We start from the raw sequence: 72,089 nt of genomic DNA on the forward strand, positions 1-72,089 counted from the left end.
ATGGAGGGAAGGAGGGAGGAAAAGGGAGAGAGGGAGAGAGAGGGAGAGACAGAAACAGAGAAACAGAGAGAGATACAGAGAAAGACAGGAAGAGACAAAGGGAGAGAGCCACAGAAGAGCAATAATTAGGAATTACCTCCCAAATATGGGCAAGTAAAGCAATAGAAACCAAGGTCTGTGTTTTATTCATACGTTTTTGTTCATTTTGAGTCAAGCAAAAACCTGAAGCACCACAGTGGAGCTTTTTTTAATTGCAAAGTGCTTGTTTGGAACTTTTGAACTTTTGAGGTGAATATTCTTGAGAATCTTGATGGCAAATAATCACCTTGTGCTTCTACCTCTATTCACCACAGTGCAAATGCTAAAAGAACATGAGAAAAGTCTACCAAATATTTCATCTATGCACTTTTTCAAAATTAAAGAAAGAAGAAGCTTAAAAAAAAAAAAAGGTTCTGTTAGTCATAGTCCCGTCCTGTAAAAGATTTTAATTTTGGTGAAAATAGACCGATTATTATATTGGGAGTCTCCACGCCACATTATAAATTTATAATCTATATCCGCTAGGTGCTGCAACTAAAATCAGCAGGTATTTTCAACTCAGGACAACACAAGCACAGACACTGGGGAGGTAGCAGTAGAGACCTCATGGCTGCTGGTTGATTAGAATACGATATTTATCGCGACCTGGTGACTATTGTCTACCGTGAAGGTTGGCCTTGGTTGCACTGACGGGCTGGCTCGCCCTTTCGTGGATGCCTACCATTAATATATGGGCTAGGATCTCTCATCCGTCAGCTGATCAGGGAGCAAAGAACACTGCTTAAGACAGGAGGGACCCGACGTCCTCAGCGGGGCATATTTCTGCAAGTCTCCCCCTGTTGGGGGTCGCACTTGCCGCCTGTCAAATGATGGGCAAAACACGCTAGAAGAGCCGGAAGAAGAAGGCTTTTCCAGATTCATTCATTCACTCAGTTGTATCTGTTGAGGGCTTACTGTTCTAATAATAATAATATTGGTATTTGTTGAGTGCTATGTGCAGAGCACTGTTCTAAGTGCTGGGGTAGATACAGGGTAATCAGGTTGTTCATTCATTCATTCAATAGTATTTATTGAGCACTTACTATGTGCAGAGCACTGTACTAAGCGCTTGGGATGAACAAGTCGGCAACAGATAGAGATAGTCCCTGCCGTTTGACGGGCTTACGGTCTAATCGGGGGAGACGGACAGACGAGAACAATGGCAATAAACAGAGTTAAGGGGAAGAACATCTCGTAAAAACAATGGCAACTAAATAGAATCGAGGCGATGTACAATTCATTAACAAAATAAATAGGGTAACGAAAATATATACAGTTGAGCGGACGAGTACAGTGCTGTGGGGATGGGAAGGGAGAGATGGAGGAGCAGAGGGAAAAGGGGAAAATGAGGCTTTAGCTGCGGAGAGGTAAAGGGGGGATGGCAGAGGGAGTAGAGGGAGAAGAGGAGCTCAGTCTGGGAAGGCCTCTTGGAGGAGGTGAGTTTTAAGTAGGGTTTTGAAGAGGGAAAGAGAATCAGTTTGGCGGAGGTGAGGAGGGAGGGCGTTCCGGGACCGCGGGAGGACGTGACCCAGGGGTCGACGGCGGGATGGGCGAGACCGAGGGACGGTGAGGAGCTGGGCGGCAGAGGAGCAGAGGGTGCGGGGTGGGCGGTAGAAAGAGATAAGGGAGGAGAGGTAGGAAGGGGCAAGGTGATGGAGAGCCTCGAAGCCTAGAGTGAGGAGTTTTTGTTTGGAGCGGAGGTCGATAGGCAACCACTGGAGTTGTTTAAGAAGGGGAGTGACATGCCCAGATCGTTTCTGCGGGAAGATGAGCCGGGCAGCGGAGTGAAGAATAGACCGGAGCGGGGCGAGAGAGGAGGAAGGGAGGTCAGAGAGAAGGCTGACACAGTAGTCTAGCCGGGATATAACGAGAGCCCGTAACGGTAAGGTAGCCGTTTGGGTGGAGAGGAAAGGGCGGATCTTGGCGATATTGTAGAGGTGAAACCGGCAGGTCTCGGTAACGGATAGGATGTGTGGGGTGAACGAGAGGGACGAGTCAAGGATGACACCGAGATTGCGGGCCTGCGGGACGGGAAGGATGGTCGTGCCATCCACGGTGATGGAGAAGTCTGGGAGCGGACCAGGCTTGGGAGGGAAGATGAGGAGCTCAGTCTTGCTCATGTTGAGTTTTAGGTGGCGGGCCGACATCCAGGTGGAGACGTCCCGGAGGCGGGAGGAGATGCGAGCCTGAAGGGAGGGGGAGAGGACAGGGGCGGAGATGTAGATCTGCGTGTCATCTGCGTAGAGATGGTAGTCGAAGCCGTGAGAGCGAATGAGTTCACCGAGGGAGTGAGTGTAAATGGAGAACAGAAGAGGGCCGAGAACTGACCCTTGAGGAAATCCAACAGTTAAAGGATGGGAGGGGGAGGAGGCTCCAGCGAAGGAGACCGAGAATTCATTCATTCATTCAATAGTATTTATTGAGCGCTTACTATGTGCAGAGCACTGTACTAAGCGCTTGGGATGAACAAGTTGGCAACAGATAGAGACGGTCCCTGCCGTTTGACGGGCTTACAGTCTAATCGGGGGAGACGGACAGACAAGAACAATGGCACTAAACAGCGTCAAGGGGAAGAACATCTCGTAAAAACAATGGCAACTAAATAGAATCAAGGCGATGTACAATTCATTAACAAAATAAATAGGGTAACGAAAATATATACAGTTGAGCGGACGGGTACAGTGCTGTGGGGATGGGAAGGGAGAGGTGGAGGAGCAGAGGGAAAAGGGGAAAATGAGGCTTTAGCTGCGGAGAGGTAAAGGGGGGATGGCAGAGGGAGTAGAGGGGGAAGAGGAGCTCAGTCTGGGAACGCCTCTAGGAGGAGGTGATTTTTAAGTAAGGTTTTGAAGAGGGAAAGAGAATCAGTTTGGCGGAGGTGAGGAGGGAGGGCGTTCCGGGACCGCGGGAGGACGTGACCCGGGGGTCGACGGCGGGATAGGCGAGACCGAGGGACGGCGAGGAGGTGGGCGGCAGAGGAGCGGAGCGTGCGGGGTGGGCGGTAGAAAGAGAGAAGGGAGGAGAGGTAGGAAGGGGCAAGGTGATGGAGAGCCTCGAAGCCTAGAGTGAGGAGTTTTTGTTTGGAGCGGAGGTCGATAGGCAACCACTGGAGTTGTTTAAGAAGGGGAGTGACATGCCCAGATCGTTTCTGCAGGAAGATGAGCCGGGCAGCGGAGTGAAGAATAGACCGGAGCGGGGCAAGAGAGGAGGAAGGGAGGTCAGAGAGAAGGCTGACACAGTAGTCTAGCCGGGATATAACGAGAGCCCATAATAGTAAGGTAGACGTTTGGGTGGAGAGGAAAGGGCGGATCTTGGCGATATTGTAGAGGTGAAACCGGCAGGTCTCGGTAACGGATAGGATGTGTGGGGTGAACGAGAGGGACGAGTCAAGGATGACACCGAGATTGCGGGCCTGCGGGACGGGAAGGATGGTCGTGCCATCCACGGTGATGGAGAAGTCTGGGAGCGGACCGGGCTTGGGAGGGAAGATGAGGAGCTCAGTCTTGCTCATGTTGAGTTTTAGGTGGCGGGCCGACATCCAGGTGGAGACGTCCCGGAGGCGGGAGGAGATGCGAGCCTGAAGGGAGGGGGAGAGGACAGGGGCGGAGATGTAGATCTGCGTGTCATCTGCGTAGAGATGGTAGTCAAGGCCGTGAGAGCGGATGAGTTTACCGAGGGAGTGAGTGTAAATGGAGAACAGAAGAGGGCCAAGAACTGACCCTTGAGGAACTCCAACAGTTAAAGGATGGGAGGGGGAGGAGGCTCCAGCGTAGGAGACCGAGAATGATCGGCCAGAGAGGTAAGAGGAGAACCGGGAGAGGACAGAGTCCGTGAAGCCAAGGTGAGATAAGGTATGGAGGAGGAGGGGATGGTCGACAGTGTCAAAGGCAGCAGAGAGGTCAAGGAGGATCAGAATGGAGTAGGAGCCATTGGATTTGGCAAGAAGGAGGTCACGGGTGACCTTAGAGAGAGCAGTCTCGGTAGAGTGGAGGGGACGGAAGCCAGATCGGAGGGGGTCTAGGAGAGAATGGGAGTTAAGGAATTCTAAGCATCGATTGTAGACAACTCGTTCTAGGATTTTGGAAAGGAAGGGTAGTAGGGAGATAGGACGATAACTGGAGGGGGAAGTGGGGTCAAGAGCAGGTTTTTTTAGGATGGGGGAGACGTGGGCATGTTTGAAGGCAGAGGGGACCAAATAACCCTGTGGCGGCGGGGGGGCCCTGAGGTTGTCCCACGTGAGGCTCTCAGTCTTAATCCCCTTTTTACAGATGAGGTAACTGAAGCAACAGAGAAGTGACTTGCCCACAGTCACACAGCTGACAAGTGGCAGAGCCGGGATTCGAAACCATGACCTCTGACTCCCAAGCCCGGGCTCTTTCCACTGAGCCACGCTGCTTCTCTAAATGCTTCTACTGTACTCACTGCTCGGGAGAGTGCACTATAACAATAAACAGACACACTCCCTGCCCACAACGAGCTTAGAGTCTAGAGAGGTAGAGAGACGTTAATATAAATAAATCAATTACACATATGTATTTGTGAAGCCAGCTGTGATCTTTACTCTGCCTGCCAGGAGAAGGAGGTCGGAAGGTGCAGCTGGGACTGGGGCTGGCTAGAGGAACGTGAAATGAGAGGCCGCTGGCATCCAAAGCCAAGATGGCAAGTGGAAGCCTGACCGGGTGAGGGCTGGAGTCCCTTTTCTCCAGCAGCCTCTGCTCCAAGCAACGCGAAAGATAGGGTCTTGAGCAGCTGACATCTAACATTTCCGTGCGTTAATCGTTACTGTTTAACTTCGTTTAAGTAATAAATACGTAAATAATGATGGTATTTAATGTTGGTATTTGTTAAGCGCTGACTATGTGCCGAGCACTGTTCTAAGCGCTGGGGTAGACACAGGGGAATCAGGTTGTCCCACGTGAGGCTCACAGTCTTAATCCCCATTTTACAGATGAGGGAACTGAGGCCCAGAGAAGTTAAGTGACTTGCCCACAGTCACACAGCTGACAAGTGGCCGAGCCGGGAGTCAAACCCATGACCTCTGACACCCAAACCCGGGCTCTTGCCACTGAGCCACACTGCTCTGCACAAAGGAAGTGCTCTGTAAATACCTGATTAAAGCGCTTGCTATGTGTCACTGTTCTAAACACTGTGTTTAGAATCCGCTAATCAAGTTGGACACAGTTCCTGTCCCACATGGGGCTCACGGTCTTAATCCCCATTATACAGATGTGGTAAATGAAGTGCAGAGACGTTAAGTGACTTGTCCAAGGTCAAACAGCAGACAAGCATCGGAGCTGGAATTAGAACCCGGGTCCTTCCGAACTCCCAGGCCTGTGTTCTATCCATTAAGCTGTGCTGCTTCCATATAGCACAAGCAGTGAAGAGAGGCTGGTATTGAACGCTTAGTATAGTGTTCTGCACAGAGTAAGCGCTTAACAAATATAGTTCAATGAATGAATGAACAATTAGAAGACAATAATAATAATGTTGATATTTGTTAAGCGCTTACTATGTGCAGAGCACTGTTCCAAGCGCTGGGGTAGATACAGGGTGATCAGGTTGTCCCACATGAGGCTCACAGTCTTAATCCCCATTTTACAGATGAGGTAACTGAGGCACAGAGAAGTGAAGTGACTTCCCCAAAGTCACACAGCTGATAAGCGGCAGAGCCGGGATTCAAACCCATGACCTCTGACTCCCAAGCCTGGGCTCTTTCCACTGAGCCACGCTGCTCAGGGTCTCTATGTACAGTAATCAGTCAATCAATTAATAGTATTTATCGAGCCCCTACTGTGTGGAAAGTACCTAATCAAGCACTTGGGAGATTACAATAGAATTCAGAGAGTAGGGGAGACAGCTGCTAAAATAAATTATAGATAGAGGGAAGTAGTAGAGTATATAAGATATGCACATAAGTGTTTGCTTAGGTAACATGCCGAAGGACTGATGTGAGTGTTGTGGGGGGGAGGAATATAAAGTGGAGAGAATTGAAAGTAATCAAAACTGAGAAGCAGGGCCTATTGGATAGAGCACAGACCTGGGAGTCAAAAGGACCTGGTTCTAATCATCTCCCCCACTTCAGTCAATCAGTGGTATTTACTGAGCACTTACTATGTGTAGAGCACTGTTCTAAGAGCTTGGGAGAGTACAATATGACAGAATTAACAGGCATGTTCCCTCCCACATGTCTGCTTTGCGACCTTGGGCAAGCGACTTCACTTGAATGTGCCTTAGTTCCCTCATCTGTAAAACTGAGATTAAGACCGTGAGCCCCATGTAGGACAGGGACTATGTACAAACCCACTTACTTGTATCTAGAGCTTAATACGGTGCCTGGCACTGTAACAAATAACATTTAAAAAACACACAACAACAACAGGGAGGCTTCCTGGAGAAGATGAGATTTCAGAAGGGCTCCGAAGATGCCTAGTGCTGTGATCTTTCAGATACGCAGGTAGAAGGAGTCCCAGGCAGGGGAGAGGGTGTAAACAGGAGGACAGAAGAAGAGGGAAAAGTAAGACCAAGGCACATCAATTAGGTTACCTTGAGAGGAATAAAGAGTGTAATCTGGGGTGAAATGGAAAAGGAAAATGGATCAGCAGGAAGGAGGGAACTGATTGAGTGCCTTAAAACCAACTGTCAAGAGTTTTTGCTTGACATGTGAAGATAAATGGCTAACCACTGCAGGTTTTTAAGAGTGGGACTCATATATCATCATGTTTCCCAACTTTAATGTCCTCTCTCAACTGCTTAGTACAGTGCTCTGCATATAGTAAGCACTTAAAAAATACTATCGATTGAATGATGTGCAGAAGGTTATTTTAGAAAAATGACACAGCCAGCAGTACGGACTGGAAAAAGCAGATGCAAGAGATCAGCTTGGGGACAGATTCTTTATTTATTGATTGATTGATTTATTGATTTACTGATTTATTGCTATTGTTCTTGTCTGTCTGTCTCTCCCCATTAGACTGTAAGCCTGTCAAAGGGCAGGAACTGTCTCTGTTACCAATTTGTACATTCCAAGCGCTTAGTACAGTCTCTGCACATAGTAAGTGCTCAATAAATACTATTGAATGAATGAATGAATTCATTCATTCCAGTGCATTCATTGAGCGCTTCTTGTGTGCAAAGCACTGTACTAAGCACTTGGGGGAGTACAATATAACAACAAACAGACATATTCCTGCCCACAATGAGCTCACGGTCTTGGGGGCTTGTGGGGGGGATGCAGCAGTGAACGAAGCCAGGGATGGTAGTGAAGGAAGGAAGGGGTCAATCCTGGGAAATTTTGAAGAGGAACAACCAACTGGATTTGGTGACAAACTGAACATACGGACTGAAAGAGATTTTGAAGTCAAGGATAATCCCAAGGTTATGACCTTAAGAGATGGGGAGGATGGTGGCATTTCAATTTTGATGGGAAAGTTTGGTGGATGAGGATAAGATCTGATAGGAAAGATGAAGAACTCAATTATGGATAATGAGCTCGAGATGTCAGAGGGATATTCATGTACAGCTTCCTGGAAGCGGAAGGGAAAAAAAAACCAGCAAGATTGCTGAGGAGAAAGGTCATGGCTTACAAAGTATATCTGGGTGTCATTCGTATAACGATGAGAGTTGAAGCTTTGGGAGAAGATGATCTCCCCAAGGGAATGAGTGTAAATTAAGAAGAGAAGGGGACTCTAAACTCTATGTTGAGGACCACCCACAGCTATGAGGTTGGAAGCAGAAGAGTCAGAAAAGGAGACGGAAATGGATCAACGAAATGGGTGAGGGGAGAATAAAGAGAGAACTGTATCAGAAAAAACAAGATTAGATTGTTTCCAGGGCAAAGTGAGTCGAGGAAGATTAGAGGACTGTACAGTCCATTCGAAGTAACAAGAAGGAGGTCATCGGCTTTGGAGGAAGACTTTGTCACAGATGCCACATTATTACACCTGGGTCTTAGTCTCATTTCTATTTTCCACTCCATTTTCTCCTCTCCTCTTCTCCTTCCCTGCCAACCTTGTTTTTAACCCCTTCCTTTTCCTCTTCTCATCCTCTCAGTTCTTTACATCAATCACTAGCACCCAGAACCATCAAGAAACCGGGTTTCCAGCTCACTGCTGAACAAAATTGGATAGACCACAGGCCTGGGAGTCGGAAAGACCTGGGTTCTAATCCCAGCTCTGCCTCTTGTCTTCTGTGTTACCTTGGGCAAGTGACTTCACTTCCCGTGCCTAAATTTCCTCATCTGTAATAATAATGTCGGTATTTGTTAAGCGCTTACTATGTGCAGAGCACTGTTCTAAGCGCTGGGGTAGACACAGGGGAATCAGGTTGTCCCACGTGGGGCTCACAGTCTTCATCCCCATTTTACAGATGAGGTAACTGAGGCACAGAGAAGTTAAGTGACTTGCCCACAGTCACACAGCTGACAAGTGGCAGAGCTGGGATTCGAACTCATGACCTCTGACTCCATAGCCCATGCTCTTTCCACTGAGCCACGATAGGGATTAAGACTGTGGCCCCCAAGTGGGGCATGGACTGTGTCCAACCTGATTAGCTTGTATCTACACCAGCGCTTAGTACAGTATCTGGCACATAGTAAGGATTTACCAAATACCATAAAAGAATTGGAGTTGGGATGCATATCTTGAGTGGATCAAGTTAGAAGAGATTTATCAGTCTCTGCTTCCTTTGTTTTAGACTCACCCCATCAAGATGAAAAGTATTCAAACAATAATAGGAGAAAGGTGTAAAAGTCTTCCTAGAAGACTTCTCTCCTTAAAGTGAGATTGAACAAGAGCAAGCTGAAAACTGGAGGTAATCAAAACTGGGATGCACGTTCTGCACAATTGGTTTATCTATCTAATGTGTAACTAGCAACAGCTTTACTATCACTCAATCAGTGCTATTTACTAAGTGCTTACTGTGTGCAGAACATTGTATTAAGTGCTTGGGAGAATACAAGACAATATAGTTCTTTTGTTCTGCTTTGCTTTTTGTTTTCTTTTCATGGTATTTAAGCACTGACTATGTGCCAGACACCATAGTAAGCACTGGGGTAGATACAAGCTAATCAGGATGGACAAAGTCCATTTCCCACATGGGGCTCACATTTAACAGATGAGGTAACAAACCCAGAAAAGTTAAGCGACTTACCAAAGGTCTCACAGCATATAAGTGGCGGTGGCAGGATTAGAACCCAGATCCTTCTTTCTTCCAGGTCTGTGTTCTACTAGACCACACCACTTCTCAGATTTGGTAGGCACATTCCCTCCTCACATTGATCTTACAGTCTGTACATGGATTTATTCCTGTAAAATAGCAGTGGGAAGATATTTTAAAATACAAATATACCATAATGAAAACTCCTCTTTATTTCTTGCTTTGGATAAATAACAAAAATACAGTTGATTAATTTGGAGTTCCCTGGAAATATTTTAGAGTACAGGATGATTGACCTTGAACATTCTGTTAGACAGTTGCAGTTGTGGAAGGGACATTCTTTAAGAGCCCAGAAAACTTTCCTTCTTCCATATACCCTAGTTAAGATCTTATTAATCATGTTGCTCATAGGTTATATTCATTATTATATTTCCACCAATGCCAACTCAAAATAAGAAGAAAGTTAACATCAATGAATATCTGAAATTGATTTAGGATTACATCTTCTTTGAACTCTCTGGCCCTTAAATACAAATTTTAATTTTTTTTCTTTCTCAAAACATAATTCAATGTTAATTAAAAATGTGATATTCCTCATTAGTCTAAATTATTATGAATTCACTTTCAAAGCTATAAACAAAGGACAATCACATATACTTGGTAGCATATTTCAAAAGCACTGAGTTCAATCCTGTTAAGGTATAATTTTATTAGTGTGTTAATTTTTTTCTATCAATGCAACTAGAAATTAATTCTTTGTCAGTCTTAACAATTAGTGATCTTTCCATTTTCCTGTAAGAAATAAAGATGACATTGGATCAAAATCATTTTATGTGACTTTTTTTAAAGAATCACAGTAATTGGATAGTGGTGACAGGCTCTTGCATTAAGCCTATCTGGGTTGAAAGCTAAAATTAAATGATTCCCAAACTGTTTCCATCAAGGGCCATTTTGGCAACTGATTAAATTTCAAAGAGTCTTTTCTACTTTTATACTGGCTTCCTCTCACAGTTAATCCACAGTTAGTCCCACCTTTTTTACGGCATCTGTTAAGCTCTTACTCTGTGCCAGTCCCGTGGGAGATACGAGCTAATCAGATTGGACACGGTGAGCCCTCGCATGGGGCTCACAGCCTCAATACCCATTTTACAGATGAGGTAACTGAGGCCCAGAGAAGTGAAGTGACTTGTCCATGGTCACACAGCAGATAAGCGGCGGGGCTGGGATTAGACGCAGGTCCTCTGTCTCCAAGGCCTGCGATTTTTCCAGTAGGCCACGTTAAACTCCTGGATTATTTCCTCTATCTCCTGTCCTTTCCCTCCAGCCAGATGCTGTTTCCTTTTCCTGGGATATCTTCTCCATCCCTGTGGTCTCAATCCCTAATCCCATGTCCCCTCCAAAGAGGCCCCTGTGTTTCAAGATTTCCATATGAAGTGGACTTTTCATCTCTGTTCCATGAGGGAATTGTGGACCTCCGGAGTAACATTCACTATCCCATTCACTTTCCCTTCGGTGTTGCCCATCTCCTGGTTTTGTACCCCTTAACCACTTGATGTTTGCCCCCATCCCAAAAGAACTAACACTCTGCCCCTTCCTCAATCTGTAATTCATTTTAATGAATGTGTCTCTCACTAGATTGTAAACTCTTTGTAGGCAGAGATGATGTCTACCAACTCCACTGCACTGTACTCTCCCATTTGCTTAATACAGGACTCTGCACATAATAATCATACTAATTGTGGTATTTAAGTTCATTCATTCTTTCATTCAATCGTATTTTTTGAGTGCTTACTGTGTGCAGAGCACTGTACTGACCGCTTGGAAAATACAATTCGGCAACATATAGAGATGATCCCTACCCAACAACGGGCTCACAGTCGAGTTAAGTTCTTACTATATGCCAAGCACTGTTCTAAGTGCTGGGATAGATAAAAGGTAATCAGGTCGGACACAGTCCCTGTCCCACATGGGGCTCACAGTTTTAATCCCCATTTTCCAGATGAGGTAACTGAGGCATAGAGAAGCCAAGTGACTTGACCGAGGTCACACAGCAGAAATGTGGTGAAGCCGGGATTAGAATACACATCCCCTGACTTCCAGGCCCATGATCTTTCAGCGAGGCAACACTGATTCTAATAATGACAATGTCTGTATTTGTTAAGCGCTTCCTATGTGCAGAGCACTGTTCTAAGCGCTGGGGTAGATACAGGGCTATCAGATTGTCCCACGTGAGGCTCACAGTCTTAATCCCCTTTTTACAGATGAGGTAACTGAGGCACAGAGAAGTGAAGTGACTTGCCCACAGTCACACAGCTAACAAGTGGCAGAGCCGGGATTCGAACTCATGACCTCTGACTCCCAAGCCCGGGCTCTTTCCACTGAGCCACGCTGCTTCTCATTGTAAGACTGCAATCAGTACAATGGATTGATTGCTTAACACGATAGGATATTCCAAATTTAGATGGGATGGTCACGGAATTCTGATTCCCCCACCAGCTCCCCAAGATAAAACCACAAGGCTCCTAAAATCACACTCGGAACTGAAATAAAAGTGGCAGGGGAAGTACAGTTAGGCCATTAGAAGATCAACAAGAGATGCAGTAGCTTCTAGCGGCAGCAGAGAAGGGGATGCTACGGCTTCTCATTCATTCATTCATTCATTCATATTTATAATAATAATGTTGGTATTTGTTAAGCGCTTACTACGTGCAGAGCACTGTTCTAAGCGCTGGGGTAGATACAGGGGAATGCGGTTGTCCCACATGAGCCTCACAGTCTTCAGCCCCATTTTACAGATGAGGGAACTGAGGCACAGAGAAGTGAAGTGACGCCCACAGTCACACAGCTGACAAGGGGCAGAGCCGGGATATGAACCCATGACCTCTGACTCCCAAGCCCGGGCCCTTTCCACTGAGCCACGCTGCACTTACTACGCGCAGACCACTGTACTAACCGCTTGGAATGTACAATTCGGCAACAGATAGAGACAAAGTCCCACTGTCCCCTGCTACTGCTACCAGTAGTAGCATGGCCTAGTAGATAGATCCCGGGCCTGGGAGACAGAAGGGCATGAGTTCTAATCCCACCTCTGCCACCTGTCTGCTTTGTGATCTTGGGCAAGTCACTTCACTTCTCTGTGCCTCAGTTACATCATCTGTAGAATGGGGATTGAGACAGTGAGCCCCATGTGGGACGGGGACTATGTCCAACCCAGACTACTTGTTCTGTTTTGTTCGGTTTTGGTTTGCCGTCTGCCTCCCCCTTTTAGGCTGTGAGCCCGTTAGTGGGCAGGGATTGTCTCTATCTGTTGCCGAACTGTACACTCCAAGCCCTTAGTACAGTGCTCTGCACATAGTAAGCGCTCAATAAATACGATTGAACGAGTGAACCCGATTAACTTGTATCCACCCCTGTGTTTACCACAATGCCTGGCATATGGCAAGCACTTAATGAATACAATTCTAAAAAATTTACTAAAACAATCTACCATTTTCTCTGCCGCTGTCAATAGAGCGTAAAGTCCTTAGAAGCAGAAAACTCAATCAATCAATGGTACTTACTGAGCGCTTATGATGTGGAGAGCATTGTATTAAGTGCTTGGGCGAGCACAATGCTATAGAGTTGGTGGACACATTCCCTGACCACAACAAGCTTACAGTCTAGAGGGTGAGACAGACATTAAGATAAATGAATAATTGATAGATAATAATGTTGGTATTAGTTATGTACTTACTATGTGCCAAGCGCTGTTCTAATAATAATAATAATGTTGGTATTGGTTAAGCGCTCACTATGTGCCGAGCACTGTTCTAAGCCCTGGGGTAGACACAGGGGAATCGGATTGTCCCACGTGGGGCTCACAGTGTTAATCCCCATTTTACAGATGAAGTAACTGAGGCACCGAGAAGTTGTGACTTGCCCAAAGTCACACGGCCCACAAGTGGCAGAGCCAGGATTCGAACCCATGACCTCTGACTCCAAAGCCTAAGCACCGGGGTAGATACAAGGTCATCAGGTGGTCCCACGAGATATCCATATGAGTGTGGTGGGGCTGAGGGTGGGGTGAATACCAAGTTTCCAGAGGGTCCAGGTCCAAATGCAAAGATAACGCAGAAGGGAGAGGGAGCTGGGGAAAAGAAGGCTTAATCAGGGAAGGCCTCTGGGAGGTGATGAGGTGATCTTAATAAGACTCTAAAGGTGAGGAGAGCGGTGGTCTGGAATATATATGGAGCAGGAGGGAGTTCCAGACCAGAGGGAGGATGTTGGAAAGGGGTCGGTGATGTGATAGACGAGATCAAGCTCAATGAGCAAGTAGCAGTAGATGAGCAAACGGCGCAGGCTGGGCTGTAGTAGATCAGTGAGGTGAGATAGAAGCGGGCAAGCTTTAAAGAAAATACGTTTGTCTATGCGCCTTTGTCATTAGATTGTCAACTCCGGAAGAGTAGAAAACGTGTGAATTGCTTTCGTTCTCGCAGCGCTAGTAGTGGTAATCGGTCAGTCGATCATATTTATCGAGCCCTTACCGTGTGCAGAGCACTGTACTACGCTCTTCATTCATTCATTCATTCAGTCGTATTTATTGAGCGCTTACTGTGTGCAGAGGACTGTACTACGTGACCGGAAAGTACAATCCGGCAACGAATAGAGACAGTCCATACCCAACAACGGGCTTGAGAGAGTACAAGAGTTGCTAGACATGTTCCCTGCTCACAACACGTATACGGTCTAGGGGGGAGACAGACATCAGTGTAAATAAACAAATTATTGGCTATATTCTTAAGTGCTGTGGGGCTGAGGGAAGGGTGAATAAAAAGTGCAAATCTAAGTGCAAGGGAGACACAGAAGGGAGTGGGAGTGGACAGAAGAAGCAGTAGCAGTTGTAATAATAATAATAATAATGGCATTTGTTAAGCACTTACTCTTTGCAAAGTGCTATTCTAAGCGTGGGGACAAAGGGGTTCTAAGCATAGTAGCCGTATTAATGGCACTGATTAAGCCCTCACTAGGTGCACGGCACTAATGGTTTGGGAAAGTACCACCAAGAATAACTGTGGTATTGCTAAGCACCTACTATGTACCAGGCACTGTACTAGGCTCCGGGGTGGATACGAGCAAATCGGGGTGGACACAGTCTCTGACTCACATGGGGTTCAAAGTCTCAATCCTCATTTTACAGATGAGGTGACTGAGGCATGGAGAAGTAAAGTGACTGGCCCAAGGTCACGCAGCAGGCAAGCGGCCGAGGCAGGATTAGAACCCGTGACCTTCTGCCTCCCAGACCCTTGTTCCGTCCACTATGCCACGCTGCTTCCCCACCAGTGAAAGCAGTGACATCTTCTCTGTCCACAAGGAGCTTTTGTTCTAGTGCTGGGATAAATCCAGGATTATCAGGTTGTCCCACGTGGGGTTCACAGTCTTAATCCCCAGTTTATAAATGAGGTAACAGAAGCACAGAGAAGTGAAGTGACATGCCCAAGGTCACACAACAGACATGTCAGGGAGCCGGTATTTAGAACCCAGGTCCTTTGACTCCCACAGCCGTGCTCTATCCATTAGGCACACTGCTTTGCTACCTAGCATCTTCAATACTAATCATAATAATAATTATGGCATTTGTTAAGCACTTACTATGTGCCAGACACTGTACTAACCGCTGGGGTGGGTATAAGCAAATCGAGTTGGACACAGTCCCTGTCCCACGTGGGGCTCACAGTCTCAATTCCCATTTTACAGATGAGGTAACTGAGACACGAGAAGTGAAGTGACTTGCTCACAGTCACACGGCAGACAGGTGGCAGAGCCGGGATTAGAACCCATGATCTTCTGACTCCCAGGCCCGGGCTCTATCCACTACACCATGTGCATCTCTTAGACTGTAAGAGATTTAGACTTAGACTGTAAGATCGTTATGGGCAGGGAATGTGTCTGCTAATTCTGCTGTATTGTACTCTCCCAAGAGTTTAGCACAGTGCTGTGCACGTAGTAAGTGCTCATTAAATACCACTGAGCTATTGGTTGATTGACATGACCAAAAAGAATCAATTTTTATAAACTTTAGACTCCGTCGGATTGTTGGGTGGTAACCCAACTTCAATATTTTCTTGTTTTACTTGATTATTTAATCGGCTAGATCTTTTTTAATTTGATTGAGATTGGTTTGTTTTGTCTTTCTATCCCTCACAACTGTCTACAGATGAGCTGGACTCTTTGTTTTCTTTACTCGACTTGCATGTGACACATTGCTGATTTGATTTTCTTTATACGGCAGTCTAAAATCGCTCAGAAAGATCTCATTCTGGCCTGTTTGGTACAATAATAATACATCTTTCAAAAGAAAAATTATTGAATACATATTTGTCTGACAGACTGGAATACTAAGCATAGTTTGTTTTGTTTACCAGGGGATATAATGCCTATTTTTCTACAGATTTTCCGAATGCACATTTACCCCAGACACTTCAATAGATCCAAAGTAGTGATTCCAGTATCTTGAATAACTATTACCTATTTTATAACTTTTCATTAAAACGAAATACAAACAAAATGTGGTCTGCATTATGCGTACATTAACCCCATCTGCAGCAGACATATAGATAGGTATAAATTATCCATGCAATCCTACTTCGAAAATGCATAAGCACGGACCCGCAAATCAGCGTTACTTGCTGCTTTTTCATTCTCAAGCTCCTCCAGCGTGGCTTAGTGGAGAGAGCCCGGGCTTTGGAGTCAGAGGTCATGGGTTCGAATCCCGGCTCTGCCACTTGGCAGCTGTGTGACTGTGGGCAAGTCACTTAACTTCTCGGTGCCTGAGTTACCTCATCTGTAAAATGGGGATTAACTGTGAGCCTCATGTGGGACAACCTGATGATCCTGTATCTACCCCAGCGCTTAGAACAGTGCTCTGCACATAGTAAGCGCTTAACAAATACCAACGTTATTATTACTCCCTCCATTTCCCTCCTTAATTCTGTCTCTCGTGGTCTTTGGATTTTAGCTGGGAGCCACACAGTGTCAGTTTCTACTGGAAATTCTTGGTGTGCATCACAATTAGTCACTTAAACTTGGCTTAAGAAATTCTGCCCCTTGACAGAAATTAAATCTTCCGGTTCCTTCCAGGTAGAATTCCCCTGCAGGTATGCTGAAGGCACTCCGAACAACACATTGAACAAGGAATGTGGTAAATAAGTACAAGAATTAGCATGATTTAAATGTAGGATTCAGTACTTAATTAAATTAACAGACTTGCCCAATCTATTTGGTTAGGAAAACAGCCCGATTTCATGGTGAAAGTTAACTCTTCCCTTCCTGCTCCCTGACATCTGAGTCCAGAGTAAAGAAAGAGGCAAGTGATAGTTTGTGTGTGGGTGTGTGTGTGTGTGTTGTTGTTCTCCAAATGCCATAAGGAGCTATCTTTTTTTTGCGTGTGTATTGTAATTAAATTTCACAGGAGTGCAATCGATGTATGCTATCGAGTCATATCGGACACATAGCAACTCCGTGGACACACCTCTCCTAGAATGCCCCACCTCCTCCATCTATAATCGACCCGGTAGTGGATCCATAGAGATTTCTTGGTAAAAATACGGCAGTGGTTTATTAATAATAATAACTGTGGTTTTTGTTAAGCCCTTGCTATGTGCCAGACACTGGTTATGATGATGATGATATTTGTTAAGCGCTTACTATGTGCCAAGCACTGTTCTAAGAGCGCGACAGCATAAAACAACAACATGTTCCAGACACTGTACTAAGCGCTGGAATGGATACAAGCAAGTCGGGTTGGATACAGTCCCTTGCCCCAGAGTCACAGTCTCAATCCCCCTTTTACAGAGGATGGAACTGAGGCCCAGAGAATTGAAGTGACTTGCCCAAGGTCACACAGCAGACAAGTGGCGGTTTACCCTTGTCTCCTTCCAAGAGGTAAACTTGAGTCTCTGCCCTCGACTCTCTCCCATGCCACTGCTGCCCAGCGCGGGTGAGTTTTGACTTGTAGCAGACCGGCTTCCACTGGCTAGCCACGGCCCAAGCTAGGAATGGAATGGGTAAGCCTCTGCTTGACTCTCCTTCCGGCAGCAGAGACTGGCAGAGTACTGGAAAATCTCCAGGTGCCATCCTGAGAGGGGTGATGCACATTAATTCATACTTACTCATATTTTTCATGTCTTTTAGTCATATTAGTGATTTTATTCATATTAATGACTTTCATTCATAGTCATATCTTTTATTCATTCTTTCATTCATTCCATAGTACTTATTGAGCGCTTCCTGTGTGCAGAACACCATACTAAGCGTCTGGGAGAGTACAGTATAACAATAAACAGACACCATTCCCTACCCACAGTGAGTTTGCAGTCTAGAGAGGGGGAGACAGACATGAATACAAAAAAATAAATGACAGATATGTACATAAGTGCTGTGGGGCTGGGACAGGGGAAGAACAAAGGGAGCAAGTCAGGGTGACACAGAAGGGAGTGGGAGAAGAGGAAAGGGGGGCACTTAGTCTGGGAAGGCCTCTTGGAGGAGATGTGTCTTCAATAACATTCATATCAATGTCTATATCCCCCTCTAGACTGTAAGCTCATTGTGGGCAGGGAACACGTCTCCTAGTTCTCCTGCATTGTATTCTCCCAAGTGCTTAGAACAGTGCTCTGCACATAGAAAACGCTCAACAAATACCATTGATTGATTGACGTACAAACAGTACCTTGCCCCACAGGATCTGATTTTCTTTAATTAAGCCTTTGCTCCAACGATTCCAAGTACTGAACAACTTTTCTTCTCCCACTAACTCTGTCACAGCACAATAATAATTACTGTGATATCTGTCAAGTATTTAGTATGTGCCAAGCACTAGGAGCAGTAGTAAAAGTATTTATTAAGCCTTAACCACATGTACAGCAATGTACTAAGCTCTGGGAAAGACACAGGTTGGACGCACTCCCTCTCTCTCGTGGGACTCAGTTCAAGTACTTAATCCCCATTTTATAGATAAGGAAACAGAGGCAAAGAGAAATCAGTAGACTTTTCCAAGGCAACAAAGCAGACAAATGGCGAGGCAGGATTAGGACCCAGGCCTTCTGACTCCCAGGACTGTGTTCTTTCCACTAGGCCACACTGCTTCTCCAGTTACCACCTCAAAATCCATCTTCTCCCAAAATCTTTTCCTGCTCAATACCACCAATTCCACCACTCTATTTCATGCTGCAGCAACAATGTTCAGTGCAAGTGCCTCTACCTTCTGCCCTTTATGAGACTGTCAACTCTTGGAAGGCCAGACCATGTCCATATCTCAAAATATGCACATCCCCAGTGTCTTATACAGGGTCTAAAATACTCTGCAGGCACTCAGGGAAAAAATAGATGATGAAGATGATGACTTCTTAGCTGCCAAATTGAGAAGACCCTCTCAGGATTACACCTGGAAAGTTTCCAGCCTCAGGAGGAGGATGCCTGAGTTCTATTTATTTGTAGGTTTTAGCCATTTGCAAGTAAAGGTTTCACATCCTCAGATCTGTAGCTTGTTGATCAATCAATAGTATTTATTGAGCACTTACTCTGCTCAGACCACTGTACTGAGCATTTAGAGAAGTAAAAAGACATGATAATCACTGCACTCTTAGTCCTTCCAGATTTTCTGTCTCCCTCTGGAACTTTCCCCACTACTTAAAGTTATGCTCTCCCAACCAATACCAATATACTTTTGAGGGAAAAAAAATGTGTGTGACCAACATTCAAGGGTGCATTCAAGTAGGCAGAGGTTATGAAATGCAACCCAGTCCATTTACTGCTCACGGAAAAAGACTCGGTGAGGACCAAGAGGAAATCTAATGATTTAAATGAGTTTCGGAGGTTATCTCTGGACTGCACTAATTCATGCTATCCATTCCCTTCCTTTAGCATAGGTAGTGAGGAATAAACTGTTCCTATATTATAGATATGGGGGCCTCTTTCAAAGGAAGCTGGATTCCCTAAACTGATACAGTGGAATTCCCTCTAATCGTCACCTTTCCTAGGCCAGGTGAGCTACTGAGTTGATGGGCTATTTCTTCAACCCAGCAACCTCGTCCTCTATACTTCTCAAACCACCTCCCTCCACCCTCTTTGATTTAATCCCTTTCCCTATTCGCAGAGGATGAAAAATTTTTTAATTTAAAACTGCGGATTTCAATGTCCCTCCAAGGAATAGAGAAACCTAATTAACGTAGCGAATCTTCTGGGAAAACAAATCTCTTTTTGGAGGAGCTCTCCGCCTGATGTGCTGCCTGGATTTACATTTCATCCTTTGCCCAGCACATGAACTTGCATCAGAATGGCTTCCCCCACTCTAGCTTTGAAATATTTTCAATGCTCAGGTGTCTTTTTACAGAGGACAATCTCAGAGGGGCAACATTAGCATCGGCCAGACCTGAGGATGGTGTTGACAGATTCATAAACTATGATAAACTGTACACTTAACATGGATGTTTATTTTCTTTTTCTCCTGAAATCAATAGCCCCGCTACACTGCTCAGAGGAAAAAGGCTTTGAGAGTACAGAAGCACCAAGATCTAGTGAGCGCTGTATTGTGGCTATCTGTACTTAACCAACACAGAGACTTTGAAAGTGAAGGAAATCAATATCTTTTCAAGGTACCAAGTTCGGAAAGCTTTGAAGTCGGGCATTTATCCTTTTTCTAAATCCTGCTGGGGCGGGGGGAGCGCCGGGGGAGGGGGGGAAACAACCTTAAAACAACAACCGTTTTCTTTCTGCTGGTATTAATGTGCAAAATGCAGGTTTTAAAGAAGACTTTGTTGCAGAATTTCCGCTCTGAATGCTGAGGGATTATTCCCTCTCTCTCCCCCTTGCCCAATTTTTCCCTTTTCTCCCCCCCACCTTTGGAAGGGAAGTTCACTGTAAGTTGAAAAGCAAACAAACAACAAAAGAATTTTCACGTACAAAGCCGATGGGTACGCTTCAGTCCCCTCGGTGGAGTCACGCAGGTTCCGACCACAGTCTGTTTTGTACCGTACATCAATCCGCACTCGTGATTGTTACCGTACACCTGTATGTAATTTCTGAAGTTCACCGGGCCCAGGCAAACTATATCTAGAAACTGCGCTGATTAAAAAAAAAAAAAGTTCAGGGGAAGGGATTTCCTCGCTTTCAAATAAAAATGTGCAGTGGAGCGCTTACTAAGTAAACAGAAAACATGGGCAGCTGAGAAATCAATTTAGCTGAACAAACAATGTTCCATGTAATGAACTACTAATTATCCTTTTATGCCATGTCAGTCTGAGTGATTACAGAGCTGTGCAGTTTAATTTGACGTCTGAGCATTGCCTTGCTCCATTAGCCTCATATAAAGCTGCAACATGTTCAAAAAAAAAGGGAGGAGGGGGCCTGTATTTATCTAGAACTAAGTTAGCACCTGTAGCAACAACAAGAAGAGAATCTTCTAGTCTTTTAAAATGTCATAATAATGATGAAGACAGGATATGGTGACCTAAGGAAGTGCAGTCAATCAATCAGTGGTATTTATTGAGCACTTACCGTGTGCAGAGCACTGTACTAAGCACTCAGGACAGTGCCTGGCAGATAGTAAGCACTTAACAAATACGATGATGATGATTATTATTACACTATAACTATATAACAGACACATTACCTGTCCGTAACGAGCTTACAGCCTAGAGGAAGTACAAGCTAATACAAGCTGGGTTGGTTGGATGAAAAGACCTCTCATAACTGATGATGTCACGTGCTTGTGGGACCCCCTAAAATCAATCAGTGGTATTTACTGAGCACTTACTATGTGCAGAGTACTCTACTAAGCACTTGGAAGAGTACAGTACAACAGAATAAACAGACATGTTCCCCGCCCATAACGAGTTTCCAGTCTAGAAGGCTTTCACGTACCAAAATCTTCTCAGCTCAGATACCGAAAGACTGCACAAATCCTACCCAGCTCCTGTAGGGCAGCAGCGAGTCCACAAGCCAGTCTTTTAAAAAGTTGCAAATTACTTATAAATCATTGCAATCCAATATACTATTATAACATGAACAAAAACAGATGAAATTGGTGAAGAGTACACTTTTCCTTCCCCTCTCAGGGTCGCACCTGGAGAGTTTCCTGGAATCTACCAGTCTCAACTACGGGAGGGAGAGTCAAGCAGAGGCCTACCCATTCCATTCTTTGCTTGGCCAGTGGCTAGCGAGTGGAAGGCCATCTGCTACAAATCAAAACTCATCTGTGCTGGGCAGCAGCAGCATGGGAGAGAGTTGAGGGCAGAGACTCCCCAGACTGAGCCCCCCTTTTCCCAGACTGAGCCCCCCCTTTTCTTCTGCTCCTCCTCCCCTCCCCATTGCCCCTACTCGCTCCCTCTGCTCTGCCACCTCCCTGCCCCACAGCACGTGTGTATATATGTACATATTCATTATTCTATTTATTTTATTAATGATGCATATACTTCTATAATTCTAAGTATTTATATGGATGCTATTGATTCCTGGCTATTTGTTTGGTTTTGTTGTCTGTCTCTCCCATTCTAGATTGTGAGCCCATTGTTGGGTAGGGATTGTCTCTATTTGTTGCCGAACTGTACTTTCCAAATGCTTAGTACAGTGCTCTGCACACAGTAAGCGCTCAATAAATATAATTGAATGAATTGAATGAACGAATGAATGAGACTCAAGTTTACTGCGCGGAAGAAGTAAATCACTTCCCATATTTTTTATCAGGAAAACACTATGGATACACTACCAGAACCATTGCAGATGGATGTGGGACGTTCTTGGGAAAGATGTCCATGGAGTCGCTATGGGCTGGAGACCACTTGAAAACGTATTAAAAGACAAGATGCTTTTCATTAATGTCCTGCCAAAGCAATGTTACTGGCCTTTGCTTTTGGTGGGATGGGGGCAGTGGTCAAGAGTATATGGGAGAAAAATCATTCAATCAATCATAACATTCAATGAGCACAGAAAGCATGGTCCCAAATTCTGAGGGGGGGAAAAAATGGACTTAAAAAAATGGCATTTGTTAAGTGCTTACTATGTGCCAGGCACTGTACTAAGCGCTGGATTAGATACATGTGAATCACATCCCACATGGCCCTCACAGTCTTCATTGCCATTTTACAGATGAGGTAACTGAGGTCATACAATTACTCTCCCCATTTCAAAGCTTTACTGAAGGCACAACTCCTCCAAGAGGCCTTCCCCATGTCCACTTTTATAATGATGTTGGTATTTGTTAAGTGCTTACTATGTGCTGAGCACTGTTCCAAGTGCTGAGGTAGATACAGGATAGTCACGTTGTCCCACGTGAGGCTCACAGTCTTAATCCCCATTTTACAGATGAGGTAACTGAGGCACCGAGAAGTTAAGTGACTTGCCCAAAGTCACACAGCTGACAGTTGGCAGAGCCAGGATTAGAACCCATGACCTCTTACTCCTAAACCCGTGCTCTTTCCACTGAGCCACTCTGCTTCCTTTTCTTTAACTCCCTTCTGCATCACCCTGACTTGCTCCCTTTATTCGTCTCTTCGCCCAGCCCCATGCCACATATCTGTACATATCTGTAATGTATTTATATTCATGTCTGTCTCCCCCTCTAGACTGTAAGCTCGTTGTGGGCAGGGAATGTGTCTGTTTATTGTTGTATTGTACTCTCCCCAGCGCTGAGTACAATAAGCGTTCGATAAATATACTGCCTGACTGACTGACCCAACCCCTTGCCCCTGGCCTCAAAGTAGAAAGGAGGGGAGGACACACCTAGATTAAGAGAAAAGAAAGAAAACAGACTAAAAAGGAAAATGATTAATGTTAATTTTAAAGAAAGCAACTGTTAGCTAGTGGTCCATGGGATTGTAAACTCCTCAAGCTTAGGGATATGGGTTGTTACTTTTGTTGTCCCTTCAGTTAGTTCTCCGACTGTGTGAGAGCTGCATTTTTGCAGCTTAAGGGAAACACATATGGTCAACTCGATCACTTGTCTGATGACAATTATACACACAAAAGCCAACCCACAGACTTCACTCCTCTAATTCTTACCTTCTCTCTGTACCCCAGTCTCGTCTATTCCACCACTGGCCCCGTGCCCTCATCCTCTTTCGGGCCTGGAACTCCTTCCCCCTCCATAGACAGTCCACTGCTCTCTCCACCTTCAAAACCCTCTTAAAATTACATCTCCTCCAAGAGGCCTTCCCTAACTATGCCCTTTATTTCCCCTCTCTGCCCTCCCCTCTGCATCGACTATGCACTTGGCTGTATACTCCTTAAGCACTTTGATACTCACCCCAACCCCACAGCACTTCTCCTTACGCGCTATTATTTCTCCTATCTGCAATTCACTTTAATATCTGTCTCCCTCTGTCGACTGTTAGCTCCTTTTGGGCGGGGATTGCACCTACCAACTCTGTTGTATTGTTCTTTCCGAAGTGCTTAGTACAGTGCTTTGCACACAGTAAGTACTCAATAGATACAACTGATCGATGAATTGATTGAAAACCATTTCTTCCAAGACCACATCACACTGGGTCCAGTCCGACGTGTGGTCAGAATAATGCTCTTCAATTCTGTGATCCCGTTCTACCCAGAACATGAAGGAAAAACATAGATGCCAGCAAAACTGAAGGGGCTCTTCCCAAGCCCCTAGATCATTGTTTTCCACTCAGTAGGTGCTCAATTCATACTTCTGCATGAATAAATAAGTAGGGCTTGTAGTAATCCTCTGTTTATTCAGACCCCCCTCGCTCCAGGCCCAGATACTCTGATCTCACTGGCCACAACCTTCCCAAAATTCCAAATGTTGGGCAGAAACGGAATGTATCCTCATTCCTCTTCTACTACAACCCAGACTGCAGACTTTGCTCAACCTACTCACTGGACCTTGCTCTCATCTCTCTCTCACTTTGACTTTTTGTTAACACCTATCTGGAATTCTTTCTCCTTCCTAGCCAGCAGACCACTACTCTCCACCTCTTTAAAACCCTATTAATAATTTCAGTGCCTTCCTTGAGAAGCAACGTGGCTCAGTGGAAAGTGAGATCATGGGTTTAAATCCCAGCACTGCCACTTGTCAACTGTGTGACTGTGGGCAAGTCACTTAACTTCTCTGTGCCTCAGTTACCTCATCTGTAAAATGAGGATTAAGACTGTGAGCCCCACGTGGGACAACCTGATTCCCCTGCGCTTAGAACAGTGCTCTGCACATAACATTATTATTGACTGATTTCTCAACTACTACTCTATCTCCCTCCCAACTGCATCACCAATCCACTTGTCTCCTTACCCTGCAAGCACTTACTCCCCCAACCCCAAATTAACATATACAGCAGATCACAATCTCCCCATCTTCAAGGACGCTCTAAAATCACACCTCTTCCAAGAGGTCTTTCCTGACTAAATCATCATTATCTGTAACTATTCACCCTCCCTTCTGCCTTCTATGCATTTGGGTCTTTACCTCTTATTCTCTTTGATTATCTCCCTCACCCCTACCCCAACTTTTCAGCACTTATGTATATATCATTAATAATAATTGTGGTATTTGTTGAGCGCTAAATATATGCTCCGCACTGTACTAACCGCTGGGATGGATACAGGCAAATTGAGTTGGACAGACCCTGTCCCAAATGGGGCTCAGTCTCAATCCCCATTTTCCAGATAACTGAGGTAACTGAGGCATAGAGAAATGAAGTGACTTGCCCAAGGTCATGCAGCAGACGAGTGGCAGAGCTGGGATTAGAACCCATTACCTTCTGACTACCAAGCCCATGCTCTATCCATTATACCATTCTGCTTATACTCTCCCACTTCCCTATCTGTAATTGATTTTAATGTCAGTCTCCCCAGCTTAATTGCTTGCTCTTTAGGGGCAGGTAGTGAGTCTACTAACAATATTGTATTGTGCTCTGCTCAGAGTAAGTGTTCAAAAAATATCACTCATTGATTGACAGGGTATGTACACATAACACATATTTAGTTGCCATTGTTTTTACGAGATGTTCTTCCCCTCCACTCTATTTATTGCCATTGTTCCTGTCTGTCCGTCTCCCCCGATTAGACTGTAAGCCCGTCAAACGGCAGGGACTGTCTCCAGGTGTTGCCGACTTGTTCATTCCAAGCGCTCAGTACAGTGCTCTGCACATAGTAAGCGCTCAATAAATACTATTGAATGAATGAATGAATAACCGTTTTTTAGAAAAATGTTATGGACAGGAGTGGGAAAAGGCTGGAGGCAGCTGATGCAGTAGTAAAAATGGGATCATTATTATTTTTTATTATTATTATTATGACATTTGCTAAATGCATACTCTGTGTAAAGCATTGCTGCAAGTGTTGGTGCAGGTACAAGTTAATCATGCCAAACATAGTCCCTACCCCACATGGGGCTAATAATCTAAGTAGGAGACAAGACAGACATTGAATTCCCAATTTTAAAGAAGAGGAAACTGAGTCACAGGGAAGTTAATGACTTTCCCAAGCTAATATAGCAGACAAATGGCAGAGCCAGGACTAAAACCCAAGTCCTCTTATTCCCAGGCCTGTGTTCTGCTACCTGTCTGCTGTGTGACCCTGGGCAAGTCACTTCACTTCTCTGTGCCTCAGTTCCCTCATCTGTAAAATGGGGTTGAGACTGTGAGCCCTACATAGGACAGGGACTGTGTCCAATCTGATTAACTTGTATCTATTCCAGCGCTTAGAAGAGTGCCTGGCACATAGCAAGCGCTTAACAAATACCACAATTATTATTATTATTTCCAGTAGGCCCCAATACTCCTCAGTGTCAAGTACTTGGACCAATGTGGTTGCATTTAGAATGGGTAGATTCCAGAGATATTGTGGTGATAGAAACACCAGGATTTGGTGACTTTCTGAATATGCGTGTGAAAGGAGAGAGATGAGTTGAAGATAATGCCAAAGTTGCAGAGGGAATGGTATTATTGTCTACAGTAATGAAAAGATCTAGACTCCATTTATTGCCACTGTTCTTGTCTGCCCGTCTCCCCCGATTAGACCGTAAGCCCGTCAAAGGGCAGGGACTGTCTCTATCTGTTGCCGACTTGTTCATTCCAAGCGCTTAGTACAGTGCTCTGCACATAGTAAGCGTTCAATAAATACTATTGAATGAATGAAATGAATGAATGAAAAGATCAGGGGAAGGAGAGGGTTTGGGTAAGAAGCTAAGGGAGTTTAAAATTGAATGTTAAATCTGAAGCGTTGGAGGGAGAATCCAATTAGAGATTCATTCATTCAGTAGTATTTATTGAGCGCTTACTATGTGCAGAGCACTGTACTAAGCACTTGGAATGTACAACTCAGCAACAGACAGAGACAATCCCTGCCCACTGACGGGCTTACAGTCTATGTCCTGAAGGCAGGAGAAAATATGATACTGCAGGCAAGGAGGGCAGGATGGGAGAGAAAGATTTGGGAGTCATCCACATAGAGGTGGAAGTTGAAGCTGTGAGACCAAATGAGTTCTCCAAGAGAGTGGGTGTAAATAAAATGGGACCCAGCACTGAGCCTAGAGGGATGTCACAGTTAAGAGGTGAAAGGTCTCCTTTCAGATGTTGGTATTTGGGTCTGTACACCTTGATCGTTACCCCACCCCCAACTCCACAGCACTTGTGTACACATCCTTATACTCTGCCACATCCCCCATCTGTAATTTTTGTTTTCTTTATACACCCTAGATTAGACTAAGCTCCTTGTGAGAAGGTATTTCGTCTACCAACTCTATTGTTTTGTACTCTCCCGAAGCACTCGATACCGTGCACTACACAAAACAAGTGCTCAGTAAATACCACAGACTGATTGAGATGGCAAACGAGATCAAGGAGCAGGCAGAGAGGTAGGAAACGAGGAGAAAACGGTGCCATTGAACCCAAGGTTACGTAGTGTTTACAGAAGAAGGATGTGGTCCACAGGGTCAAAGGCCGTTGAGAAGTTGTGATGGCAGTCCAATAGCCTCCACATTCAGGAGGGGGAAGAGAATGACAAGAGAGTCACTTTGAGGTGGTCCTCCCTGAGGAAAGTGCAGTTAGTGCTATGGATGGCAGGTTTCGGAGCTCAATCAGCAGGAACGATTACAAATCTACCATTTATTTATTTATATTAACGTCTATCCTCTCCCCACTGACTTTAAGTTCCTTGTGGGCTGGGAATGGGTCAGTTTATTGCTGTATTGTACTCTCCCAAGGGCTTGGCATGGTGCTCTGCCCACAGAAAGCGCTCAATAAATATGATTGAATGAATGAATGAATGTGATGTAGGAGGACCGTGTAATTAATGCTGTAGATGGCGGATTTTGGAGCTCAGGCAATCAGGAGGAAGGATTAGGGAGGACACTACCAGCACGATTGCAGTTGGAGAGTGGGGCGCTCTGGGAGAGATGTGTCCATGGGTCAGAAACGACTCGACAGGTTAAGACAAGACAAGAGAAGACCCACATAGTTGAAGGGGGAAACCCTCTTCCACCTTGTATGCAAGAGAAGGTAAGGCATGTGCCTGGGAAAACTGGACACAGGGGAGGTCTGTGCTGAGACCGTGGACAGACACTGGGAGTCAGAAGGTCACGGTTCTGATCTTGGCTCCCCCATATGTCTGCTGTGTGACATTGAGCAAGTCACTTCACTTCCTTGGGCCTCACTTACCTCATCTGTAAAATGAAGATTAAGACTGTGAGTCTTATGTGGGACAGGGACTGTGTCCAACCTGACTAGATCGTATCTACTCCAACACTCAGGAAAGTGCTCAGCACATAGTATGCACTTAACAAGTACCAAATTATTATTATTAAGGAGCAGTCAGAGATGATCCTGAGTGAGATTGAAGATACCCTCAAGGTTCAGCAGCCTGGATTCCAGAAAAGAGAGGCTTCTGCCCCTGAGGGAGAGAAAGGACACTGAGAGCTCCTGCTTCCAAATGAGTCAGAGAGAGTGATCCTGGAACCTCGGAGGTGTGTTCAAAAAAGGGAAAAGGACTAGAGGAATTTGAGCCCTGAAACACCTGAAGGGAAGTAGGAGAGTCCTGGGGGTGGGGGAAAGAGGAGGGAATATTGGAGCTAGGGAAAGACCATTTCAACTCAAATTAATTTCACTTTACCAAAATGAGAATCCATTAAACAACGATAATAATAGTATTTTTTAAGAGCTTACTATATGCCAGGCACTGTACTAAGCGCGGGGGTGGATACAAGCAAATTGGGTTGGACCCAGTCCCTGTCCTACCTGGAGCTCACAGTCTTCATCCCCATTTTACAGATGAGGTAGCTGAGGCACAGAGAAGTTAAGAGGCTTGCCAAAGGTCACCCAGCAGCCGAGTGGCAGAACGGGGATTAGAACCCATGACCTTCCGACTCCCAGGCCCGTGCTCTATCCACTGTGCCATGCTGCTTCTCTATTATTATCGAGATTGCAGAGCTCCTGCGGTAGGGGCTGGAGGAGGAGCTCCACGTATTTGGGAGACATATGGACCTATGGGCCGTGGGAGGGGGAAGGAGTCCTTTTTTCCAAAAGCTTCCTGCAGCCAGCCCTGTAGGAGTGGTAGGCAAGTCTCCAGTGATCCCCACAACTTGGAGGAGAATCCTGGGCTTCACACGAAGGGGGTTATAGCTATAGGGTGCCTGGTTTGGGGGTACACTAAGCAGAAGGTCCCCAAATGTTTGTTTCAAGATGAAATAACTGCAGGGTTTTAGAATCAGGATTTGGGCACTCCAAAAGTGACTCCGGAGGCTATTTGGCTGGATTTCAGGGCGGAGGACCCCCAAATAACACCACGGAAGTCTAGGTGAATTAGGATGGGCTTGGCTAGAAGGAGTTTACTGGTGACCTTGGAGAGAGACGTTTTTGTGGAGTAGAGGGGGTGGAAGCCATATGGCGGGGGACTGAGGAGAGAAATGGCGGAGAGGAAGTGGAGACAGTGGGTATAAATGAATCATTCAAAAAATTTGGAAAGGAATGGTAGGAGGGAAGGGAAGCGATGATGGGAAGATCCTGTGCCATCAAGGGAGGGTTGGATTTTTTTTAGAATAAGGGAGAGATGGGCATGTTTGAAAGCAGTGGGGAACCACTGGAGAATGAGAGATTGAAGATGGCAGTCAGGGAAGGGAAAAAGGAAGGAGCAAGAGGTTTAATAAGGAGCAAAGGGATGGGTTAGCATTGCAGGTTGCGTGGCTAGACTTTGAGAGGAATCAGCAGTACTTGTCTTCAGATGCTGCTTGGAAGGCCTTGTGGGCAGAGAGCAGTTCTACCAAGTCTGTGGTATTGTACTCTCCCAGTCACTTAGTACAGTGTTATGCATATCGTAAGCTCTCAATAAACACCACTGATTGTGAGTCAAAGAAGGGGCAGAAGTTAGGGTGGTACGGGAGAGTAATAGTTGCAAGACTCCACTAGGCATTAAAACAATCTACACATAAGAGAAATGGCAGACTATAAGTACATAAGTGTACATATGTGCATATGTACATGTAGAAGCAGCGTGGCTCAGTGGAAAGAGCCTGGGCTTCGGAGTCATAGGTCATGGGTTGGAATCCCGGCTCCGTCACTTGTCAGCTGTGTGACTGTGGTCAAGTCACTTAACTTCTCTGTGCCTCAGTTACCTCATCTGTAAAATGGGGATTAAGACTGTGAGCCTCGTGTGGGACAACCTGTATCTACCCCAGCACTTAGAACAGTGCTCTGCACATAGTAAGCGCTTAACAAATACCAACATTATTATAAGTGCTAAGGGAATAGGGTGAGTATCAAAGTGACTGATTACTTAGACTGTGAGGCCCATGTAGGACAAGGACTGTGTCCAACGTCATTAACTTGTATCTACCCCAGTGCTTAAAACAGTGCTTGAGACACAGTACGTACCGAGAAGCACGATGGTCTAGCGGATAGAACACGGGCCTGGGAGTCAGAAGGTCATGAGTTCTAGTCTTGGTTCTGCCGCTTGTCTCCTTTGTGGCCCCGGGTAAGTCACTTCACTTCTCTGGGCCTCTGTAAAATGGGGATTGAGACTGCGAGCCCCAAGTGGGGCAGGGACTGTGACCGACCCGATTTGAGAAGCAGCATGGTTTAGTGGAAAGAGCCCGGGCTTGGAAGTCAGGGGTCGTTGGTTCCAATCCCAGCTCCGCCACTTGTCAGCTGTGTGACTTTGGGCAGGTCACTTAACTTCTCTGTGCCTCAGTTACCTCCTCTGTAAAATGGGGATCAAGACTGTGAGCCCCACGTGGGACAACCTGATTACCTTGTATCCCGCCCAGGACTTAGAACAGTGCTTGGCACATAGTAAGTGCTTAATAAATGCCATCATTATTATTATCGTAGTGAGTGCTTAACAAATGCTATCATTACTATTATTATGATTTGCCTGTATCCACCCCAGTGCTTAGTACAGTGCCTGGCATGTAGTAAGTGCTAAATACCACACATTATGAAACAACCATAATAATGATAAAGATAATACTAACAACAAATACCATATTAATAATACCCCACTTTATATCATCAGTGGCATTTATTGAGTGCCCTTCATTTCTCTCGACTGTAAACTCTTTGTAGGTAGAGAACGTGTCTGCTAACTCTGTTGGACTGTACCCTCCCAAGTGTTTAGTACACTGCTCTGCACATAGTAAGTGCTGAATAAGTACCACTAATATCTGATACACTTTCACTCTCTTCATCTTCAAAGCCCTACTAAAATCACATCTCCTCCAAGACATCGTTCCTGATCATTCCCCTAACTTCCCTGTCTAAGACTTTCCTTCCTCGTCGTCTATACACTACGGTATGTATCCCTTTAACACTTAGATATTTATTCATTCATTCAATCGTATTTATTGAGCGCTTACTGGGTGCAGAGCACTGTACTGAGCACTTGGAAAGTACAATTCAGCGATAAATAGAGACAATCCCTTCCCAACAATGGGCTCACAGTCTAGAAGGGGGAGACAGAAATCAAAACAAGTAAACAGGCATCAGTAGCATCAATAGAATTATAGATATATACACATCATTAATAAAATGAATAGAATAATAAATATGTACAAATATACATAAGTGCTGGGGGGGTGGAGTAGAGGGAGAGAGTCAGGGTAATGGGGAGGGGAGGAGGAGCAGAGGAAAATGCTCTGGACATGTCACTCCCCTCCTCAAAATAATAATGTTGGTATTTGTTAAACGCTTACTATGTGCAGAGCACTGTTCTAAGCGCTGGGGTAGATACAGAGTCATCAGGTTGTCCCACATGAGGCTCATAGTTAATCCCCATTTTACAGATGAGGTAAATGAGGCACAGAGAAGTGAAGTGACTCGCCCACAGTCACACAGCTGACGAGTGGCAGAGCCGGAATTCGAACCTATGACCTCTGACTCCCACGCCCGTGCTCTTTCCACTGAGCCACGCTGCTTAGTTGCCTATCAACCTTAATATGAAGCAAAAACTCCTCGCTATCGGCTTCAAAGCTCTCTATCACCTTGCCCCCTCCTATCTCACCTCCCTTCTCTCCTTCTGCATCCCAGCCCGCACACTCCACTTCTCTGCCACTAACCTCCTCACCGGGCCTCGTTCTCGCCTGTTCCACCGTCGACCCCCCAGCCCACGTCCTACCACTGACCTGGAATGCCCTCCCACCTCACACCCGCCCAACTAACCCACTTCCCCACTTCAAAGCCCTACTGAAAGCTCACCTCCTCCTGGAGGCCTTCCCAGACTAAGCCCCCCCTTTCCTCTGCTCCTCCTCCCCTCCCCACCATCTCGACTCCTTCCCTTTGCTCTTCCCCCCCCCCCGTCCCTTCCCCACAGCACTTGTGTATATATGTACTTATTTATTATTCTATTTATTTTATTAATGATGGGTATATATCTATAATTCTATTTATTTATATTGATGCTATTTATGCCTATTTACTGGGTTTTTTTGATGTCTGTCTTTCCCCTTCTAGACTGTGAGCCCGTTGTTGGGTAGGGATTGTCTCTATTTGCTGCTGAATTGTACTTTCCAAGCATTTAGTACAGTGCTCTTTAATAGTAATAATAATGTTGGTATTTGTTAAGCGCTTACTAGGTGCCGAGCACCGTTCTAAGCGCTGGGGGAGATACAGGGTAATCAGGTTGTCCCACGTGGGGCTCACACACTTTTAATCCCCATTTTACAGATGAGGGAACTGAGGCACAGAAAAGTTAAGTGACTTGTCCACCGTCACACACTCAATAACTACGATTGAATGAATGAATAAATGAATGAAAAGAGGGTCTTAGTTTGGGATATTCGCTCCTCTTCCACAGTGTTTATGTACTCATTCTTCTTCAATTTATTTTAATGCCTGTCTACCCCTCTAGTCTGTAACTCCTTGTGGGCAGGGATTACGTCTACTGATTCTATTGTATTGTGCTCTAACCAAGCACTTAGTACAGTGCTCTGCATATAGTCAGTGCTCAAGAAATATCACTGATTGGCTGACTATTGGGTATGGACCCAAGAGCATAGGCCATGCAAAAGGAAGGGTGAATATGGTGGGGAAATGGGGAGTTCGGTAGGGCTTCCTTGAGACAATGAGCTCAATGTGGGCAGGGAATGTGTCTCTTTCTTGTTATATTGTACTTTCCCAAGTGCTTAGTACAGTGCTTTGTGCTTAGTACAGTGCTTTGTACACAGTGAGTGCTCCATAATTACAATTGAGTGAATAAATGAAACTAGATGTAAGCACTTAGTATAGTTCTAAACACTACATAAAGTGCTCTGCACTCAGCAAGCTCTGAATAAATACCATTGATTGATTGATATGATTTTAGTTGGGCTTTGAAGAGAGGGAGAGGGGATATAATGAGGTAGGGAGTGGCAGGGCATAGGGAGGATGTGGGCTAGGGATCTTGGGCAAATAGAATCATTGAAAATTGGAACCAATTTTCTCATAGGAACAATGCTATGAAAGGTTTGGTTCCCAAACCAAAGTCAGATACCCTATTTTTACCAAAATGACCTAGGCTTGTGGACTCTATTATAAATGTACTTATATCGTCAGAGACTATTCACAGTAAATTCATTTTAAGCAGGGTATATATCCATTATATCATTATAATGTACTCTCTTAAGCACTTAATACAGTGTTCTGCACATAGTCAGCACTCAATAGATAATGACTAATGGATTGATAGTAAGGTAAGTGACTTTATTTCATGACTTCACCTGGTAAAGAGGAAGGCCACTTGCACCTTGCCTCCGACCCACCCTCTTTTACCATTTTTTTCTCTTCCCTCCTATTGTGGTTTTTTTAATCGTTTCCCCCTTAGCCTGGGCCCCCAGGTGTCCTTCCACCAATCCCCTTGTCCATGCTTCTGGAGCTGGTCTCATACATGAGGCTCATGTTGGAAAGTCAAAATCAGTGTGGTGTAAATCTGAAACAGAGTATTGATTTAGAAACGTAAATGCATTTTTTGTTTTAATTCAAATCCTGTCAGTATAGGCTTCCCTGTGAGGAAATGAACCACCAGTCTGGACAAGGCCACTCTTCACCAAGGACAATGCAAAAAAATCTTCTAGAATCCAAGGAAATCACATTAGTGCTAGAATTATACTCTCTCCCATTAGTGTTGGCGACTTGTGGACAGTTCTTTGTGTGTGTTCTTTTTTCCCCAAACGCTTAGTTCACTTTAGTTTACTCCCTTGGAGAACACATTCGCTACTGTGACTTCAGCTACAATCTCTTATGAGGTTGAATCCCAAATCTACATCTTCAGCTCTGACCTCTCTCCTTCCCTGCAGTTTCACATTTCCTCCTGCTTTGAAGGCATCTCTACCTCGATGTCCTGCCAACACCTCAAATTAAATAGAACTCCTTATATTCCCACCCGATCCCTGTCCAAACCCTGTCTTTCCTATCACTGTAGACAATACCACTATCCTCCCTCTCTCACAAGCCCGTAACCTTGGTATTGTCCTCGACTCATCTCTCTCATTCATTTATTCATTCAATAGTATCTATTGAGCGCTTACTATGTGCAGAGCACTGTACTAAGCGCTTGGAATGTACAAATAGGAAACAGATAGAGACAGTCCCTGCCCACTGAGGGGCTTACAGTCTAATCGGGGGAGACGGACAGACAGAACAATAGCAATAATTCAATCATGCATTCAATCATTCAATCCACATAGTCAGTGCCACCAGATGCTGTCATTTCTATCTTCATCACACTGCTAAAATTCATCCTCTGCTCTCCATCCAAACTGCTACCATGCCGATGCAAGCGCTTGTCCTATCCTGCCTTGACAACCGCATCAGCCTTATTGCTGATCTCCCTGCCTCTTGTCTCTCCCCACTCTAGTCCATACTTCACCCTGCTTCCTGGATCATCTCTCTAAAGAAAAATTCAGTCTATGCCTCCCCACTCCTCAAGAACCTCTAATGATTGCCCATCCACTTCCATATCAAACAGAAACTCCTTACCGTTGATCGACTTTATAGCAATCAATCAGCTTACCCTTCCTACCTCATCTCCCTGATCTCCTACTACATCCCAGCCCGCACATTCCACTTCTTTAGCACCAGCTCACTCATTGTGCCCTGATCTCACCTATCTTGCCACTGACCCTTTTCCCACATCCTCCCCCTCGCCTGGAACTCCCTCTCCATATACACCAGGCCATTAAGCATTATTAAGGTCAAACCTCCGACAAGGAGCCTTCCATGATTAAGCCCTTTTCCGCAGCTCCTTCTCCCTTCTGCATCTATGTGGTAGGATCTGTGGCCTTTGGGCATTTGAAATTTGTTCCACCCTCAACCCCGCGGCACTTAGGTACATCCTTTTAAATGATACATTATAAATTAATTATTTATACTAACGTCTGCCCCCGCCCCCAGACTTGTAAGCTTGTTGTGCGAGAAGCAACAAAGCATAGAGAAGCAGCATGGCAGAGTGAATAGACCATGGGCCTGGAAGTCGGAAGGTCATGGGTTCTAACGTCGGCTCCTCCACTTGTCTGCCGTGTGACCCTGAGCAACTCACTTTACTTCTCTGGGCCTCGGTTACCTCGCATGCAACATGGGGATGAAGACTATGAGCCCCATTTGGGACAGAAACTACATCCAACCCAATTTGCTTGTATCCACCTCAGTGTTTAGTATAGCCTGGCACGTAGTAAGTGCTTAACAGCTACTGCAACTATTATTATCATTATTATTGTCTGCCAACTCTGTTATATTATACAGTCTCAAGAAGTTAGTACAGCGCTCTGCACATAGAACATGCTCAATAAATAGTGGCTAGAGCACTGGCCTGGGCGCCAAAAGACCTGGGTTCTAATCCTGGATCTGCCACTTGTCTGCTGTGTGACCTTGGCCAAGTCACTAAACTTCTCTATGACTCAGTTCCCTCATCTGTAAAATGGAGATTAAGACTGTGAGCCCTGTGTGGGACAGGGACTTTATCCAACCCACTTACGATATAATAATAAAAATAATGTTGGTATTTGTTAGCAGAGAAGCAGTGTGGCTCAGTGGAAAGAGCCCGGGCTTGGGAGTCGGGGGTCATGGGTTCGAATCCCGGTTCTGCTACTTGTCAGCTGTGTGACTGTGGGCAAGTCACTTAACTTCTCTGTGCCTCAGTTTCCTCTGTGCCTCAGTTATCTGTAAAATGGGGATTAACTGTGAGCCTCACGTGGGACGACCTGATTAGCCTGTATCTACCCCAGCACTTAGAACAGTGCTCTGCACAGAGTAAGCGCTTAACAAATGCCAACATTATTATTATTTTTAAGCACTTACTATGTCCCAAGTACTGTTCTAAGCACTGGGGTAGGTACAAAGTAATCAAGTTGTCCCACGTAAAGCTCACAGTCTTCATCCCCATTTTACAGATGAGGTAACTGAGGCACAGAGAAGTTAAGTGACTGGCCCAAGGTCACACAGCTGACAAGCAGTGGAGCCGACATTAGAATCCATGACCTCTGACTCCCGAGACCGGGCTCTTTCCACTGAGCCACGCTGCTTTTCTTGTATCGACTCCAGTGTTTAGTACAGAGCCGGGCACGTAGTAAGTGCTTAACAGATACCACAGTTATTAAATACCATTGATGTTGATGATGATTATGTTGTGTCCGTGGCATTTAGAATACGCTCAAGAAATACCATTACTATCACTAATCTAGGTGGCCCCTAGCCTGAGAAAGTAGAGGAGAAGAGATTCTGGCAATCTAGCTTCTGGTTTCATAGAAATGCCTCGACAGCTGAAAAACAGCCAGAATCATGAATCCAAAGACACCTCTGGGAAAAGTCTAAAACATAAAACCCATTTCATTATAGGAACTTGGCATTAACCTCTCTGTGTTGCATCAATCTTCATTATTGTTATTTTATTCTATGAGGGCATTCCAGGTCACAGCAAGTTAGTAATTTCACCATATCCTTCAGTGCCTAGCTTTATGTAAGCGCTGCTAAGAATAAAATTAAGCAGTGGGAGAAAAACATCAGTTTGGTGTCTAAATTTAGAAAACTTGATGAATAAATCTATTAAATTCATTGTCAGAGAGAGAGAAGAGCATATCGTTGTTTAATGGAAAGATATAATAAATAGAAAATAAGAGGTGATTGTTGTTACCGTTTTTTAGCGCAACATATTTCAATTGAAAGCCCCCAACCCTCTTGTATTTACAAATCAATATTTGAGTGTGAATTTTAATTCACATGATCCTTAACCCATAATGCTAGGCAGGATAATAATGTAGAAAATAGTTATTAAGATTCTTGGATTGGGTCTTTATTTGCCAAGAACAAACAAACATCAACAACAATAAAAAAGGAGCACTGTCTGATGCATTCTAATTCTCGGAGGTCTAAAGATCTTGAAAACCAGGTGCTTCCAAGTATCCTGAATCTTGAAGTGTTCTTCATCTCCTCCCACCAGCCCACTCTCTGCAAACATCTGCCTGCCTTTCAGGGTACCCACAGAAAGAAATTCGCCTAAAGGGGCTCAAACAATGTTCAGATCAGGAAGAGCAGAGAGGAGGATAAAGCTCAGTTTAAATTTTATCGGGCAGTAATAATAATGTTGGTATTTGTTAAGCGCTTACTATGTGCCGAGCACTGTTCTAAGCGCTGGGGTAGACACAGGGGAATCAGGTTGTCCCACTTGGGAGTCACAGTCTTAACCCCCATTTTACAGATGAGGGAACTGAGGCACCGAGAAGTTAAGTGACTTGCCCAAAATCACACAGCTGACAAGTGGCCAAGCCGGGATTGGAACCCACGACCTCTGACTCCTAAGCCGGTGCTCGTTCAGGAGGGGCACGGAAAGATAATATCAAAATTAATATCAAAATTTTAAAATGAATAAATCGGCAGCAGAAAGGGGCAAATCAAAAGGGGGAGTTATTAAAACACATGCCTATGGCAGGCACTTTAGGAGCAAAAACCGATACGGTTTAGAGGAAGAAAATTTGATATGGCTTAAACCAGATCCAAGTTCTACACAAACCCTAAGTTTTAGTGAACTGTAAGCCAAAGTGACGAATGAATATTATATGTGGCTATTAAGAAGTTCTTGAAGCCAATTTAGGGGAGTGGATTCTATGCAAATGATTTTAATATTAGAAGTCAAAAGCTTCAATATCTTCTCAGGAGTTAATCGATTAGACAGAGCTGTGAGCCCCATGTGGGACAGGGACTGTGTATGGCTGGAACGTGTCTACAGATTCTTATATTGTACACTCCCAAGCACTTAGCCTAGCACTTTGCACACAGCAAGCATTCAATAAATATGATTAACTGATCCAACCCAGCACTTGGAATGAATGAAAGAACTTAACAAATACTATTAATTAATCCATCAATTGCATTTATTGAGCATTCATTCATTCAGTAGTATTTATTGAGCGCTTACTATGTGCAGAGCACTGTACTAAGCACTTGGAACGTACAAATCGGTAACAGATAGAGACGGTCCCTGCCCTTTGACGGGCTTACAGTCTAATCGGGGGAGACGGACAGACAAGAACAATAGCAATAAATAGAATCAAGGGGATGAACATCTCATTTAAACAATAGCAAATAAATAGCATCAAGGCGATGTACATTTCATTAACAAAATAAATAAGGTAATGAAAATATATACAGTTGAGCAGACGAGTACAGTGCTGAGGGGATGGGAAGGGAGACGGGGAGGAGCAGAGGGAAATGGGGGAAAAGAGGGTTTAGCTGCAGAGAGGTGAAGGGGGATGGGAGAGGGAATAGAGGGAGAAGGGGAGGTCAGTCTGGGAAGGTCTCTTGGAGGAGGTGAGCTGTAAGTAGGGTTTTGAAGAGGGGAAGAGAATTAGTTTGGCGGAGGTGAGGAGCAAGGGCCTTCCAGGACCGAGGGAGGACGTGGCCCAGGGGTCGACCGCGGGATAGGCGAGAACGGGGGACGGTGAGGAGGTGGGCGGCAGAGGAGCGGAGCATGCGGGGTGGGCAGTGGAAGGAGAGAAGGGAGGAGAGGTAGGAGGGGGCAAGGTGATGGAGAGCCTTGAAGCCTAGAGTGAGAAGATTTTGTTTTGCACGGAGGTTGACAGTTTGCAGATCACTGTACTAAGCTCTTGGGAGTGTACCATAAAATTTATAACAATCATTCTCTGCTCACAATGAGCTTAAAATCTAGATGGGGAGACAGGCATTAATATCAATAAATCAAATTACAGATATGTACATAATTGCCGTGGGACTGGATGGGGGAGATGAATAAAGGGAGCAAATCAGGGCAACGCAGAAGGGAGTGGGAGATGAGGAAAAGAGGGCTTAGTCAGGGAAGGCCTCTTGGAGGAGATGTGCCTTCAATAAGGCTTTGAAGTTGGGAAGACAAGTAATTGTCTTCGGACATGAAGAGGTTAGGGCAGTCCAGGCTGGAGGCAGGTTGTGGGTGAGAGGCTGGTGGAGAGATAGATGAGATCAAGGTACAGTGAGTAGGTTAGCATTAGAAGGGTGACGTGTGTGGGGTGGGGTGGAGCAGGAGAGTAGCGAGGTGTGAGGTAGGAAGGGACAAGTGTTTTAAAGCCAATGGTAAGGAGTTTCTGATGGAATTGGAGTTTCTCGAGGAGTAGGAAAACATGGACTGAATGTTTTTGTAGAAAAACTATCGGACAGGCAGAATGAAGTATGGACTGGAGTGGGGAGACATAGGAGGCTGACACGGTAATCAAGGCCGGATAGGATAAATGCTTGGATTAATGTGGTAACCATTCGGATGGGTAGAGAAGGGAGGATTTTAATGATATTGTGAAGGTTTGACAGACAGGATTTAGTGATAGATTGAATACGTGGGTTGAATGAAAGAGCGAGTCAAGAATAATGCCAAGATCACATGCTTCTGAGGTGGGAAGGATGGTGGTACTGTCTATAGCGACGGGATAGTCTGGGCAACGATAGGGTTTGAGTGGGAAGATAAGTAGTTCTGTTTTGGACATGTTAAGTTTGAGGTGATGGCAGAACAACCAAATAGACATATCTTGAAGCAGGAGGAAATGCAAAACTGTAGAGACGGAGAGAGATCGGGACTGGAGATGTAGATTTGGGTACCATCCGCATAGAGGTGATAGTTGAAGCCGTGGAAGTGAATGAGTTCTCCAAGGGAGTGGGTGTAGATGGAGAAAAGAAGGGCACCTAGAACTGAGCCTTGAGGGACATCCACAGTTAGAAGGCAGAGGAGGAGCCCGTGAAAGATAATAATAATAATAATAACTTTCCACATAGTTCAACCCAACTTTCACTCCAGCATGGGTGAGTTGGGGATCTTGGTGGAAGGGGAGCGCCGGCAGGAAGTAGGCAGTGGGGATATCTGCTGGGATGAAGATTTCTGGCTGAAGAATCACTTAGGGTATCTTTTGTGCCGGACAGCTTCAACGGTAATCCTGAAAATAGGTGGCTTACCCAAGAAGCAGCATGGCCCAGTGAATAGGGCATGGTTCTGGGATTCAGAAGGACCTGGATTTTAATCCCGGCTCCACCACTTGTCAGCTGCAGGACCTTGAGCAAGTCACTTCATTTCTCTGTGCCTCGTTTACCTCATCTCTAAAACTGAGATTAAGACTGTGAGCCCCATGTGGGAAATTGACTGTGCCCAACATGATTAGCTTGTATCTACCCCAGCCCTAAGGACAGTGCCTGGCACATAGTAAAAGCTTAACAAATTACCACACCGAGAAAAAAAAAGGTAGCTAATATGGACAGTAAAGACGTCAGAGGCTACCATTTATAACGCGTAGTACAGTTGTCTGCAAACAGGAAGCGGCAAATGCCAGTACTACTGCTAACAAGGAAGCTACCCCAGAAACCAGAGAAGCAGCGTGGCTCATTGGAAAGAGCCCGGGCTGGGGAGTCAGAGGTCATGGGTTCTAATCCCGGCTCTGCCGTTTGTCTGCTGTGTGACTTTGGGCAAGTCACTTGACTTCTTGGTGCCTCAGTTCCCTCATCTGTAAAATGGGGATTAAGACTGTGAGCCCCATGTGGGACAACCTGATCACCCTGTATCCCCGCCCCACCCCCCGTGCTTAGAACAGTGCTTGGCACATAGTAAGCGCTTAACAAATACCATAAAAAACCCACCTGCTGATCTGTTATTCTATGGTGCTCTGCTGTGCTCACTTTGGCCCGTCTATCTCTGTTATGTTGTATTCTCCCAAGCACTCAGAACAGTGCTGTGCACACAGTAAGTGCTCAATAACTACCACTGATTGATTGATTGATTGATTGAAATGGGTCTATACAGAAGATACGTGCATTTGTGTCATGATATGCTGTACTCCTACCCACCTGCTCAAAGGGCACTGCCCGGGGGGAACCCGACTGGCAAGGGTGACAGAGTGTGAATGTGAATGTGAGAAGCAGCATGCATGGCTCAGTGGAAAGAACCCGGGCTGGGGAGTCAGAGGTCATGGGTTCTAATCTAATCTTGTCAGCTGTGTGACTTTGGGCAAGTCACTTAACTTCTCTTTACCTCATCTGTAAAATGGGAATTAAGACTGTGAACCCCACGTGGGACAACCTGATCACCTTGGATCCCCCGCCCCCAGCGCTTAGATAGAACAGTGCTTTGCACATAGTAAGCACTTAACAAATACCATCATTATTATTATTATTTTGAATGGGAGTGCAGAAACCACTATTCACCAATCATAGTGATTGAGCACTCACTGTGTGCCGAGCACTGTACTAAGTGCTTGGGAAAGTACAATATAACAATAAACAGACATATTCAATCAGGGCCCGAGTTCTGGAGTCTTCATCATCATAATAATAATAATTTTGGTATTTTTAAGCACTTACTATGTGCCAGGCACTGCTGTAAGCAGCTGGGGTGGATACCAGCAAATCAGGTTGGACAAAGTCCCAGTACAACATGTGGCTCACAATCTTAATCCCCATTTAACAGATTAAGTAATTGAGGAACAGAGAAGTTAACAGACTTGACTCAGGTCATACAGCAGACGGGGAAGAGCCAGGATTGGAACCCAGATCCTTCTGATTCCCAGGCCCATGCTCTATCCATTAGGCCATGCTGCTTCTTCATGACCCGGGGGCAGGGAGGTAGTTTGGCCTAGTGGAAAGAGTATGAGACGGAGAGCCAGGAGACTCGTGTTCCTGGCCCTGCTCTGTCATCAGACCTAGACTAATCATTCAGTCGTACTTATTGAGCACTTACTGTGTGCAGAGCACTGTACTAAGCGCTTGGGATAGTACAATACAACAATAAACAGTGACATTCCCTGCCCACAACGGAGCTTACAGTCTAGAGGGAGCTTACAGTCACTAAACTCAATCTCCTTACCTGTAAAATGGAAACAAAATACCTGGGGATAAGGCTAAATTGGGAGCCCCACATGAGAAAGGGATAGGACTTTAACTGATCAACTTGTGGCTGGCTTGGTGGTTTAGCACTTAGTAAATGTGAATATTACTATTATTATTATTGGATCAAAGCTCATTCATCATTTATGATGAGAAACTCCATCATCCTCATCAACTGCTACATAAATTCGAGATACAGGTCTTCCTGGAATTCCCTCACCTTTCAGATTCAACAGATCAGAGCTCTTCCCATCTTCAAAGACCTTCTGAAATTCCAACTCCTCTAATAGGTCATCCCTAATTAATCTCTAATCTCTCCTGATTAGAGTCCCTTAACCTCCACTCTATACCTCTGTGCTACCAAAACCTTAAACCACTCAAAACCTCCCCTATCCCTTGGAAATGGATCTTACGTAAATATTACTTAAGCATTAACTCATGCACATATCCCCTTTCTTCTCTTCCTCCTATGTATTATTTATTTTAGTGTCTGTTTGCCTCAGTAGATTGTAAGGTCCTTGAGGGCAGAGATCATATCTACTAATTCTAATGTCATCTCCCAAGAGATGTTCAGTACAGCGCTCTACCTTGCAGTAGCATCATCATCATCAGTTGTATTTATTGAGCGCTTACTGTGTGCAGAGCACTGGCCTAAGAGCTTGGGAGAGTACAGTACAGAGTTCATAAACACATTCCCTGGCCTCAGTGAGTTTACAGTGAAGAGGTAATCTAGAAGTCTAGTGGTAGTATTTATCAGCACCATGGTGCAGTGCAACGTACCAGTAGAGAATAAAAAACCGATGTCTTTCCTACCTGTAAGGAGCTTGCACTCTAATTCAGATTGACACAATTTTATTTGCCTCAGCTTCCCCCATCTTTAAGTGAGGTCAAACAAATGAGTCGGAGTAATATCCCTCAAAGATCAAGGGGGAAATGATAAAAAGCTTGGCTGTAGCGAGACGTCTGATCCAAAAACCACACATTCATAAATAAATTAAAAAATGAAAATTGAGACACTGATTGGCTGGATCACACCGGACAGAGAGGTATAGCTCAAAAGGTATTTCCTTGATATCCACAGGGTTCTGTTACGTTGCCTGTGTTGTTTAATATCACATTAAGAACCTGGAAAATGAACTAAAAATATGGTTCACTAAAAAAAGATGACAGCGGAAATGGCCACAGTCTTGAAGATCGGATTTAAGAGTCACAATTATTCTTGCCAATTGGAAAACATATGCTCAATGGCATTTGAGGAATAAAAGCAAACTATGCAATTACAGTGAGCAACTGGGTTAGTTGTAAAGACAGAGACTATCACTAGAAGACAAAGTGCACTTTAAACTGTGAGTCATCAGTGTAACCAGAAAGAACCAGGTAGGAACCACTAGGTAGGTAATCCTCCTATTATACTTACCATGAATCTACATTCAAAATTGGGAGGAAGTTCAGGGGAGAGTTACAAAACAATTAGAGGATCAAAAATAGAAGCTATGAATTGAGATTAAAGACACTGGAATTGTTTAGGTTGAACAGAAGGTTGTGTAATTTAATAGCAATCTTAAGTATACTAAAAACTGTACAGATAATGGCCCACAGCCTAATGGACAAGAACTTTGTTGTATCCAGTTTGAGAGGAAGTGAACTAAATAAAGATCTCTATGGACTGAAGCCACTGATCTTGCAAAAGAATTTTCTCTATTCTCCGTCCCTTCTCCACTGCCTAGGCACTTGGGTCTATAACCCTTAAGAACCTGCTATTCACCCCACCCCCAGCCACACGGCACTGAAGTACATATCTCTATACTCTGCCATTCCCTTCTTTGAAATTTATTTTAATATCTGTCATTCCTTCTGGACTGTAAACTCTGTGGGAGGGGAACTAATCTACCAACTCTCTTGTAACGTTCTCTCCCAAGTGCCTAATACGACCTTAGTCCACAGTAAGCACTCAATTAATACCACTGATTGATTGATTGATACCATTCTGCCTTCTTTGTCATCTATGCGCTTGGATCTGTGACCTTTGGACATAATGATATTTGCCCCATCCCCTACCCTACAGCACGTATGTACATATATTTAAATTATATATTATAAATTATTTATTTATGTTAATATCCGTCTCCCCCTCTTGACTGTAAACTTATTACGGACAGGGAACTGGTCTGCTAATTCTGGTGTACTGAATTGTCCCAAGTGTTTAGTACAGTGCTCTGCACATTGTAAGCACTGAATAAATACCATTCAGCGACTGATTGAATGACATCATTAGGAGACCACAGAGTCACAGTTATTAAGCCTATTCTGCCGTTGCTGAGAAGTTTGCCGAAATCCTAAAGCTACACACCACGATAAGAAGTCGTATCAGAGTTGAAGGCACATGGATTGACCCATCGCCATCCCCAACAGAATTAAGCAGAGTTGGGTTTTAGAGCAATCGCATTTGGTCTGTTTTCTGTTGCCACACCTGAGAAGGCCACACGGGCTGTGTAATTTCACGTCAGAATATGCTTCCACTTATCCAGAACCTCCCAAAGTCCAGGGACCAGGACCAGAAACCATGTCTAATTCCCACCTGTGTAATCTCTCCCAGCGTTTAGTACCGTGCTCTACACACAGTGAGCACTTAAATGCTACTACTACTAAACTGTGAGCCCGTTGGTGGGTAGGGGTTGTCTCTATCTGTTGCCAAATTGTACTTTCCAAGCGCTTAGTACAGTGCTCTGCACACAGTAAGCGCTCAATAAATACGATTGAATGAATGAATACTACTTCTGTAAGGTAATATTTATTTATTTATATTAATGACTGTCTCCCCCTCTAGACTGTAAGCTCATTGTGGGCAGGGAATATGTCCATTTATTGTTATAATGTACTCTCCCAAGGGCTTAGTACAGTGTTCTTCATATAGTAAGCGCTCAATAAATATGACTGAACGAATCAGAAGTCCTGATGTTGGTCATACAGAAGTTGCTACACTTCATGACTATCAATCATTCGTATTTATTGAGTGCTTACTGTGTGCAGAGCACTGTACTAAGCACTTGGGAGGGTACAACACATATTACAGACAACTTCCCTGTCCACAGTGAGCTTACAGTCTAGACAGGGAGATAGACATTGATATAAATAAATGAATTATGGATCCGTACATAAGTGCTGTGGGGTTTGGAGAGGGAAATGAATAAAGGGAGTAAGTCAGGGCGATGGAGAGGGAGTGGGAAAAGAGGAAAGAAGGGCTTAGTCAGGGAAGGCCTCTTGGAGGAGATGTGCCTTCAGTTAGGCTTCTGAAGTTGGAGAGAGTATTCATTCATTCATTCAATAGTATTTATTGAGCGCTTACTATGTGCAGAGCACTGTACTAAGAGCTTGGAATGTACAAATCGGCAACAGATACAGTCCCTGTCCTTTGACGGGCTTACAGAGTAAATGTCTGTCAAATAAGAGAAGCAGCGTGGCTAAGTGGAAAGAGCCTGGGCTTGGGAGTCAGAGGTTGCAGGTTCTAATCCCGGCTCTGCCACTTGTCAGCTATGTGACTTTGGGCAAGTCACTTCACTTCTCTGTGCCCCAGTTACCTCATCTGTAAAATGGGGTTAAGACTGTGAGCCCCATGAGGGACAACCTGATAACCTCATCTACCCCAGTGCTTAGAACAGTGCTTGGCACACTTGGTAAGCTTGGTAAGTGCTTAACAAATACCATCATCATCATATGTAAAGGGAGGACATTCCAGGCCAGAGGAAGGATGTGGGCAAGAAGTCAATAGTGAGATCGATGAGATTGAGGTACAGTGAGGTACAGTGAGGTACAGGTTGGTATTAGAGGAGCGAAGAGTATAGGCTGGGTCGTAGTAGGAAAGTAGTGAGATGAGGTAAGAGCCGGCAAGGTGATTGACTGCTTTAAAGCCAACGGGAATGAGTTTCTGTTTGGTGTGGAGGTGGATGGTTTAACACTGGAGTTTCTCGAGGGGTGGGGAAACACGGCCAGAACGTTTCCGTAGAAAAATGATCCGGGCAGCGGAGTGAAGTATGGCCTGGGGTGGGGAAAGGCAGGAGACAGGGAAGTCGGCAAGGAGGCTGATGCAGAAATCAAGGCGGAATAGGATAAATGTTTAGAATAATGGGATAGCACTTTGGTTGGATAGGAAAAGACGGATTTATCAGTGCTGTGAAGGTTGTGCCGACAGGATAAATATTGAAAAGGTGGGATGAATGAGAGAGAGAGGAGTCAAGGATAATGCCAGGTTACAGGCTTGTGAGACAGGAAGGATGGTGGCGCTTACAAAAGACAGGCAAAGAAGGATGACTTTCTTCTGTGGACCAGCCTAAGGGAGACAGTATATCAAATTGTGCCTACAGAAATCTTTATAATCAAAGCTGAAGGCTTTACACTACATGATGGCTGGGGTCAGGGATTGTGTCTGCTAACTCTGTTGTATTGTACTCCCAAGCGCTTAGTACAGTGCTCTGCAGAGAGTAAGCGTTCAATAAATACCATTGATTGATTGATACTGAATACTGTTTCCTCTGCAGCACATGCTCACATGACACCCTACTACTAAACGGAAACGTGCATCGAGGCCAGCCTGATTTTTCAAGGCTGGCCATTAAGAATGGGGTCCAAAACTGAATTTATAAAGTGGAGGGATATGGGCCACCCTAATTTCTGATCATGAGAGTGGAATCCACCTCCCACGTTCTGTCAAACTTCAAGCAGCCTGATGGGTTGCATCTCCAATCCATTTGATTATCTTTAAGTAACATAATATAATCACCCCAACAAGGTCCTGGAATGGTCTACTAGCATTTCTGCAACCTCTTGAAGCAATGTTTGCTACAGTTCAACCCTGCTGGACAGCACATGGAGTATACCATGATATTTACATAAATATTTAGAGAAACAGTGTGGTCTAGTGGATAGAGCTTACTGTGTGCAGAGCATTGTAAGCAGCGTGGCTCAGTGGAAAGGCTTGGGAGTCAGAGGCCATGGGTTCGAATCCCAGCTCTGCCACTTGTCAGCTGTGTGACCGTGGGCAAGTCACTTCAGTTCTCTGTGCCTCAGTTCCCTCCTCTGTAAAATGGGGATGAAGACTGTGAGCCTCACGTGGGACAACCTGATTACCCTGTATCTACCCCAGCGCTTAGAACAGTGCTCGGCACATAGTAAGCGCTTAACATATACCAACAGTATTATTATTATTATTACTAAGCCCTTGGAGAGTACAGTTCGGCAACAGAGACAATCCTTACCCAACAACAGGCTCACAGTTTAGAAGGGGGAAGACAGACACTAAAACAAAGCAAAACAAGTAGACAGGCATCAATAGCAACAATATAAATAGAATTATAGATATATACACGATTGATAAATAGATCAAATAAATAGAATAATAAATATGTACATATATACACAAGAGCTGTGGGGCGGGAAGGGGGATAGAGCAGAAGGAGGGAATCGGGGCTATGGAGAAGGGAGGAGGAGCAGAGAAAAAGGAAAAGGGGTATTTAGTTCAGTACTCTGCACACAGCAAGTGCTCAATAAAGCCAAGTGATTGATCAGTTGTCCGTAGTTAATTTGTCAGCTCTTTGAGGCTGGCATTGTGTCTTCTAATTAATTTGTAAACTTCCAAATGCTTAGTACAGTACTCTGCCCACAGCAACCACTGTGACCTAGTTGAAAGAGCACAAGTCTGGGAGTCGGAAGATCTAAATTCTCATCCCACCTCTGCTATTTGCCCTTGGGCAAATTACTGTGCCTCAATTTCCTAAAATGTATAATGGGGGATTCAATGCCTGTTCTCCCTCCTACTTAGACTGTGTGCTCCATGTGTTTCAAAGATTGTGTCTCACCCAATTATCTTGTATCTTATCCAACGCTTAGTAATAATGACAAGAATAATTGTGGTATCTGTCAAGCACAATGTGCTACACACTTCACTAAGCACTGGAGAACAAGATAATCAGCTTGGATACAGTCCCTGTGCCACATGGAACTCACGGTCTAAGTAGACCGGAGAACAGATATTTAATTTCCATTTTACAGAGGAGGAGGAAAGTGAGGCCCAGAAAGTTAAGTAATTTGCCCAAGATCATAGAGCAGGAAAAGGAAGGAGACAGGATAGAATCCAGGGTCCTCTGACTCCCAGACCCATGCTCTTTTCACTGGGCCACGCTGCTTCTCTAATACTACAGAATATTGAAGAAAAATATTAGGCATTCAATAATTACTATTGATTTAGTGAGTGGATTTGTCCAAGGGCTACACAACAAGTCAATGACAGAGCTAGGACACTACAGCCAGCTTGGCCTAGTGGATAGAACATGGGTCTGGGAGTCAGAAGGTCCTGGGTTCTAATTCAGCTCTGCCACTTGTCCACTGTGTGGCTTTGAGCAAGTCACTTTACTTGTCTGTGCCTCAGTTACCTCATCTGCAGGACGGGGATTAAGACTGTGAGCCCTAAGTGGGACAACCTGATAACCTCGTATCTACCACAGCACTTACAACAGTGCTTGGAACATAGTAATACCACCATCTTTATTATCATTATTATTACAGTGGGGATTAAGACTGTGAGCCCCATGTCCAACCCGATTTGCTTGCATTCACCCCAGCGCTTAGTATAAAGCCTTACATATAGTAAGCACTTAACAAATTTTTAACAAATACCATAATAATAATTATTTGAACCCAGGTCTCCTGTTTCCCAGTCTCGGGCCCTTTCCACTTTGACCTTGTTCCTTCCAAAACGGGTCTCTGAAATGTCTCCAGCCCCTAGTGTTCATGGAAAGGGAAGTTAACGTTGGTCAATGTAAATTGCCATTCTAAAATTCAAAGCATGAATTCAAATAATTAGGGTTGCCCTCCTCTCCACTTCAGTTAGGCAATAGGTTAAAGGCAACACTCTCTTCTGGAATTACCTGTTCTCGGGGATTTACGGTCTGCAGTCTTACAGATCGTTAGCTCCTTGAGTGGAGAGATCATGTCTACTTAGTCTATTACTCATCCTTACTGGGAGAGTATTAAAAACTTTCATCACAGAAGCACCATGAAAGTCTAATTGAAAAGGAGAAGAACCTGGGATCAAACCTAGAGCCTTAGCAAACCCAAGATAAAGGAATAACATCTCTGACTAAATAGAATTTATATTTGAAATGTGAAATACACTCCTTTGATACAAAACTGCCTGAAGGGCCATCCTTTGAAATTAATCTTTAAAAACATGAGTGCATATACCAAAATCAATAATAGCAGGTCATAAACTTCCCAGAGAAACTATCGACATAACATGTGTACATACATATATATATATAATTGTAAATGAATATTATTTTTGCAAAGAGCATTCTTATATTTTCAATAATACATTTTATGATTAATGGTTAGTTTTTTTCATTTTAAAAACCTACGAGTACTTAACGATTAGTAAACCTACAGACCCCAAACTCCATATATTTTTCATTTATCCTCTTATGTCAAAGACATTTGTTTTATCATTGATATTTATTGAACACCTACTGTGTACAGAGAACTGTACTAGAGGCAGCCTGTCTTAGTGGAAAGAGCATAGGCTTGGGAGTCAGAGGTCATGGGTTCTACTCCCTGCTCTGCCACTTATCAGCTGTGTGGTTTGGGGCAAGTCATTTAACTTCTCTGTGCCTCAGGTACCTCAGTTACCTCATCTGTAAAATGGAGATTAAGACTGTGAGCCCCACAGGGGACAACCTAATTACCTTGCACCTACACCCCGTGCTTAGAACAGTGGTTGGCACATAGTAAGTGCTTCACAAATACCATCATCATTATTATTATTATTACTAAGCACCTGGGCGAGTTCAATATAACAGAGTTGACAGACATGTTCATTGCCCACAAGGTGCTTACAGCCTAGAGGGAGAGACAGACATTAATATAAACTATGTGCTATAAAATGCTTTGTTTTTTCTTGCTAACCCCAGGAACATCTGCATTAATTCCCAAAAGAATAATGGCTATTCAAATGAAAGCTTTAAGAAATTGTTGAATTATTTATATCAGTATAGAAGATGAAAAGTAATGCAAATATTATAAATTGGAGATACTAGTTTGAGCCTTTTACTTCTGGGAGTCCAGTTTTAAATTAGGATTGCATCATAAGTGAAACGCATGGTCTGGTGGTAAAAGCATTGGTCGGGGAGTAGGAGGACGTGGGGTCCAATCCCAGCTCTTCATTCATTCAATAGTATTTATTGAGCGCTTACTATGTGCAGAGCACTGTCTGCACTTGTCTGCTGCATGACCTTGGGACAGTCACTTCACTTTTCTATACTTTCAGTTTCCTCAACTGAAAAATGTAGATTCATTTCCTGCTCTCCCTCCTACTTAGACTGTGAGTCCCATGTGGGACAGACACTATATCCAGCCTGATTAACTTGTGTCTTCCCCAGCGCTTAGAACAGTGCTTGACTCATAATAAGATCTCAACAAACACCATTAGAAAAAAAATCAGTCCAGTGGCCTCAACCTGCATTCAGGGGGATAATAGCCCATCTTCCAAAAGCTTCATACAATTTCAGCATTGAGTAAACTGGCATGTGCCGCTCCAGAAAAAGCCCAAGATAGGACTGAAATATGAAGAGTGTTGCAGGTCACGATGGAGGTGCATTTAGCAGAATCAGTCATATTTAGTGAGCGCTGTGTGTGGAGCACTGTACTAAGCGCTTGAGAGAGTACAACAGAGTTGGTAGACATATTCACCATCCTCATGGCGCTTACAGTCTAGTAGAACAGGGCAAAGGAAGATTTCACAGGGCCTGAATGCCTCGCTGTCCACCCCAGATGTCCCTCTCACAGCACCGGTATGTTTCGCTCAGTCTGTTGCTCACATAATGTATCATTATTCTTATTATTAATCATATTTATTGGTCACTTACTGTGCAAAGCTCTATACTAAGCACTTTGGGGAGTACAGTGTAACATCAAACACATTCCCTTCCCACAACAAGCTCATAGTCTAGAGGGGGAGACAGACATTAATATAAATACATAAAATACAGATATATGTATATGGATGGTGGGGAAGGGAGAGAGGATGAATGAAGAAGCACATATGAGTGGCACAGAAGAGAGTGGGAGGAGAGAAGGGCTCAGTACGGGAAGGCTTCCTGGAGGAGATGTGCCTTCAATAAGGCTTTGAAGTGGGGGAGAGCAATTATCTGTCCTATATGAGGAGGGAGGGCGATCCAGACCAGAGGTAGGATATAGGGAGAGGTCAGCGGTGAGATAGACGAGATTGAGATGAGTGAGGTGAGTGAGAAGGTTAGCACCAGAGGAATGAACTGTGCGGGCTGGGTTGTAGTAGGAGAGCAGCAAGATGGGGTAGGAGGGGGCAAGGTGGTTAACTGCCATAAAGCCAGTAGTGAGAAGTTTTTGCTTGGCATGGAGAAAGTTGGGCAACCCCTGGAATTTCTTGAGGAGTGGGGAAACATGGTCTGAACGATTTTCAAGAAAAATGATTAGGGGACCGAATGGAGTATGGACTGACAGGAGGCAGGGAGGTCAGCAAGGAGGCTGATATAATAATCGAGGCCGATTAAGATAAGGGCTTGCATTAACGAGGGAGCAGTTTGGTTAGAGAGAAAGGGGAAGGTTTCACTGACGTTGTGAAGGTAGACCTGACAGGATTTAGTGATGGCTCGAATACGTGGGTGGAACGAGAGAGAGGAGTCAAGGATAATACCAAGGTTTTGGGCTTGTGAGACAGGAAGGATGGCGGTTCTGGGTGGGAAAGTGAACAGGAAGACAGGGGTTAGGTGGGAAGATGCGAAGTTAGGTTTTAGCCATATTAAGTTTGAGGTGATGGGAGGACATCCAAGTAGAGATGGATGGAAGCAGCGAGGCTCAGTGGAAAGAGCACAGGCTTGGGAGTCAGAGGTCATGGGTTCGAATCCCGGCTCTGCCCCTTGTCAGCTTTGTGACTGTGGACAAGTCACTGAACTTCTCTGTGCCTCAGTTCCCTCATCTGTAAAATGGGGATTAAGACTGTGAGCCCCATGTGGGACAATCTGATTACCCTGTATCTACCCCAGCGCTTAGAACAATGCTCTACACATAGTAAGCGCTTAACAAATGCCAACATTATTATTAGCGATGCCTTGAAGGTGGACAGAAATGCGAGACTGGGGAGAGGGAGAGAGATCAGGGCTGGAGATATAGATTTGGGTGTCATCAGTATAGAGGTGATAGTCGAAGCCATGTGAGTGCATGAGTTTTCCAAGGGAGTGGGTGTAGATGGAGAGAAGAAGGGGATCCAGAACTGAAGCTTGAGGGACACCCACAGTTAGACAACGGGAGGCAGAGGAGGAGCCCGCAAAAGATTCTGGGAATGAGCGGCCAGAGAGATAGGAGGAGAACCGGAGGTGTCAGTGAAGCCGAGGTACCCCTCTTTCAACATTTCTCTTTCACAGTGTCCGTCACACAGTGTAGCTATCTCAAGTTTTCTCTTACCTTCAGTGTCTCTCTTGCCCATTGTATCTCTCTCAAATTTTTTCAGATGATCAGTGTCTCTGACAATGTATCTCTCGTTCTCAACATTTCTCTTACTCTAAGTGTCTCTCTCACACTATTTATCTCTTGTTCAAAGTTTCTCAATCTCACAAGGCCTTTTTCAACATCTCAATCTCATGGGTCTCTCATAGTGAATTGCTGTTTTTCCTCACCTTGTCCCTAGTCACTCTTTGTGTCTCCCTGGATCTGTAAAATGCTCAGCCTCTCTCACACTCCCTATCTCCATCTCATTCTGTCTCACTGTCTCTCACTACATCTCCTTCTCTTACATTGTCTCTCCATCAGCATTTCTCAGTCGACCAGCCTTTTTTCCTCCTTGAGTGTCTTTCTCTTGGTTTCTGTTTCTAGTCTATAGAAGCAAATAAATCAGATCTGCAAAAGAGCTAAGCCCAGTCTAGTTGCATATACAGCATCAGGGAAGCAAACACTTTTTTAAAAAATAATTGTAAAACTGCTATCATCTTGCCAAACCTCCAAACCTTTTCACGCAATTATCAATTATGCAATATGGATTTTAAAATATTGGATCTTTGTGCAGAGACTACATTTCAGAAAAGACCCTTTATGTTGAACAGCGCCCCTGTTAACACCAGTTGAATTTATGACTTATACAAAATAGACTCTAAATATGTGGAGAAACCTATTGTAACTGGATTTTACTACATGAAAAATGTCTCATTTCCCAGGAAAGCAAAGAGACTATGTGTATTTTAAATCCATCTGACTTGCATTTATTAGGGGCTTCGTGACAGTCTCCAAAAAGTTAGCTGTCAAAGCCTGACCTAAATTTAGCCAATAACATTTCAGACCAAAGTCAAAATACTGTATTCTAGAAGACCTAAGAAAACTTAAGCTTCTGATGTTATTAATTTTTATCTACAAGCATGTTAGCTATGCCCTTCTCCCAATGCATGTCATAAATAAAATATACGTAAAAAACCAAACACGGAAGGGCTTCCCGCAGCTCTGCATCTGATAACACCTCAAGTCTGGTTTTCACTCATCAGGATCTGTACCCAAGTATTTATTTGGACCCCTCTAACTGTAAATATCTCTTCCGTCAGGGTGTAAACTCCATATGAGCAGGGACTATGTCGAATGCTTATTCTTTGATTCCCAAGAGCCTGGCACAATGCAACATACCAAGTGTGAAGCAGCATGGCCTAGTGGGTAGAGCACGGGCCTGGGAGTCAGAAGGACCTGGGTTCTAATCCCGGCTCTACCACTTGTCTGCTGTGGGACCTTGGGCAAGTCAATTAACTGCTCTGTGCCTCAGTTACCTCATCTTTAAAATGGGGATTAAGACTGTGAGCCACATGTGGGACATGGACTGTGCACAACCTGTCTCTCTCGTATCTACCCCAGAGCTCAGAACAGTGCCTGGCTCATAGTAAGTGCCTAACAAACACCATAAAAAAAGTGGCACTGAATAAATGTTACATCAGGCGGAATGTAACTCTAGCAGAATTCTACCGTGTAAGCTTCAGTCATGTTTGAAAGAGAGTGAAAAGACTGTAAACTTGTTGCGGGCAGGAAAATTGTCTACTGAATCTGTTATATCATACTCTTCGAAGCGTTTAACCTAGTGCTCTGCCCACAGCAAGCATTCGATAAATACGAGTGATTGATTGAGTTCTTCTCTGCTCTGGGCCTCTTGATTGCTTGAAGAACCACTTTTCCATTCACCACTGTTTTCCAGTCTAAAAATGTGGGTTAGAGTCAAACTGGGTCTTTTGTTCACCAGTGTTATTTGAGAAAAATTCCCGGGCACAAAATGTGTCTAATCAAAAACAGCTTTTCTAAGTCAGTAAATAGTTTGAAACTAGACATAAAGTCTCATAACTGTAGGTGACAATTTGTCCTTAATTGTACCTCAAAGGTTTGTCACTGACAGCTCATTTTCATTCTCCTCCCCAACCCACTCATTTTTTCCCCAAGCAAAACACATGGTACTTTTGAATTATGATTTGAAGGAAAGTGAAGAATGAAATAGAATAGCTGAGTAAATAGTGACACCCAGTGGACCGACAGAATCAATCCCCCTGCCACGAAATCGCTTCTTCCACCTTGGCTTTGTCCACGTTTTTCTCATTCTCCTTTCCTGTTTTCGGCCAAAGAGAAAGAATAATCACGATTCTCTCCCGAACCCATTCTGATTCTGTGGAAACCCTGGTCTTTCTCTGAACCCGAGAAAGTTAAAATGGATCACCTAGGTGTTCTTAAAAAGAGCAATAATTTTAAAAGAGCAGTGATCTTAGGTAGATTTACGGTCTAATCGTGAGGGTCAGGACGGCTTTTAAGAACTGAAAGCCCTGGATACTATGGGGATCGCAAGATTTGGGAGCAAGACCCTCCAGCAATTGGCCACTGAATCCTCCATTTTCCAGCCCATTGGGTCGGCCCACACCCTCTCATTCATTCATGCCTTCATTCAATCGTATTTATTGAGCGCTTATTGTGTGCAAAGCACTGTACTAAGCGCTTGGGAGAGTACACTAGACAAGCACACTGGGCCAAGAGCACCAGAGGCTCAGGAACACCAGGTAGCTCTGACGATAAACGTAGAGAAGCAGCATAGCCTAGTGGCAAGAGCCCAGGCTTGGGAGTCAGAGGTCGTGGGTTCTAATCCCAACTTGGCCACTTGTCTCCTGTGTGACCTTGGGCAAGTCACTTAACCTCTCTGGGCCTCAGTTACCTCATCTGTAAAAATGGGGATTAAGACTATGAGCCTCCCAAGAGATAACCTGATTACCTTATATCTAACCCAGTGCTTAGAACAGTGCTTGGCACATAATGAGTGCTTAACAAATACCATTATTATTATTATTATAAAGCATTCACTAGTGAACTCAGTAGTGTGTGTGGGCATGAACATCTTTCGTCATTTTTTTATGGTATTTGTTAAGCACTTCCTATGTGTTAAACCCTGCTCTAAGCGCTCGGAAGATACGAGTTGATTAGGTTGGACACCGTCGTGTCCCATATGGGGCTCACAGTCTAAGCAGGAGAGAGAACAAGAGAACTGAGGCACAGAGAAGTTAAGACACTTGCCCAAGGTCACAGAGCAAGCAATTGGAAGAAGCATCATTAGAACCCAGGTCCTCTGACTCCCTGGCCTGTGCTCTTTCCTTTAAGACCATGCTGCCTCTCAAAAATATCACAACAAATTGCAGCAAAGCCTGGTGGAAAGGGCCTGGCACTGGGAGACCTCAGTCCAGGAAGAAGCACGACCTAGGGGAGAGACCCCCCAGCTAGGGAGCCAGAGGACGTGGGCCCTAAACCCAGCTCTGCCACTGTGTGCTGTGTGACCTTGGAAAAGTCACCTTAACTTCTCTCTGCTTCAGTTAACTCATCTGTAAAATGGGGGTTAAGTCTGGGAGTCCCATGTGGGATAGGGATTGGGTCCAACCTGATTATCCTGTATCTCCCCTAGCATTTCAGTACAATGCTGAATGAATATTAATTATTATTATTGTACTGTTTTCATTCATTTGAGCAGTTACTTGTTAAGTGCTTACTATGTGCAAAGCACTGCTCTAAGCACTGGGGTAGATACAACATAATCAGGTTGGGCACAGTCCCTGTCCCCCATGGGGCTCACCCTCACAATCCCCATTTTACGGCTGAGGTAACTGAGGCCCAGCGAAGTAAAGTGACTTGCCCAAGGTCACACAGCAGGCGAGAGGCGGAGCCGGAATTAGAAGCCGGGTCCTTTTGGCTCTCAGGCCCGTGCTCTATCCACTAAGCTACCTTGCTTCTTTAAACATAATAAACTCTTTACAAATGCCATAAAAAACTCTGCTACTGAATGGCCTTGCACAGATCATTCCACCACTCTCCCTGAGCTTCTATTTCCTCATCTGTAAAATGGGAATAAGATACCCACCTCCCAGTTACTAAGATTACGAGCCCTGGGTCGAACACAGCCTTATATCTGAGCTGATTAACTTACACCACCCCCAACATATAATAAATAGTAAGCACTTAAGAAATAAATAATCGTATTTACTGAGCACTTACTGTGTGCAAAGAATTGTAGTACGTGCTTGTGGAGTACAACGCAGCAACATAACAGACCTATTCCCTGCCCACAACAAGCTTACAGTCTAGATGGGGAGACGGACATTAATATAAAGTAATAAAATTACAGCTATGTAAATAATGATGTGGGGCTGGGAGGGGGGATTAATAAAGGGAGCAAGTCAGGGTGAAGGAGAAGGGAGTGGGAGAAGAAGAAAGGAAGTCAATTGTTGACAGTCAAGGCAACTGTCTTGGAGGAGATGTGCCTTCAGTGAGGCTTTGAAGGTGAGGAGAGTAATTGTCTGTGGGCTATAATAATAATGTTGGTATTTGTTAAGCGCTTACTATGTGCAGAGCACTGTTCTAAGCGCTGGGGGAGATACAGGGTCATCAGATTGTCCCACGTGAGGCTCACAGTCTTCATCCCCATTTTACAGATGAGGTCACTGAGGCACAGAGAAGTCAAGTGACCTGCCCACAGTCACACAGCCGCCGAGTGGCAGAGGCGGGAAGAGGGAAGGTGCTCTCGTTCAGAGGCAGGATGTCGGGGAGAGGTCGGTGGTGGTGACTGAGTGCTTTAAAGCCAAGAGTGAGGGGTGTTTGATGCGGAGGTGGATGGCCAACCACTGGAGGTTTTGGAGGAGTGGGGAAATGGGGATGAAATGTTTTTGTAGAAAAATAATCTGGGCAGCAGAGCGAAATATGGGCTGGAGTAGGGAGAGAGAAAGGCAGGGAGGTCAGCAAGGAGGCTGATGCAGTAATCAAGACCGGATAGGATAAATGCCTGGATTAACGTGGTAGAAATGGCACTATTATTGCATATCAATCAGTCGGGCCCTCGGCACTCCTGTACACACCTGTCATTTATTCATTCATAATAATAATAATGTTGGCATTTGTTAAACACTTACTATGTGCAAAGCACTGTTCTAAGAGCTGGGGTAGATACAGGTTAATCAGGTTGTCCCACGTGAGGCTCACAATTAATCCTCATTTTACAGATTAATGTCTGTCTCTCCCTCTAGACTATAAACTCATAACGGACAGGGAATGTGTCTAAGTTTGTTCTATTATACTTGAGTGCAGAGCTCTGCACAGAGTAAGCGCTCAATAAATTATACTGATTGATCGAGTTCTTATTGTGCGAATAGCAGTGCACGAAGTACTTGGAGGAACACTCTAACCATATAGTATCTGAAATGACTGATGGAAGACTAAAAGCGCACTTCACATTTTTATAATGTTTGATAAGTGATTACTAAACGCTAGGGAGATACAAGCTCATCAGGTTGCACACAGTCCCTGTCCCACATGGGCTCACACTCCTAATCTTAGAAGCAGCGTGGCTCAGTGGAAAGAGCCCGGGCTTGGGAGTCAGAGGTCATGGGTTCGAATCCCAGCTCTGCCACTTGACGGCTGTGTGACTGTGGGCAAGTCATTTAACTTCTCTGTGCCTCAGTGACCTCATCTGTAAAATGGGGATGAAGACTGTGAACCTCACGTGGGACAACCTGATTATCCTGTATCTACCCCAGCGCTTAGAACAATGCTCTGCACATAGTAAGCGCTCAACAAATGCCAACATTATTATTATTATTATTATTATTAAAATGGGGATTAAGACTGTGAGCCTCATGTGGGACAACCTGATTACCTTGTATCTTCCCCAGCACTTAGAACAGTGCTCTGCACATAGTAAGCACATATCAAATACCAACATTATTTTTATTATTATTAATTCCCATTTTACAAATGAGGGAGCTGAGGCACAGACAAGTGAAATGACTTGCCTAAGGTCACACAGCAGTCAAGCGACAGAGTCAGGATTAGAACCATGACCTTTTGACTTCCAGGCCCATGTTCTATCCACTAGATGAAGCTTCTTCTCAACTGTGGGCAGGAAACGTGTCTCCCAACTCTTTTGTACTTGAAAAACAGTGTGGCTCAGTGGAAAGAGGCATGGGCTTGCGAGTCAGAGGTCATGGGTGCTAATCCCACCTCTGCCACTTGTCAGCTGTGTGACTTTGAGCAAGTCACTTCACTTCTCTGTGCCTCAGTTACCTCATCTGGAAAATGGCGATTAAGACTGTGAGCCCCACTGTGGGACAACGTGATTTCCTTGTATCACCCCACCACCCAGGGCTTAGAGCAGTGCTTGGCAACATAGTAACCGCTTAACAAATGCCATCATTATTATTACTCTCCCAAACACTTACTACATTGCTCTGCACACAGTAAGAACTCAATCAGTACCACCAATGATGACTATAATAATATTAATAATGGTATTTGTAACGTGCGTATTTTGTTTCAAGCACTATTCTATGTGCTGAGGTAGATACAAGCTAATCAGGTTAGACACAGTCCCTGTCCCACATGGGCCTCACAGTCTTCATCCCCGCTTTACGGATGTGAAGTGAAGAGAAGTGAAGTGACTCGCCCAGGTTCACACAGCAGACAAGTGGCGGAGCTGGGATTAGAACCCACATCCTCTGACTCCCAAGCCTGTGCTCTTGCCACAAGGCCATGCTGCTACTATGTGCCAGGCACTGTACTAAGTGGAAAGAGCACGGGCTAGGGAGTCAGAGATCATGGGTTCAAATCCCGGTTCCCTGCTTGTCAGCTGTGTGACTTTGGGCAAGTCACTTAACTTCTCTGTGCCTCAGTTACCTCATCTGCAAAATGGGGATTAAGACTGTGAGCCCCATGTGGAACAACCCGATCACCTTGTATCCCCCCGGCGCTTAGAACAGTGCTTTGCACATAGTAAGCGCTTAACGAATGCCAACATTATCATTATTATTATTATTACTTAAGCACTGGGGTGGATACAAGCAAATCGGGTTGGACACAGTCCCTGTCCCATGTGGGGCTCACAGACTCAATCCCCGTTTTAAAGACGAGGCAACTGAGGCACAGAGAAGTGACTGTGGGGCAGGGTTGCAGATCAATGTGCTCAAAAGGTGTACAGCCAAGTTCAAAGTCTCCACAGAGGAAATGAGGGTTTGATCAGGGAAGACCTCTTGGAAGAAATGTGATTTTTAGGAGGGTTTCAAAGGAGGGGAGAGTGATGGACTGTCGGATATGAATGGGGAGGGAATTCCAGACTGGAGGGAGGATGTGGGCGAGGGATCGGTGGCAAAATAGATGAGATCAAGGTACAGCGGGTAGGTTGCTGGTGAAACAGCTCGAGAATCTGAATGACAGAACATCCAAGTCAATTATTTTATGGACCACATTTGGAATGAAGCTTGATGTCCTGTTGTCTTCAAACTCCGTCTGCCCACCTCTCCAAATCACTGGTACTTAAAGTCCCAAAAGTCCTCAAGGACAAGAACGTTTGCATGCCACACCGTGCTGTTCCAGCTCTATCCCTACCCCAGGTTTGTCCAATGCCGTCCAGATCCACTTGGATTTCAAGTCAGGTCTCATACTCACAACGTCAGCATGGCCTCGGGGATAGAGCCCGGGCCTGGGAGTCAGAGGACCTGGGCTCTAATCCCAGCTCCACCACTTGCCTGCTCAGTGACCTTGGCCAAGTCACAAAACTTTTCTGCACCTCAGTTTCCTCACCTGTAAAATGGGGATGAAATTCCTGTCTTCCCTCCTATTTAAACTGTGAGTCCCGTGTGGGACAGGGACTACGTCCAAATGGATTAACTTGTATCTTCCCGAGTGCTTAGGACAGCGCTTGACACATAGTAAATAATAAATACTATAAAAAAGCTCCTAGGCAGCAAGCATCTTCAGACACTGTGAAAGTAGGGTGATCTAGTAAAACAATCATGGTTATGGAGATCAAGAAGCAGCATGGCTCCGTGGAAAGAGCCCGGGCTCGGGAGTCAGAGATCATGGGTTTGAATTCCGGCTCTGCCGCTTGTCAGCTGTGTGACTGTGGGCAAGTCACTTCACTTCTCTGTGCCTCAGTTCCCTCATCTGGAAAATGGGGGTGAAGACTGTGAGCCTCACGTGGGACAGCCTGATTACCCTGTATCTACCCCAGCGCTTAGAACAGTGCTCAGCACATAGTAAGAGCTTCACGAATACCAACATTATTATTATTAGATTCTTCCTATTGCCACTGCTCTGTGACCTCAGATAAAGCCCCTAATCTTTCTATGTCTTGGTTTCCTCAGAAGGCTGATAATTTTTGCCCTCCCTAATGCAGAGGTGAGTTTTTGAATGTAAAATGAGATCACTGACGTGGAAGTGTTATGGAGAAAATTAAGAGGCCTATACAAATTCAAGGTACTGTCATCATTTGTCACAGTAGCCTGAGTTGAACTCGAAGTACTTAGAACAACCGGCTGGAAAGAGTATGAACCCAGGTTTCAGTAGGCTTCAAATTTCAGTAGTAACTAGTGGGCAGAACACTAGTTTTGTTTTGAGAATTAATCCCAGCTCCATCATTTGCCTGCTGGGTGACCGGGAGCAAATCACTTAATTTCTCTATGCCTCCGTTTCCTCAACTGTAAAATGGGGATTCAGTACCTGTTCTCTCTCCTACTTAGACTGTGAGTGCAGTCTAAGTGCAGCAGGGACTGTATCTGGTCTGATTAACTTGCATCTACCCCAGGGCTTAGAACAGTGCTCGCCACACAGTAAGGATTTAACACATACCATTAAAAATGTATTTTTTAATAGCAGAGACAGAGAGAGAACACGCGTAATCGCATCTGAAGCTAAATGGAACTAATCCAAAAATCTCTAAGGCCAGGTTATACTACATTGCAAGTTTTGACATTTTCTTATTCAAACACGGCAAAGGTTTCCCAAACAAACACTTGTGTATTGACCTACTATATTTGAAATGAGTTTTTACCTCAAAATATTTATTTCCTTTTCAAACACACTTTTCAGGTACACTTTCCAGTGGAGGTGAAATTCTGAACTGACTGTTTCACCTTTCCACAAAGAAATTCATCATCATTCAAGTACATGTGAGCTGTAATACTTATGAGCTGTAATACTTACACTGACTTCAATGGTTTGAAAGAATGGGAAGAAAAATAGGGTTTTTAATCACTGATTTCTTTAGAGGAATGGATAAAATAGTCTACAAGCAAAAAATCACCTTACTTCCTCTCCCTGACTCTTTTACTGTTGAAAACAGAACTTCTGCAAGCTAAAGACGTTATCACGCGTTTGTGCTTTCATGGCAACGGTACAAAACAATATCAGACTGATGTCACGTAGACTTTCCGAGGCTGGCAGTTTATTGAAATGTGAGCTCCTCAGCCTCTAGGAAGTGTGCTCTAATACTAACTTCCAATTACCTCGATTCAAAAAGAGAGATGACAGTGGACCCATTATCCAGCTCATTGTTGACGGAGAATGTATCGGGCTGGATTCCATCAGCATTAAAGCATGACTCGCTGAATCCAAGAGGGATAGTTTCAAACCAGGGTAACTTTCTTTGAGCATGCCTCCCGTACTGATGGGGCAAGAGTAATAAGGATTACATACAGATCTTCGTCCGATTCCACCCCTAACCCCTCACCCACCACCCCCTTTCCTCACATTTGGTCAACTGAAACATTATACGGGCTAAAGCCCACTGTCAATGAAGTGACCTAGAGCACCCAGAAAACCGTGAGAGGAGGCAGTTGGTGAAATAAAACCGTATTCAATCCAAAAGACTTTTAGCAGAAATGAAGAGCAGCAAAATATTTTATGCCCCTTCTTCCTCTGAGATACCTCTACCATAGCCGAGGAAATTCTCCACTAACAGCCACCTCCACTCTGCACCAATCACCCGAGGTTTCCGCTCCTGACATCCTCTGTGCGTGCTGGGACGCGGGGATATGAAGTGCAGCTCGCCCTCGGAGTCTCTGAGCCTGGAAAACCAGCCAGGATGGTGAAACATTCTTAATCTACAAAACAATCAATCCATCATATTTATTGAGCACTTACTGTGTGCAGAGCGCTGTACTAAGTACTTGGAAGAGTACAATACAAGAGAGTTAGTTGGTGGACTCATTCCCTGCCCACAGTGAGCTCATAGTTTAGAGGGGGAGGCTTTGATTGCATTGGTTATTATATGGGCATCTAATTATGGATTAACTGTTAATTAACAGCGAATTGATTAACTGTATGCTCCTTGTGGGCTTACCAACTTGGTGGCATTGTACTCTCCGAAGTACCTAGTACAGTGCTCTGCATCCTCTAAGCTCCCAATAAATACCACCAATCAATTGATGGACTTGGGGAATAATAATAATAGTAGTTGTGGTATTTGTTAAGCATTTACTATGTGCAATCACTGTACTAAGCTCTGGGGTAGATACAAGCTTATCAGGTTGGATGCAGTCCCTGACTCACTTGGGGTTCACAGTCTTCATCCCCATTTTACAGATGAGGGAACTGAGGCACAGAGAAGTGAGGTGACTTGCCCATAGGGAGAACATGGATAGATAAAATGTACAGCTAATCAAACATCAAAAGCCACTAGTTTCAACATTCTCCAAAAAATGAGCCATGAGTTTTTGTTTATCATATTAATAATAATAATGATGGCATTTGTTAAGCGCTTACTATGTGCAAAGCACTGTTCTAAGCACTGGGGTGGGTACAAGGTGATCAGGTTGTCCCGCGTGGGGCTCACAGTCCATTTTACAGTTGAGGGAACTGAGGAACAGAGAGTTAGGTGACTTGCCCAAAGTCACCCAGCTGACAAGCGGTGGAGCTGGGATTAGAACCCATGACCTTTCATTCAATAGTATTTATTGAGCGCTTACTATGTGCAGAGCACTTTACTAAGCGCTTGGGATGAACAAGTCGGCCACAGATAGAGACAGTCCCTGCCGTTTGACGGGCTTACAGTCTAATCGACTCTGACTCCCAAGCCCAGGCTCTTGCCACTTCACACCCATTCTTTGGTGGAGTTGCTCACATGAACTGAAATGATCCCAAAAGGAGGAAGGAGAATCTGGAAAATCCACAAGCTGGATAATTCGGAACCATAAACAGCCCCCCAATGAGGAAGTCTCTGCTTTGCGAGCTTAAACCTAGGAAATAAGTCCTGTTCACATGACAAGAACAAGTACATGAGACTCACTGACCCACATGGATTGAGGTCGAAAAATGTTTCTGAAGAGGCAAGCCCCAGCTCAGCTCTCCTTCCAGTTCTAATAAGGAAGGAGAAGTTAATGGGAAACGCAGGAGGGTAAACAGAAATGTCTAAACTAGTAGATAGAAGAGAAGCAGTGTGGCCTCCTAGAAAGAGTCAGAGGACCAGGGTTCGAAATATGATCGAATGAATGAATGAATTATGGACAGGGACTGTTTCCGTTTATTGTTGTAATGTCCTCTCCCAAGCGTTTAGTTCAGTACAATGTTTACAGTAAGTGCTCAGTAAATACGAATGAATAAATCAATGAATGAATAATCCCAGCTGTGCCGTTTCTCTGCTGTGTGACTTTGGGCAAGTCATTTCACTTCTCTGTGCCTGTTACCTCATCTGTAAAAAGATTCCTTACCTGCTTTTTCTCCTCAGAATTTCAGCGCAATAGGGGCCCCTGATTGCCTTGCATTTATCCCAGTGCTTAGGACAGTCTTAGTACATAGTAAGTGCTTAACAAATACCATGATTATTATTAGTAGTAGTATGAATAAATAATGGTTGAGGGCAAAGATGAGAAATCTGTATTATCATGGTATTTATTAAGCACTTTTTAGCAAGCTCCCCGCCTCTAGACTGCAAGCTCATGGTGGGCAGGGAACGTGACTGTTTATTGTTGTGTTGTATTCTCCCAAGCATTTAGTACAGTTGTTGAAGTGCTGGGATAATCAGATCGGACACAGGGTCTCAGAGTTTTAGAGGGAAAGTAGGTGTCTTACTCCCATTTTACAGATAAATAAACTGGGCTCTGGAATTAAAGCTCAAAGAGTTAAGTGACTCATCCAAGGTCATATGAAAAGCCAGACAGAGAGCTCTATCCACAAGGCCATTTGTCTTGTGTATTCACTGGGCTCGCAGTAAATACTAAAAGTTTTAAAAGTTTCTGTGTCCTGAAATAGTTGATATATGGGAAATTTTGGTTCAAATTCAGATTCAAGGGACCTAAATTCCCTTGAATTCCGTTATTATTATTACTATTATGGTATTTATTAAGCACTTACTATGTGCCAAGCACTGTTCTAAGAGCTGGGATAGATGCAGGGTAATCGGGTTGTCCCACGTGGGGCTCACAGTCTTAACCCCCATTTTACAGATGAGGTAACTGAGGCACAGAAAAGTTAAGTGGCTTGCCCAAGGTCACCCAGCAGACAAGTGGCAGAGCTGGGATTACAAACCACGTCCTCTAACTCCCAAGCCTGGGCTCTTTCCACTAAGCCATGTTACTTCTCATTCACGCTTCAGATCACGGAGGCTCATTCTTTACCTGGAGTGAATAATCAATCAATCAGGGGTATTTACTGAGCATTTAGTGTGTGCAAAACACTGAATTTAGCACTTGGGAGGGCACCATACAAAAAGTTGGTAGACACGTTCCCTGCCCACAAGGAGCTCAAAGTCTAGAGAATGTATTCATCTTGCTTTTGTCCTGTGGAAAACACAAGCCTTCATTCCCCGTGCCTGCCAATCCAGCTCACATAGCCAGCAGAGTAACTCTTTAATTATTAATTTTTAAAAACTAAATAAATAAAAATGCAAGAAAATACATGCTCGAGGAATGGATCATTTCTCGACCCATTTTGGGTTATGGATTATGGGAAGCAACATGGCCCAGTGGCTAGAACACAGGCTTGGGAGTTTGAGGACATGGGTTCTAATCTCAGTTCCACGGTCTATCTGCTGTGTGACCTTGGGAAAGTCATTTTACTTCTATGGGCCTCACCGTGCGTGTATGGGGAGGGGCTGCGGTGTGGGTGAGGATGGGACCGGTCACGACCCGCCCCGCACGGCGGTGGAAGCAGAGGCGGGTGGCGCCCCCCCTCCCGGGGCTGATGGGCTCGGCCGCGTTCGGTCGATGCCCGCCTCCGCTGGGTGAGTGGGAGTGGAGAAGGGTGGCGGAGCGTGCAGCGTGGCTCAGTGGAAAGAGCCCGGGCTTGGGACTCAGAGGTCATGGGTTCAAATCCCGACTGCCACTTGTCAGCTGTGTGACTGTGGGCAAGTCACTTCACTTCTCTGTGCCTCAGTGCCCTCATCTGTAAAATGGGGATTAACTGTGAGCCTCATGTGGGACAACCTCATTACCCTGTATCTACCCCAGCGCTTAGAACAGTGCTCTGCTCTGCACATAGTAAGCGCTTATCAGATACCAACATTATTATTGTTATTATTAAAATGGGGATTAAGGCCCCTCACTTCCTCACGGTCCCCCCTTCGCGCCTGTCCTGCCGTCGACCCCTGGCCCAAGTCCTACCACTGTCCTGGACTGCTCTCCCTCCTCACCTCCGCCAAACTAACTCTCTTCCCCTCTTCAAAGCCCTACTGAGAGCTCACCTCCTCCAGGAGGCCTTCCCAGACTGAACCCCTCTTTCGCTCTGTTCCTCCTCCGCTCCCTTTCCCCCCCACCCTTCTGCTCTTCCCCCTTCCCCTCCCCTCAGCACTGTCCTCATTTGTATATATTATTACCCTATTTATTTTGTTACTGAGGTGTATATTTCCATGATTCTATGTATCTTGATGATGTTGTCTTGTTTTGTTTTGTTCTGTTTTGCTTCGCTTTCTGTCTCCCCCGTTTAGACTGCGAGTCCGTTACTGGGCAGAGATTGTCTCTATCTGTTGTCAAATTGTACATTCCAAGTACTTAGTACAGCCCTCTGCATATAGTAAGCGCTCAATAAATACTATCGAATGGATCTTCAACAGTTCACTCTCCAGTGGCTTCTTCCTCACTGCTTTAAACAAACCCATATCTCCCCTACCCAAAAAAAATCCTCCCTTGACCCAGTGGCTCCCTCCAATTATCACCCCATCTCCCTCCCACAGTTACTCTCCAAACTCCTTGAGCGAGCTGTCTATACCCACTGTCTCAAGTTCCTGTCCTTCAATTCTCTCCTTGACATCCTCCAATCTGGTTTCCAACCCCTTCACTCTACAGAAACGACCCTCTCAAAGGTCACCGCTGGTCTCCTTCTTGCCAAATCCAATGGCCTCTACTCCATCCAAATTCCCCTCGACCTCTCAGCTGCCTTTGACAGTCGACCACACCCTTTTCGTGGAAATACTCGCCAACCTCAGCTTCACTGAGACTGTCCTCTCCTGGTTCTCCTCCTATCTCTCTGGTCACTCATTTTCATTCTCTTCGTGGGCTCCTCCTCTGCCTCCCATCCCCTAACTGTGCATGTCCCTGTAGGTCCCTTCTATTCTCGGTCTACATCCACTCCCTTGGAAAGCTAATTCACTCGGATGGCTTCAACTACTATCTCTCTACTGATGTCAACCAAATTTCCATCTCTAACACCGATCTCTCTCCCTCTCTGCAGTCTCTCATTTCCTCCCGCCTTCAAGACATCTCTACTCGGCTGTCCTTCTGTCACTTCGAACTTAGTATGGCTAAAGCTAAACTTATCTTCTCACCCAAACCCCATCCTCCCGCTCACTCTCCTATCACTGTTGATGACACCACCATTCTTCCTGTCGCATGAGCTCTCAACCTTGGCATTATCGTTGACTAAATCCTGTCAGTCCTACCTTCACAACACTGGTAAAATCTGCCCCTTCCTCTCCATGCAAACTACTATCATACTAATGCAAACACTTATTTTATTCCACCTTATTGTATCAGCCTCCTTGCTGACCTCCCGACCTCCTGCCTCTCCCTACTCCGGGCCATACTTCGCTCTGCTGTCCGTCTCATTTTCCTTCAAAAACATTCAGACCACGTTTCCCAACTCCTCAAGAAACTCCAGGGATTGTCCATGCACCTCTGCATCAGAGAGATGCATAAAACTCCTCACCACTGGTTTTAAAGCACTCAATCACCTTGCCCCCTCCTACCTCAGATCACTACTCTTTTACTACAACCCAGCCCGCATACTTCGTTTCTCTAATACTAACCTTCTCACTCTACCTCGATCTCATCTATCTCACCACCGACCTCTCGCCCGCATCCTACCTCAGGCCTGGAATGCCCTCCCTCCTCGTATCAGACAGATAACTGCTCTCCCCCACTTCAAAGCCTTATTGAAGGCATATCTCCTCCAAGAAGCCTTCCCTGACTAAGCCCTCCTCTCCACTTCTCCCGCACCCTCGGCATCTCCCTGACTTGCTCCCTTCGTTCATCTTTCTTCCCATCCCCACAGCAGATATGTATATATCGGTAATTTATTTATTTATTAATGCCTGCCTCCCCCTCTACCTTCTGAGCTCACTACGGGCAGGGAAGGTGTCTGTTTGCTGTTGTATGTACTCTCCCAAGCACTTAGTACAGTGCTTGGCACACGGGAAGCACTCGATAGATGTGAATGAATGAATGAATAACACCCTCCCCTGCAAATCAATTAATCAGTGAAATATACTGAGCCCAATCAATGGAGCCCTTGAAAATATACAATACCTGGGGAGACAGACACCAGAGAAAATAACAGAGAGGGGAAATAGAGTATAAGAATATGTACCTAAGTGGTGCGGGGCTGGGGTGAGTATCAAAGCACTGAAGGACTACGCAGCCAAGTTCAGAGCTGACACAGAGGGGAAGGTGGCTAGGGGAAATGAGGGCTTATGATGTAATCACCCAAGAGCTCAGTAACTCCGTGACAAAGAACACTGTATTTTGTGGCACAATCCTCGCTTAGTGGCAAGCCCCGGCACCACCACCACGCCCTCTCGCTCGCCCCATCGTGCCACGTCCCATCCGCTGGCTTACGGCCCGGATGGAGGCCGGGCGGTGGGAGGCAACAGCCCCTCTGAATGCACTTCTGCCCCGACGCCCCCTCATCTTGCCCTGTTCTGTCACCTTCTCCCTCTCTGCAGCCCCTGGATGGTTGGAAAAGCCGGAGTGCGCACCAGCAAATGTGAAGCGACCGAAGGTGGCATTTGCCACTGTACCTGCTGTGAAAATCAGAATTAAAGGTGAAGGAACCAAGGGCCCAGTCCAGGACATCCAGAAGGGGAGAAGGAGGTGAGGGCTGAAAGAGCTGGTAGGAGGGGAGGGCTGGAAGAATAAGGACGGGAATTCATTATATGGCAGTGATTGAAGGCAACTTTGGGGGTGGAGCTTACAGATCCTGAGTTACACCAGCAAAATGTGTTACACGTCCCTTCTCGGCGTGCCTTAGTGGACAGAGCATGGGCCTGGGAGTCAGAAGGACCTGGATTCTTATCCCAGCTCTAGCACTTGTCTGCTGTGTGTCCTTGGGCAAGTCATTTCACTTCTCTGGACCCCAGTTACCTCTTTTGTAAAATGGGGATAAGGATTGTGTCCAACTCAGTTACCATGCAATGACCCCAGCACTTAGTAGAGTGTCTGGCACATAGTAACTTCTTAAATAATACCACAATTAGTATTGGGGAAGCAGCATGGCATGGTGGATAGAGTACGGGCCTGGGAGGCAGAAGGTCGTGGGTTCTAATCCCAGGTCTGTCGCTCGTGTGCTGTGTGGCCTTGGGCAAGTCACTTCACTTCTCTGGGTCTCAGTTACCTCATCTGTAAAATGGGGATTGAGTCTGCGAGCCCCACGGGGAACAGCGACTGTGCCCAACCCAATTTATTTGTATCCCACTGTGGGGTACTCAAGACCCTGGGGTCTTGTATAAATGTGCATAAATGTATACCGGCACATACACATATATGTGCTCATTCAAGGTGGGTTTTTTTGTGTGTGTGTGTGTGTAATTGCATATGATTCATGAAACAGAATCCTGAGGCCACACAGGTAGCTGAACCTCTGAGTTAACCAGATTTAATAGCAGGGGAGTGGCAATAAAAAAAGTGTACCTTATGTTTTCACTCACAAAATTAAATCTGTTTTTTCCTGAAGCGCATTCAATTGACGGTCTGGTATTTATGGGTGGGCTAGCAAAGTGGGGTACAGAGGAAGTGGGCTTCCTTCTAACCCACATTAAATCCAAAAATAAAAACCAGTCCTACCTTATTGCCACTCTTTCCACAGCACAGGTACAATAGCTGTAGAACCTGCAAACTGATATATCGCTCTCCTCTAAGTGATATTTTTTTTAAGCCATACTGGCCTTGTTAAACAAAAGGAGGAAAAAAGACCTGCAGATACATTTATATTTTATAAATAGATGTCACTTGACTCTGAAAAGCTGGACGGAGAATCATTCACAAGTAAAGGATAATTCAGAGTCACTGTATTTTGTCAGGTGATTAAAGTAGTTGTTTAAGAGAAGCAGCGTGGCTCAGTGGAAAGAGTCCGGGCTTTGGAGTCAGGGATCATGAGTTCGAATCCCAGCTCTGCCACTTGTCGGCTGTGTGACTGAGGGCGAGTCACTTAACTTCTCTGTGCCTCAGTTCCCTCATCTGTAAAATGGGGATTAAGACTGTGAGCCCCACGTGGGACAACCTGATTCCCCTATGTCTACCCCAGCGCTTAGAACAGTGCTCGGCACATAGTAAGCGCTTAACAAATACCAACATTATTATTATTATTATTAAAACACGCACATGCAAACACACACACCGCTCCTCTAAAGCTCCATATTTTCTGTCTGAATCTTTTGTTCTCCTTTGGCAGCCCCGCTGTGAACACGATCTCTACAGGAATGCAGAAAAACCACCTGAGGGAGAAAATTACTAATCACTAAAAATTACTAATCACTCTCTCACACTAAACAAATCTCACCAGAGGTTTTCAGTTACCCACAGGGAGTTCGATTTAGGTTTTTGTGGTTTTTTTCTCTCTATCCCTAATGATACAAAGGCATATAAGAAAAGAAAACGTGTCACACCTTAATATGCATTAGCTGGGATGATTTTTTTTTAACATGGTAAGATTTCCATCTGCATCTAAAATAAAGGCAAAGTAGATTTAAAGTCAATATTGGCTACCATCACAGCCCTCATAAATAGAAAGAAGAAAGTAAGAGTAGTTGTAGTAACATTTATTAAGTGTTTACTTTGTGCGGAACACTGTTCTGAGTGCTGGGAAAATACAAATAGGGAAATTAGAAACGATTCTGGGCCCATACTTCCTTCAACAACTAATATGCAGTCTATAATAATAATAATAATAATAATAGTATTTGTTTATCACTTACTATGTGCCAAGCACTGCACTAAACATTGGGGTGGATACAAGCAAATCGGGTTGGACAGTTCCAGTCCCACATGGGGCTCACAGCCTCGATCCCCATTTTACAGATAGGGGAAACTGAGACCCAGAGAAGTGAAGTGACTTGCCCAAGGTCATGCAGTAGACAAGTGGTATATCATTATAAATGGTCAACCATATCATATAATATTATACTGAATGGTTTTCTTTTTTTTTCCTTCACATTGGCCCTGTGTAGCTCTTTATTCATTCAATCATATTTATTGAGCGCTTACTGAGTGCTGGGCACTGCACTAAGCGCTGCCACATTTTATTTTATTTAATAAGCTACTGTAAATTCCTTGTGGGCAGGGATCACGTCTACCAACTCTGTTTCATTGTACTCTCCCAAAGCCTTTAGTACACGACTCTGTACACAGTAGGAGCTAAATAAATACCGTGATTGATTGATAACCGTACAGCATGGTTCTGAGGAATTTTTTCCTGAGTTAATCAAACTGTTTTCTTTTCTACCTTGCTTGATATGCAATCTATGCTCCGGTTCTACTGATAGAAAGTTATTTCTAACACAGTTTTCACAACAAGTGGAAGTAAAAATAATGATGACTGCTTTACACGATTAGGACTTTAAATTTAAACAACAATATTCTACTGACGGACACATAGGCCATCAAAAGTCATGGCATTTATACTCTCAACACCCTAATAACTTCAGTATTTTTGTTTTTCAGCTCATCTAGAGGGGAAGTTGAAAGATAAGGAGTTACGGTGATTTGCTCTAAATCACCAACTAGATCAGTGATAAGAGACCCACCTATAATTCCGAGCTCTTACTTTGCAGTCCAGTTCTCCTTTCACAGGAAACTTTTCAGTTCTCTGTGCTCTAAGGGTGATATCCAGAAGAATAAGATAAATAAATACTTACAATGTTTTTTAAACATTTGTAATGCTCAGAGTTTGACTCATTTCCTACTCCTGTGATCTTACAGTCTCAACTTCATATGCACACAAATCTAAATCTGACTCAGGTTTGTTACACTTCCAAAATGTAAACTTAGATTTCAATGTCTTACCCATAAAGATTGATGGATGACATTAGAAACTACCTCTTTAGAGATGCATGATTTAATCAAGTCAATTCCTATAATTCAGACTAAAAGAATCACTTTAGGTGACCCGAATCATACAATTCATCTTTTTACAGTAATCAAATTAACAAAATAAATACCGATCCTCCTCTCTGTATTCTCGGGCATACACCGCAAAAACTACTGGCTCTTCCTCAGTCTTTAGCCGAGATTATAAAATACACAGTGGCAAACTGGAAGA

General features: G+C 44.7%; 2 non-coding genes across 2 annotated transcripts; one reads left to right on the plus strand and one right to left on the minus strand.

The window, feature by feature from the left end:
• Positions 1–17,213: 17,213 nt before the first annotated feature.
• Positions 17,214–17,351, minus strand: LOC114815914. Its single transcript, XR_003763710.1, has one exon. It is a non-coding gene; the product is annotated as a small nucleolar RNA SNORA7 (small nucleolar RNA).
• Positions 17,352–21,307: 3,956 nt separating this feature from the next.
• Positions 21,308–21,445, plus strand: LOC114815478. Its single transcript, XR_003763259.1, has one exon. It is a non-coding gene; the product is annotated as a small nucleolar RNA SNORA7 (small nucleolar RNA).
• Positions 21,446–72,089: the final 50,644 nt, after the last annotated feature.

This window comes from Ornithorhynchus anatinus, chromosome 1 (genome assembly GCF_004115215.2).
Source record: "Ornithorhynchus anatinus isolate Pmale09 chromosome 1, mOrnAna1.pri.v4, whole genome shotgun sequence".
NCBI classification, from domain to species: Eukaryota; Metazoa; Chordata; class Mammalia; order Monotremata; family Ornithorhynchidae; genus Ornithorhynchus; species Ornithorhynchus anatinus.